Source organism: Neodiprion fabricii, chromosome 3 (assembly GCF_021155785.1).
Source record: "Neodiprion fabricii isolate iyNeoFabr1 chromosome 3, iyNeoFabr1.1, whole genome shotgun sequence".
NCBI classification, from domain to species: Eukaryota; Metazoa; Arthropoda; class Insecta; order Hymenoptera; family Diprionidae; genus Neodiprion; species Neodiprion fabricii.
The window spans coordinates 7,276,505-7,348,593 of NC_060241.1; the positions used below are offsets into that span (position 1 = coordinate 7,276,505).

General features: G+C 38.4%; 2 protein-coding genes across 2 annotated transcripts; one reads left to right on the forward strand and one right to left on the reverse strand.

Moving 5' to 3' along the window:
* The first annotated feature begins 14,529 nt into the window (after window positions 1-14,529).
* On the forward strand, window positions 14,530-38,747 carry LOC124178069 (zwei Ig domain protein zig-8-like). The gene is made up of 6 exons (XM_046561171.1): window positions 14,530-15,390; window positions 29,129-29,295; window positions 35,899-36,109; window positions 37,316-37,443; window positions 37,977-38,145; window positions 38,294-38,747. Exons 1-6 carry the CDS (start codon window positions 15,345-15,347, stop codon window positions 38,398-38,400), a joined length of 828 nt encoding a protein of 275 aa, XP_046417127.1. The 5' UTR covers window positions 14,530-15,344; the 3' UTR covers window positions 38,401-38,747.
* A 2,267-nt stretch (window positions 38,748-41,014) lies between these two features.
* On the reverse strand, window positions 41,015-54,089 carry LOC124177480 (tubulin monoglycylase TTLL3-like). The gene is made up of 9 exons (XM_046559863.1): window positions 53,217-54,089; window positions 52,063-52,174; window positions 50,957-51,168; window positions 46,545-46,952; window positions 46,237-46,441; window positions 45,582-45,672; window positions 45,260-45,457; window positions 44,824-45,083; window positions 41,015-41,322 (listed from the first exon to the last, which is right to left on the reverse strand). The coding sequence occupies exons 1-9, from the start codon at window positions 54,087-54,089 to the stop codon at window positions 41,015-41,017; spliced, it is 2,667 nt and encodes an 888-aa protein (XP_046415819.1).
* Window positions 54,090-72,089: the final 18,000 nt, after the last annotated feature.

The window sequence follows — 72,089 nt, forward strand, 5'->3', positions numbered from 1 at the left end:
CGAAGAGCTTTCGCCTTACCGCTGCTGATGTAATCAATGCTTGCTTCGACGTTCACAGTAGTGCTTGCAGCTTCTTCTTTATTGGAAAACCATACCATGCGGATAAAGGTTTACGGAGGAGATTATGGTCAAGTATTCCCCCAACAGTTAGGTTCGTAAAATTTGCAGTAGCTGCGATTGAAATTCACTTAACTGCACGTCTTTACGCACCGTTACACCGGAGATTACACTGACGCCATAAATTTTACGAATACTTACTTTGTAGGGGGTTAAAAGTGTTCTATAAGACGTGAAGCTTCACCTCGTTTCTACAAACATCGCAGAATATATTCAACTTTCATTTTCAAAATATCAAGCAGGCAGACTCGAAAATTGAACCACGGACTTTTTTTTTTGTTTTTTAGTTTACAGATGATTATTTGCCGACTATGATGACTAACGGTCAACTTCGTGCGACGGAAATTATTTTTGCATAATAACGCGAGCTCGTGACGTAGTTACCCAAGCCGAAGCAGGCCAGTGAAATAGAATTCGGTTGTACGTGCCGGCGGAACGATTCGAAGATGATATCAGTGAAGAAAAAATGCGTATATTCGAGGCTGGGCGTCAGCCGAAAACGAAACTTAACACGTGGTAGTAAAGCTCCTCCGACCAACTTGATTCAAGACAGCAACACGCGTCTCGCATAAAAGAGCGGACCCATTTCCTCGCAAAAAACCTCAGAGCACACTAGCCGAATATTTGTTACTTCGGTGGAAAGAAGAAGAAGAAGAAGAAGAAGAAGAAGAAGAAGAAGAAGAAGAAGGGAAGGAAAAAGAAAAGGAAAAAAGTGAAAAGAAACAAAACAACGACAAAATATACCGTGAAAAAAAAAAAAAAAGACAAGGGAAAAAAAATTCCCGCGTAAATTACGGAGCCAACGTGTGTTTTCGACCCTGACGAGGAATTTCTTTTTCCGAGGAGAAAGATATGCTGCGACTTCTCGATAAAAGATGCAAGACATTTGCGAGCGGAGGGGGTGAAGATCCGCTTTTTCGCCTGCCTCGTGAAACGTGACGCAAAAGAACGTCTCGGATTTTTGTCAACGTTATTAGACACGCTAGTAATAATTTTATCGCATGTTTCTTATTTCTCGTCGGTTTAGACGAGGAAACTCGTCGAATTCTTCTTCGTTAGATCATTTTCATGATCAAGTCGAATCAATTTATTATTTTAATAGATTAGGGGACACTTTTTCAGAATATTAATAGCTGTAGACGTAGGGCATTCCACGCCAAATGAGCAGCATTCATCCCCTTAGATTTTAATAATTTTTTAGTATGATGATCATACCGACTGAAAAAAGTCTCGGGGTTTTTTTTTTGAAATTTATTTAGCCACCGGTGTAATTTGAAAAATATCGAAAAACCAATTCCGAAGACGTCATTTTGAAACATCTCGAAAAATTCACACAGATTCTTTGATTTGAAATGTGATTTCAGAGCACCGCGCGATAATGGGATCTTGATATTTACTACTTTTTTTCATAAGGTTTCAGTTTTTACCGTGTTGGAGTTGTAGTTCCATTTTTTTTTTTTTTTTTTTTTTTTATTCCATCATCCGAACTAAACAGATTACCGAATCACGAAAATAGTTTGATTCTGCAAAAAATAGTCAATATTGAGATCCTATTATCGTGTGTTTCTCAAAAATCACATTTTAAATCAAAAAATGAGCGCGTTTTTTGTAAGATTTTTAAAATAGCGTTTTCTTCATTGATTTTTTCGATATTTCCAAATTTCACCAGTGGCTAAAGGAAGTTTAAAAAAATTCCGAGACCTTTTCGGGTTGGTAAAAACGTCTTGCTAAAAAATGATTCAAATCTAACGGGGTGAGGTGATTCATACGTCTAATTGCGTGGTTTCAAAAATAATCCTATGGAGTCCGTAAAAAAAAAAAGAAGAAGAAGAAAAAAAAATAAAAAATTCCGTAGACCTGTGTAATCGTTCTATCGTCATCATTCTTCTGTAATTGACAAAAGCAAACTGGAAACAGCAACTTGTACATGGTTCTGAAGTAAGAATCCGTGATTCAACGAAATTTCCGGCCATCGAGTGAATTAGCTCATTAGTTCGTAACGCTGCCGATAATCGTGGAAATTAATTCGCGCTGGGATTGTTTTTCTTTGCGGAAAATGAACTGGTCAAACAGCGAGTCGAGTTTCGCATCTCTGTCGGTTGTCCTAGGATTAACGCAGCTTTTACCCGGTTTACCTGACGCCCTGGCAGTTTTCCTCAAGCTTTCTCAAATATTTACCTTATTCCGGGGGAAATTTGATTCCACGGTCTTACCGCGGCCTGTATAGGAACAGCGTAAGAATGCGAGAAATAAGCTCGGTCCTTTTGCTAGGCTATAAGAATCAGATTCTCCCCTGGGAATACAATTCGCTTGGTAAACATGTAAATTTCGTTACCACCATCGAAAGGCAAAAGTGTTTGTGATACCTAATGGCCTGCGCAAACAGCGGTCGCGATAAACAAGACCTTCCGGCTCTTCGCAACGCCGCTAAAGTTTTTTTTTTTTTATTTTTTTTTGCCGATATATATTCACCCGACCCACTTGAACGCAGCTGTAAGCTTTACAAATAAATCCAGTATCCTTAAATTCTGTTGAATTTACAGGCAAAATATGCAGATCAGATCAGTGGGTATAAAAATTCCAGTATTCCCTACCTCTGTTTTGCTACTACTTTCAGACTGTATTGAAAGATTTCAATGTTTAGCTTTTCGAAAGATGTCGTTCTTACTGAGTATTTTGATTCGTCTTGCTTGTTTGTTGGTAACTTCAAAAAATTATGGACCATTGGATACACAACTGCGTTGAATAGTTCCATTTTTTTACAGACGTTTCTTGATCATAGCTGAAATTTACCGGTCCTCTGGTGTTTTTGAAAATGATAAAAAAGTTTTATTTTACGACCGTTAATACTCGAAACATTTTATATGTAAAAACATATTCTTTGAACGATTTTCGAATATTTGAAGAATTTTAACGAACTGAAAGAATCTTCCATCTTGTATTTCGTCCAAGCAGGAAAAAAAGCAGCGTTCCATCGTGTCTGGAGTTTTCAGGCTCCTTGGTCTGGATCCGTTCGGTAAACCAACGTCATCGATGGAAAACTCTTTTATCCACCCTAATAACTATAATCGAGGTCCTTCGACCTTTATCCGAGGATTATCCACCCGACCGAGGTCAAGAGCTTTCGTCCGTATATTGCGGGGATTTTCTTTACGGCTGAATAAAAATTAATCTTCCCTGTCTGAGTACACCGAGGTTCAGATATTCAGCTGACTACAAGTCCAACCTTATTTCATCCCGCCGGTGTAACTGATTATCCAAAAGCAATCAGATCCCGCCTGCTCATCTGCGAATCGTTGTTCTATTTATCATTATCGGTGGTAATGTAATATCGGAAATTGAATTGACGAATGGCGGCCCACGCTGCGTTGTAACAATCCGACACGCACGATGCGGATTGAAATGGTATTGGTGGTACATTTCCTGGTGTCCAAATCATCGCCGAGAACATGCACACGTTGCGCGTAGAGGTTTTAAATGAATCTGTGATGATCGATAAATTATTGTAATGTGTTGGTATCGTCATGCCCGTATGGGGCAAATCGACATTCATCCATGATAAATGAGAGTATGATGCAAATTGTAAAAATACAGAGCATGAGATCCGTCATTTGCAGCGTTGGTATCGAATTTGTTATTGAATTTATTTTTGATGGACAATGCTTCTGATCTTTTGATGATAATAATAATTGACAAAAAAAACGAACGAAAAGACCTGCCTTGAGGGACATTTTTAGTTCCGGTTACCGCTCAGTCCTTGACTATTTTCATTTTTTACCATAATCGAAAAATATAGTTCCAGGTAGAAAATGAAAATTAGTTTTGTAGCTGTTACTGGAAAGTCTGGGATTCGTTACTATTTTTTCTCATTACGATCACTGTGGTTAGATTTTCTTGCAACTGTTGCGAAAATTTAATGGTTGTGCAACGATAAATTGATGTTGAAGCCTTATTTAACTAAAAAAGTACAGTAAACCGAAGAAACTGATTTTGCGTTGCAATTACCAAAGAAGGGTCGACAATATCGACAAAATGGTTAGGCGTACCTCGTTTTTCGTAATTTCAACAATATTCGAACAATTTTTTTGACGATACCTGTTTTACTGAATTTTTCTAGTTACCGTGACAAATGAAATTTTTCTCAGTGTGTCTTTTACAAATTGACACAAGCTATACAGCCGTGGAAATACGTTGCAATTGACAAAAGTTAACCATTGGTGTAATCTAATAATACAGACTTTTGACTCGTATAATCTTTGTTGTCTTTTGTAATGATTGTAATCCGTTGCAATCTCTTTACATCCTTGATGTTATCTTCGTCATCCTTTACATTCTGTAATCATTATAATCATTTGTAACCCTTGGGATACTTTGTGATCTTTTCCGATCGCTCTGTATTCTCAGTGATATCATTGTAATCTCTGCAATCTTTCCATTATTTGTAATCCTTCAAAAGCTCATGTAATTTCTCGTAATATTTAGTAATCCGCAGTAAAGTTTTCTCATCCCATTCGTATTCTGCAAGTTATCTTTGTGGTTTCTTGTATCACCTTCATCATTCATGGAATTCCTTGTAATTTTTGTAATCTCTATAATACGTGCAATCTCTTCGTAATTTGTTCAATCTTCTTGTAATCTCGTCAATCGTCTTGCTATCCCTGTGATTTTCGTAATCACTAGTGATCGTTGCAGTCTTTGTAATAATTTTGTATTCCGCATAATCTTACTGTAATCTTTGTAATCTCTATTTAATCCTTCCAATCTCTGTTATCAACTTGTAATCCTTGTAATCGTAGTCAGTATTCGCCATTTTTGCAAAGACGTTGGACTTGCCAAGGAATCTTTAACGTATCCATCGCATCATTTTTATGTAACACTACTCTCGTGAGGCGATTCGAGACTTCGTCAGAAATCGCTGTACGCTCTTTTAAATACAAGCAACCAATTTCTTCGACGTCGTATCACGTCCTGACTGTTTGCCTTCGTATCCCTCTCGAATTACTTGATACCAAGCCTTGTGCACAACTCCTTGTATAGACACAAGCTATCTGTACGTATTTACGTAACACTACACGTATGCCAATATTCAAATAGATCCTTAGCTCACAGAGCGTGGGACCGAATTCTTGATTTTTAGTGGCGGATGGATAACTCTTCCAAAAACATGTACAAAAATTCTTTAAATGTAACGGTATCTCTCTATTCGAAGGATGATTGCGAGTGAAATGGAATGTTAATTTCACTGTAGTTAGACTCCGAGAGCAGGTATCAAGCACCGTGAATTTGCAATGCAAATTCGTATGCTATCCGCCAGCTCATCATATCAATTCAGCCAAAGTCATTGCAGATCCGACGACACGAAATAGATTATTTTCATCTGTCATCGATTGTTCTTTGCCGAAGGATTACCGAGGTAGAAGTTAGGCGAACCATCCATGCTGATGATGTTTCAGTGCTTAACTCCAAGCGGGACGCAGACTCTCGCTGTGCGTGACTGTAAGCTCGTGACGTGTTATGCTTACAAAAGCTCTCCGGGGAGTCTGGCTTCAAGGGACGAAGACGTTCGCGAGATGTTCGGCAACCTGAATTACTTTATGATACCGAAAACGAGTTCTCTGGATTTTGGTATCTTCGATACGAATTTGAATCTTTGGTTTTTAAAATGCTGATCACAGTGCGTCTGTCACAAGTTATACGGTCAACGATCATATCTGGTTACTTGGAAGATGAATTGCGACTTACACGAAGGATAAGCCATTGAAAATTTCATCGTGACCATGCAAATGGTCAAAACCACTATACTTGGATAAGTCCAATCGTTATTGTTTCCATGTAAATTGGAGGAATAACAGGGATTGAATTAATTTTAATCGATGCAATGAACTCGGGAAACTTGCTCTGAGACTTTCTGGAAATCACGAAGGTGAAACTTTCAATTCTCAGTTCAGCTTTCGACGATAAGTGAAATACAAAATTATACCGGAGTGATTAGACGAGGCGATGCCAATTTTTGAAACGTTTTGAAGTAGCTTTAAGTCATACGAATGGAAATTACAGGAAAAAAATACGTACGATTTTTGTAATGATTATTACTGCCTGTGCGATAAGCTCTTTGAAACTGGTTATGCATTATATTCTAGGGTGGATGACAAATGATTGTGAGTCTATCCTCATTCGTAAACTTTACCTAATTTCGAAGCATTATAGATCGGTAGCTGACAGTTGTAGAAGTTGCAGAAAAAGGTTACAAGAGCGGTTTATCAATTTGTCAAACGATGAAATGTTACGACATTCACGACCTTCGGGTGCAGTGAAAATATTTTACCGCGTGCACGGGAACGTTTGAATTGAATGAAAGATTCAAATTACATATGACATGAATTTTGGTCTTCCTTTTACATCTAGGGTCTACCTAAGGAGCAATATATTTCTCTAAATGTTCCAACGAGACGTCGGCAACTTGCGATCAGCTTTGTTGGCGGTACTGTAGTAAAGAATTTCCTTCTTCCCGTCATATCGCTAGAAATGATATGTTGCAAATCTTGGCGACAAGTCGCAGCGTATAATGTTATAGGTACGCGAGTGAAAAATGAAATGTTATAAAGTAAATATGTTGATAAGAAATAACTTGTTGCGTAATACATCGATTAGTTATCCTTATATCGTTAATTGCGGTACGAAAAGCTTAACTACTGATTTTTATGAAAACGATGCCGTGACACATTACTACGAATAAACCCTGTATTTACAGGCAGTATTTTTGTTTTAAAAATCATTTGAATAATTACAGAGGTCGTGTGAATAATAATTCCATACATGGGGTTCGAATTTGAAGTGATGAAATATCACTGTGTATAATAACAAATGAAAGGAAATCTGAAACACAAAATCGAATGAAATTTATGAGTATGTAAATTACAACATATTCCAGTACATGGTGACAATTTTGCCGTCGGCGGATGTTTTTACTGAATAATATTTAACGATAGAAGTTTGAATATCTTTTCTCGTCTAGTTCGCAATAAATGTAAATAATTTCTTTGAATTTGTACATGCATCCCTTGAAAATTTTCATTTCCTTTCGACATAAAATAAAGTAGTTAGTCGCTACAGGAATAAGAAAGGTTTCTTTTTAAAACGGTTTTACACTAATTGTTCCGCAATATTTTTTGCGTCTGACTTCACTTCTGATTTATTATGACACTGTAATCACGTTTTAAGTGTACGAAGGGGTTAGAAACGTTGGAGGCTGAACGCTGTAAAATTCACCAAAGTGACTGATGCTCGAAACGATTGCTGAAATACAACGGCCACTCTTTGTGAATTAATCAATCTTCGTAAGACTTTGGCACAAAAATTACAATTAAATTATCAGACAGATTGTAAGGAAAAATTGTAAAATGATCAGAATTTGGAAAATTCCAGCAAGAAATCTGATACATTAATTGAGTTTTTTAAAATTATTGCTATACTATTCATAACGTATTTTCGTATGCATTTTGATTTTTGAAATTTTCACTACGACAATTTTATATTATTTTATGAATTTCAAAACATGCACATTTACACTTTGTCTTCTCTACTGATAACAGCTGGATTGTAATCATATTACAATCTCTATGACATACCAGATGTTTGCAATTTTTTAATTCAGATCACTGGTCCTTCGTTATATTACCTTTTAAATTTTCAGCCCGGGCGTAAATAAATTTCATTGCATATGCTTATTGCAACTGTGAACGATAATCCATTGTTCAAAATCGACTCGCAATAAAGTGTACGAATGAATCTTATCTTCAACAATATTCAAAGACTATTCACATGAGTTACGCGAGTGGGTAAAAAGTTTGTTCAAACGGGACTGAAGCTTTGCAGACCCTGTGTAAACTGTGAAATTTACGTGGTAATCCAACCGTATATGGCTAATCACGCTTGACCTTTTCGGCAGCGCCGGTACAGAGACCCCTAAATTTGTAATTATTCCGTACTGGTTTTTTGGTTGTACAACTTGAGGGATAAAACTCAGACGAACCGGCTTTAAAAACATGCCTAGCTCAGAGAAATTAATCTTCAAACGACTTTCAGCTGCCCGTAAATATTGACAGTTCGGTTTTCAAATACGAAATATGTGGTAAATAAAAACACAATGTCTTAGCAGTATTTCTTAAATTTTTATCGACGATTCAGATTTTGTCTATTATGAATAAAAATTTCAGCCGATGGAAGATAAATGCGTTATACAAATCGAGTATTTGATACGGAAGTTGTAAGAGCTGTTGCAATTATACAATGTTTCAAAACTTGTTTTCAAAATCATAGAGTTGCGTGAAAAACAAATACGAACAAAGTAATAATTCCCGTGTAAATTCTATCACGTCATTGTTAAATCTTGCGATACTTTTAAACTATGAAAATGATGGACAGCCGTAAAAGTTTAACAATGCATAACTTTGGAACAGCATAAAATAAACTGCACACCCGCGTATTGCACTTTAGCTGCATTTCTGCGCGAGTGATAAACTTGTATCAGAGGTAAAGTTTCCAATAAAGTCATAAATTAAACCGTTAAGTTCTACAACACAGAAATTTTACTTCTCAATATCAATGGTATTTGAACCGAGGCGCCATTAGTTGCTGAAATCACTGCAGTGCGCTCAGAATTGCAATAAACTTGAAATATCGATTAATCGTAGACTTTGATTAACTGATTTATTGATCACGCAATAAATCGATCAATAAAAAAAAACATCTCTCAAAAGGGACGATTCGTTAGAAGTTTGGAAAAATAATTAATGCAAAGAGACAGTTAACCATTTGATCAAAAAAATGATCAACTGAAAGAGTGAATCTACCGATTTATTAAAAAAACAATTCGTTGATATACGGTATTAGTTGAATGATTAAAAAAATGGGTCAGCTGAAGTCTAGGATTAATAGATTATTTTCATACAGCTCTAGATTGTAAGAAACTTGCTTAAAAGGAATGCCAAACGTCTGAATTTTCATTGAAATTGTCGAAAATCGGTCAAAATAAGGAAAGAGGAATCGAAACCGCATTCAAGACGAAAGCATCCAAGCACTCAATTTTTCCCACCCTGTTCTAAAGCCTAAACGCGGGTGAATGGCAGTCCCTCGCTTCAAAGGATCACGAAGCAAAGCTGAAGGAGAGCTTTATCACCGACACACCTTGCCGAGTTGAAGGTATTGTTGACCAGTGTCGTGGTTGAAAGATGACTCGGCTGTGTCACTCGAGTCTCGACAAGCGTTTGTTACATTGGATGAGAAACGGGAAAGGATCGTAAATAGTTCTAGTAACTGGTAAACAACAGAAAGGTGACCACATCAAAGATATCTAATAAGCGGAAATCTCGTAGAATTTTAAACGTAATGACTTGAGTAAAAGTAAAGTCAAGACGTTAAAAGTTCAATATACCGAACATCAAATTCTGAAATCGTCGGAATGAATAAAAATACCGCAAATCGAAATATGGAATCGTCCAGATTCTGATTTTCTATATTTTATAACGTTGATCTAAATGTTGATTTTTCTGTACTTCGACTTGCTAAATCTAAAGATTCCAAGTGTTGAATTTTCACCACTGTGAAAAATCGATATTGTGGCTCTTCTGTATGCTTTGATCTTTCCAGATTTTTACCCCCACTCGGAAATAAGTTGCGAAATTTTTCTAGCAATTGTTTATGAACCAGGCAAGATTTTCAACTGTACGAAATTCCCGGCGAATCGCTTTCTGCAGCAGGGTATTCACCTTCTTGTTTCCTAATCGCCTTCGACCTCGCCCTAAAGGCCAACACACACCGCTTTTACTCCTTCGACGTGTTTTTCTTGGCTGATTGATTAGCCGGTGCGTGGGTGTATATATATGTACATATATACGCGGAGAGATGTTTTTTTCCCAGTATAAGATTAAATATCCTGGTGCGAATCCATTTATTTCGCCCCTACAAATTGAACGAAACACCCTTTGCCGCCCGTCTAGAGCACTTTAGTCCTGGTAATAAGTATCGGGAAATATAATAATACGATACCTGCTTCTTAAGAAAACTTTAATGCTTGCAAATTATTCATGAATATACGTAACTGTATATGAAATTATTCTGAAATTGATACCTGTCATTTAAGCAGCTAAGAAAAAGAGAAATTAATAACCTGCGCTGCGCAAAACAGCAAAAATTTGCGATCTGAGGAAAGTTGCGAAGGCATTTGTCGTAAAATAAATTTCATGAAAGTTTGCGAATTGAAGTTGTATATTATTATTATTATTATTACTATCATTTTGATAATAGGTATGCAAGATTCTCATACCGAAACTTACCGATACTTAGCCAGGACACAAACCTGTTTCTAGGATGTACGGTAAAATCAATCAGAGTGGGGATAAGCCCCACGCTCGAACATTGAAGAAAAAGGTTTGTGTCTTGGCTACGTGCTGGTAAATGTTGGTATGGGAATCTATATCCGGAACTTTCCTTGTATATCTACTTTCGATACCAGTGAATCGGTAACCACAGTAACCTGTAAAACCGCTGAAATTGAAGTATAAAATAAGTAGGCTTATAAATTAGAATTACTGAACTTTGTGAAAGTCCAGATCTGATCAATTTTTTGTTAATTGTGAATATTTGAGTGACGGAAATTTCATAAATTTCTTTCACCCGTATTTGTAAATCGGCATCGTGGATCTTCTATTATTTTACTATGCTAGCCCTCATATCGGTCAGGTCATACAACCACGAGAAATTTTCCAAAGTTTCGTAGAAAAAAAAAATTACCAGTATTTATCGATATTCTGTAATATACAAAGGTGTCACAGAAACAGTCTGCAACTTCGGCAGCAATACGATATTGCAATTCGATAATCGATGCCTGCGGCGCAATTATCCGAGGAACGTAACTGCGACGAGAAATCAGCGACTCATTTCAAAAACAAACCTCGAGTCTTTGTGCACCGACTGAGTGGCATGCATGCGACCCTTCCACCGGTAAAGTAGTTAATTAAACTAGATCCGCAAGTTCGCCGCATCCGCCGTTGAATTCACTCTCATTCCGTGCTGCAAGGTTTTGCATCGTTACAAAATTATCGAGTTCACATTCGTCGCTGCGACTGGCTCACGATGCACGTCGAATTAAAGACCGAACAAAGGCTACAAATTTTTCGCAGTTAAACTAATCACCAGTCAGTGTTCAAACCATCAAGTGTTTGAGAAATTCACGTTTGTTTTAAAAAATTATTCACGATTTAGCAAAGAATTTTTTGCGAAAGATGTAACGATCCATTTTCGAGAAAGTTTCGATCGCAATTCGATTCGGTGTACCCGACAGAACTTTTTGTCATTCGTGCTTCGTGTATAAATTGTTATTGATTATTAATAATTATGTGTTGTCAGCAAGCTCGTCGGTTCGAGAAAAATAAAAATTCACCATTTTAGAAGTAGTTGATTGTTAAAAGACCTGTAAACACATTTGCGTGGTGTTAATCAGTCCGTGCAGAGCAAAAGTTGTGGTCAAAGTTGTTCAAAGCGTTGAACTAAAGTTCAAGTTTCGTGGAGCATAGTTCAGTGGAACCCGATTGCTTGTCAAAGCCAGTGAAATTATAGAAAAGCTTGTCGATGGTGTTCGGTGAGCCGGCTACAATGTTAAAAAAAAAAATAGTGGTTCATTAAAGCAAAGCTCGGTGCATAGTTTCTGCTGCTGACCTGAACTTGCACGCGTTTCAATTACTCAAAGAGTAATTAGACCGGTTTATAATTTTCGCATTCTCAATTTGATGAAAAACATGACGACAGTATTAATGAGTAGTATCGGAATTTCGATACACACATTGGAATGCACTTACGTAGTGAATTGAATACCAACTTTTTCCCGCATATTCCTTTCATTCGGGTCATAAGAAAAATTCGATACGGATTCTCGTCTGTTGCGCTCTAAACGGGGTTTCGGGTAAACTGAAAAGCTCCACAACAGTGCTATAATTATCCATATCTTCCGACACGACTTCGATGATATTCATTGAAGTCGAGTTTTCAATTCTGCGAACTAATCATCATCAATTTCACTCCTTATGGCTCATTGAACTGCAGGATTGATTAAAAACGCTGTCTGCTCGCGCACAATGGAAGCGTGTTATCGGTTTGCGTGTGACCGTTGCACTTACAGACCCATCAGCGCCACCTTTGCGTGATTCGAAGGCATAACTCGGGTGTCCGTCGCATGCATGTACACAATAACACAAGGTTCGCTGTTATGCCTGAAATGGTTCCAATCCATATAACCGTATTGATTGGCCGCAGATAGTGATGCTTAATTTTGATGGGAACGAAACCTCCATTTCGGCTCCGTTAAACAATATTTATGAATCCATAGCCGATACTTAAATATTGTCGTTATCTTTGACGCGGCATATTTTTGGGAAGATAACATTTTGGAGTTTCGGGTTTGTTTTGCTGGGAAATGGGGTCTTCTCAAGATATCCATTATCTGGAAAATCATTATTCACGTAAATATCGCTGCAGAATACAAAAGTTTGAATTGATACGCGAGGAGAAATTTTTATCCAACTATTTTTATTCTTACTGTTACAGAATTATTTTTTACGCAGGTACACAATGAGAACTAGTTTTACATGTGCTACGATTCTTTTTTTTTTTTTTTATTACGATCACTCGTAATACAATTGCGATAATTTGATATCAGTGCAAAGTATAATCAACTAAACAAGTAAATTGAATGTTAAAACAACCGGAAAATTTCGGATATTTGAGAACTAATGTCACACTGGACGGTTGGCTGTGTCAAATTTTCATGTTATACCAACAGAAGTTATACCTTCACTGTAACGCTGCTAATCTGATTTCATTTATCTATTAACTACAACAAATGAAATTTTCGTGAGTAAATCGTTCTGCACTTTGTATTTCAATAGTGGCTAAGAATCAGAGCTGTCAGTTTCTCCAAAAAATCAACGCGGATATATTTTCAAATTCTCAGAACTTTGAACAAGCTTTTTAAAGTTTTTGGTAATCAATTATTCGTCATTTGCACGACGTTATTAGAGCTGAATTGATTTTGCTGACTGAAACCTGTCTAATCGGTGTTACAAAACTGGCATCTTCTCGCGTAATTAGATTTCAACTATGAAAATTATTCTGCAAGGCCTAAGCTTTCTCTGAGGTTTGCATAGCCAATTAAATTTGATATCTTCTGTGTCGGATGTAATCTTGAATTTTTTCAAGTACCCTTTTTTTGCCAAGTTCCTGTTAACATCAGTTTCCAGTCTCGAAACTATGTAACATTGTCTCATTTTGTCAGTTTTTTTTTTTTATTTTTGTGCTGAGTTACATTTATGAGCGTCTTGGAACTCCTGTAAGTTTCACAACTCGCGTGTTATGAAACGTTCGATAAATTTCGCGCCTTTCGCAACAGCGTTCAGCCCCGAATTCGACAATCCTCCCGAACGTTATCAGTCGAATTGATCCACCCCGATCGATAGCCGTCTCATCACCCAGCAATTCTTTCGAATCCGATATCCTCCGGGCGAATATCACGAGGCTCGATCCCTTTGCATCCGCATGTCGATGTAAAGTCGCGACACTCAATCGGTGAATCAGTACTAGGACGAAAAGCCCCAGAAATGATAACCCAAACAAAAGTAACGCACAAAAAAAACAACCAACTCAAAAATAACCTACTTCAAAGTAACCCATGACAGAAGTAATTCACGCAAAATTAACCCACTCAAAAATAATTCATGAAGGAATTTACCCATAACAAAAACAACCTACTCAAATATAATTCAGGACAGAAATAACCCACTCAAAAATAACTCACATGAAAATAAACCATGGCGCAAGTAATCCACACAAAAACACCCCGCTCAAAAATAATTCATGACAGAATTTATCGATAACAAAAATAACTTACTCAAAAATAACTCAGGACAGAAATAACCCATAAAAAAAAAATAACGCATGACGAAAATAAGCCACTCGAAAATAACCCATGACAAAAGTAAGCCTCTCTAGAATAACCCGCATAAAAATTACACATTTGAAATTGAATTGAGTTTATAAAAAAAAAAAAAATCAATTTATCATTTTCAATGAAACGTAGTCGAATATTTTGTCAAATTTTGATCATGGGTTATTTTTTGTTCGAGTTTTTTCAGACGGGACATCAAGGTCGGAGACCGTGTAAAATCGTTGCTGCCCAAACTCGAATTTGAGCTTTCGCGGCCGGGCGGCCGAAGGGGTGCGGAACCTCCGCCTACGGCGACTCCGCACAAATGTTTACACATCCACACCCTCACCCTCACCCTCACAGAAACGTGGCGTGGCTCTCGGAGCGGCTGCGTGCTCGGCGAGGGAGTGGCGCTCGCGCAATGTAGTCCCTCGGCTATCTTTGACGCGGGAGGATCTTCGTTCGAAACACTCCGCCGCCTCGGCGGATGCCCGCGATATTTTCATCCCCCGGCTCGAATCGTCCCCCGGAATTCACTTTTCCGAACCAGCCTAAGAAGCTCGCCGGCCGCAGCTCCGAAAGCAGGCCGATAACGATCCGACGGCAGTGCGGCGGATGCAGCAAACGGTTACTCGGTCAATTTGTTAATCGGCAAAGCTTTTGCGTATCATGAAAATCTAGTGATTCTCAGTGAAACATAACATCTTTTTCTTGGTCGTACCGATTTTCTTTTTTTTTTTTTCTTCCCCCGTCATCCCTTACCGGCGAGTGCTTTCTCCTATCGAAGGCTCCGAAATCGTACCGCGAGCTTTACATTGACACCGTTTGACACGATGTTTTGTTACCAGGTGTATTCGATGGATTGTGACGAGAAGTGTTTAGCCATGATTCTGAGTTCCCCGAACACGTGAACTGATCGTCGGTGATTTACGTTTGGTGGAAATTTCCTGAAAAGCTCAGAGCTTTATCGAAATTCTAAGCCAAACAGCACGATCTCGGGTATCTCGGATCGGCGAAATGTGTAATTCGCAGTGTCGATGGAGTGGGGAAACTTGAGAAGGTGTTGAAAATTTCTCCGGGCACAAAATCGAGGGTGAGAAAAATCGCGCGTGTGTGGGTGCGGTAAGCACGATGTGTCGTGAAGGATTATCGATGCTAGGGTGATGATTAGCCGAGAGGATAAACGGGGATTGAAATCATGTGTACAAGATAGTGACAATATGTGAAGAAATTTCGCCCCCCTTCGGTAGCGATGTCAACTTCTCTTCCTACGCTCATCTTTTTTATGTTTTCTTTTGGTGAGTCGTAAAGCTTACACTTTCGGTCCTTCGCTATATACATGTTTTGCCAATGAAAGGGGGAAAAATGAAAGAAGTAAAAGAAGAGGGACGGAAGGACAGGAAAGGGAGAGAAAATCGAAAAAGATTACATTCTGTACCACTACAGGTAGGGGAGGATGTCTGTCCCTTGCCATCAAAATGGATTGAAAAATTATTTCAACCAGCGACAACTTTTCTCATCTCTTCCTTTACGGCCTTGACCCTCATCGGCAGTAAACTTTTTTTCATTAAAAACGTTATAACGCTTGACGTCCCGGACTCGGCAATAAATGAGGGGCGATAAATAACCCTGAAAATTGTCACACGTATGAATTTCTTCTCTTCAAGTGTTCGAGAGTTATCGAATTACATACGCTAGTTTCATTTCAACGAAACGAGCTTTCAGTCTCCACTGCTATTTCAATATGCATCCTTATCGGTTCTCACGTTTCGTCGAATATTCACACGCGTGCTATGAAATAGGGGGGAATACTTTCATTTCTATGACAAGCAGTTACGGATCCGGTTTCTTGTGTCTCGGCAAGCTTACCAGAATATGTATTTCAAATTCTTATATATTGTACGCCGCACTTTCATCCAACCGTCGCATCGTATTTCTCATAAATCCTGGTTGTAAATATGCATCGTGCATTCGGTATTGAATTTTATGGAAGGTAGCCGAGGAGAATCGACGTGAAAGAACGAAAAATCTGAGTCTTCAAAAAAAAAAAAAATAAAAAGTCTCCTTTTCACTGACAGTACAAAGCTCTGTAAGTACTCGCCGGTTCTGCGTGAAATTTTAATGCTTCTACGTTTTTCTGCTGCCTGCCGTTTATGTTTAAATATGGAATGGGTCGAGGGAGTGACGAATAAATTGACGATTTCAAAGAGGTAGAAAAAATGCGAATAAAAAATGAAGGAAACTGGAGTAGTTTGCTATTTCTTATCCGCGAAGCTCAACAACTGTAGAACTAATTTAGGGGAAACTCAGCGAACAGGAGTTCCCCCCGCATCAAAAGTTTCTGTTTTAGAGGAAAATTTTTGTTGAACATTTCATCTCGGAATGTATGAAAATAACTTTCAGCAAATATTTAAGTAAAGCAATAATAATACACCTGCAGTAGAATGGTGTGCTCAACTATCGGAACGCGTACAGTAAAACTACAAGGAGATTTAAATTGACTTAAATTTATTTAGAAGATTCCGGAATATTCGGCAAATCGATCTTTCGATTGTCACTCATTCTGTGATAATTCTGATCGCATTGGTTATATCCGATAAATAAATGATTTAAATTCTACCATTGGTTTTGTGAATAGCGAATTAGTTTTAATTGTAGCACTTTTTACGGGCAGTAATTAAATATTCTTATTCAAGCAGATAGACGCAATCATGAAGATGAGTATAACTGTTGGAGTTTCCAAGGGACGAGAAAACCGTCAGCAAATTTCTCCTTCGACAAATATAACAGTATATTTTTCGCAATATCTCCCACCTGCTCCACGCGGCCATTTGCAACACTTGACAAAGAAGCACATTGTGCCGATGCTGTATCATTATGTTTATATCTATAACGACGATTAAGAGAAAATTGGACACGGCAAAAACTGAACGTAATATTAAACTCTCAATGTTGTACTGCAGGTAAAATAAGTTGTATGCGTGCATCTGTGAGAGGAATGAAGATACCCTAATAATGTTTTCGACGAAAAAGCAAAAAAAAGAAACTGCGGGAAAAATTGGCGAAATTTATAAGCTTATATTAATATTACGTAATTAGTAAACTGGTTTAAAAAAATCGACCGTTTCTTTTTTTTTTCAAAATCCTTTCTGAAATACTTTAGAGGGGGTGAAAAAAAATGCCTGTCAAAAGCGAAGCTTTTAATATTAATATTCAGAGGGCACTCATCACGGATTTCTATTTTCCATTTCAGTAGCAAAGGATTTTTTTTTTTTTTTTTCTAGAATTTTGCAGCTCACAAACCAATTTTAATGCAATTTTTGATAATTTTTTTTTTTTTTTTTGTTTTTTTGAGATATGAAACGGAAAATTTTAAACTACGTTTGAAAAGAAATTTACCATTGAAAGTAGGATTGATTTCAGTGAAGTTATTTATCATTTAAAGTAGAGCTTTACGAGTTAAAACTTGTTAACCGAGTTCAATCCTCATAGAAACTCACAAACTATAGAATCTTTAAGAAAAATTTGATGATATTTAGTAGTAATAAGTTTTAATATTTTGCCTAAACTGAAAAGAAATAGTTGACTTTACCATAAATTGAAGTTTGAGCTCGAATAACTTTGGAGGGAGTCAATTTATCGAAAAATTTCAATTTCCTATAAAAATATGTATGATTCGCTTGGATCTGTTTATTGATTTGTGAGTTACAAAATTCTAAAAAAAAAAAAAAAATTCCCACGTCATTTAAATGGAAAATAGAAATCCGCGATGAGTGACCTCTAAATATCAATATTAAAAAGCTCCGCTTTTTACAGGCATCTTTTTTCACCCCCTCGAAAGTATTTCGGAGTCAAATTTGAAACAAAAAAAAAAAAAAAAAAAAAAATTAGTCAATATTTTTGTACCAGTCTAATAATTGTAGATATAATTTATATACAAGACGAAATGAACGCCTCGAAAACGTTGCCTGCCTGATGAAAAAGCCAGCAAACGTGAGTTTCAGGCGGCAGTTGTTCATAAAATTGTGGTAATGAGATTCAGGTGTAGTCGGCAGGGCTTTTGGCGACCTTTCCTCGTGTGCGAACTCGCTCGCCCTCTTTAAAATGCTCGATTAGGTTCAACGTAACGGTGCGCGAGGTCAGGGGGTGTTCATTTTGACACGTCGTCCGTTGCAAAGGTGAATTTTAAATCGTTCCAGCCTGAGCTTAAACAGAGACAATAATCTAATTAGCGGAGTGTGAATTGTTTGAAAAAAATAAGTTATCTAATGATTTGATAAAATAACATTTTCACCCGAGTCGAATTCGATATAACGAACGTGAACCCGGGTTTTCGGCTTTTGATTTTCGTGGATTAATTTAAAGTTCAATTAATCTTTAAGGGAAAGTATCAATTAGCGAAGAACAATGAGACGCTCTTCTCACGGTACGAAGAGCCAAACTTTATCGCACAACTTTTTCTTTTCGCTTTTTGTTGTACTCCGAACACGGAGAGAAAGGGGAAAAACGTGAACCTCGACTGGAACCGTTGACGCGTACATAAGCTTCATTTCACGGAACAAAGAAGCTCAAAAGCAGTTGAAGATGACCCGTGTTCTCAACATCTCGTCGAGTCGGATTCCCCGTTGATAACTCGTTGTGAGATTTCTGAAAAATTTCATAACCTTTTCGAGGACGTCGACGTTGTTTTATTTACGGGTGAAAACTCCGATGCCACAGCGGTTGTACAACTTAAAGGATTAAAATGTCCGGCGATCGATAACGCGGACACCGTGGGATTAACAAGAAAGCTGAGCTTCCGTTACACAGCTGATAAACTCCGAGCATCCGATGATTATTAAAAAATATTAGCCGATTTTTACACTAGTTAGTATTATGCAATCTTACAAATTTCTACTTTAGAATGTGGTGGGGTTTGTAAAATTGCAAAAAAAAACTTTAAAGAATTCGCAATAATTCGATACAATAATTGCAATATTCTTATTCATCTTCGAGGCAATTGTTTTGGGAGATGATTTTTTCATTCTCGTTCTTAGATATGCTCGATTCGATGAGGACTATTAACAGTTTGATTACACAGAAAATAAAACAATGACCGAATTTACTAAATATGGTCAGCAAATATTGCAACAAGACTTTCTTATTAATTCGAATAAATCTGCTTTCACTTTACAACACGAATCATCGTTCCGTGCTACGTTTTCCTCAACCCAAACGACATATTTTCAAATTGAAGAAACATTTAATCACGATATTAATCAACTTCGAGCCGTTTTTTTCTCTCCGTGCACGATTGTCAAAAATATTGGTTATTATTATTCATTAAAACAGTTTCAACTACGTAGGTTTGACTTTCAAAAGAAAATTCACGTCGCATTAGAATGTAAATAAAATATTTCTCACCACGCGAAATCATATTCCTCGCACAGTTTTCCGTGATATTGTTTTACCCCATGCAATAACGGGTTAATTAAGGGAACGGTATCGTTAACATTCGCTGAGGTGTTTTACACGTGTACGCGTACACATCGGTTACACGTGAAATTACGAGGAAAGTTTGCTCTCTGCAGCGTGGAAATACGAGCGTGAAATATGTTCACCGCTTTTCTAATTACACTATTTTTTTAATCGTGCCTGTTGGACAGCTCGTTAAATTTTATCGATTTATAAGCGAGTAGGTGGTGTTCAGAATTTTCACCAAATACAGTTTGCGGTGATTCTCGTCATTCGGTCGATTGGTTTCCGATTTATAGAAGCGTATGTCATTCGCTGAGTAAATCACAGTCAGATCTTATCCCTAATTGGTTTACCGAAGGCTTTCAACAGTTATTATATACAAAGTAACGCCGAATGGTTTTTCCTCTTACGCCTGCACGACGTTTCATCCGAATGTCTGTGACGAGGAATTAACCGAAATTTTAATTCATTTATACCAATACCAAAATCTCTGGCAACCGCCAAATTGCAGGCTTTGGTTTTTACCGCTGTCTGTATTCCGGCGCTTTGCACGTTTAAGTATATTGTTTAATTGTAGGTTTAATTCTCGTTTGCCTGACCCATTCTCAATTAAAATAAATGTCCCTGACAACCTGCACGCGAGAAGGTAAATTCCACTGTTGCAATTAGAATGTCAACGGTACGATTATGAACCAGATATTGTTGTCTATTTACACACGGAAAATATTTCAAGCTTTTGACCGTGAAGATGCGATTTTCGTAAAATTTTACCGAACAATTCACACGTACGCCCGCATGACGAATATTTTTCCTAATTATCCATCTTTCATTTTCTAAACTTCGATTTGAGTTTTACCTTATTGACACACAATTACTCAAACATGTTACATTCAACCTCGGATTGAAAACTACTTAATTGTCAGGTCAAATTTGGGAAAGAATCAACTTTGTATTTTTTTGTTCAACCATATAGATAATCAATCATTCAGAGTGGTAATGACTGTACAGTTTACAGATTACATGGACAATCGATCGAGTTCTAAGAATGAATTTTCATGCAATGAAAATTTAGTTACTGAAACTCGAAAAACTTTTGACAAACGCTTTTGTCGACACTAAACTTGACAGGGAAATTACATTGTATTTTTAAACTACGAAAATCTCTTTGAAAAAATACGAAGTAGTGGAATTATAACTAAAAGCTTAGACATCGATTCTTTATTTAAAATTGCTTCTAAATGGTTGGAAATTTAATAAATTTGTTCCATTGTACTCTATGATGGGCTGATTTCTTTCGAATAACAATTTTTCGTGATACGAATTCACTGAATATGTGTTTTCATTTTTTTCTCGTCGCATTGACATCTATGAATATTAACAAATTTTACAGGATCGTACCGATATTGATTATTATCAACAAATGGTAATATTAACCCGACTACTGAGAAATAGAAAATCTGTTTCGGCGACTTTGTCGGATTTAGTGTTCTGAACAAAAAATGAACCACTTGAGTGAAAGTGAAAAACGAATTTTCTGAATTTCAAACAATTTCAATGCATTTCTAAATAAAACATCGATCTCCGCAAAGTTTTCATTTATAATTCTGTTATCTTCCTATTTTCTTTTTTTCATTACCAAAGAGATCTTGATAAATACTCAACGAGCACCTATCCGGTAATAAAATGAATAAACGATATAAATTTTGGTCAACCAATCTCCTCGATAAAACTTCACTCCGTCCAAGAAATTTAAATTCTTTTAAAAATATTACCGACAAGAAAACGACATTTTTCATCACGATAACCAGAAACAAGTCAAATGCCCGCAACTATCGTGAATATTTCATCATCGATCGAAAGCTGATCGAAAGGTAACTGAAAAGAAACGTTGTCGATGCACATGCAGAGCGTTATGTATCCTTAGCTATTCTCGCTTCTCAGCGTTCAAAAGTTGGGGTTTAAACAGCCCAGGGCTGACGGCTAAACCGGGAAAACTTCCGCCACTGGCTGATCGTTATAGATGCATTTCTAGCATGAGTATAGCCGATGCTTTTACACGTATATCGATATACGTATACGTGAACCGGATCGCGTGCTTGCGAGGAGCTTGCATATAGATTTTTTACCCCGTGAAGAGGGATGGGTGGTTGTGTAAAATTATAATTCGGGGTAGGACGTTTTTAAGGAACGATCACAACTTCCGTTTCCAATTGCATGTGCGTACATTTCACGGTTGATTGCACATAACGGTGTTTTAGAAAAAAATAATCCGCGATTTCCCACCACGGCAACCCCGAAAAAGTTTACTTAGGTTGAAAGAAAGGTTTTGTCAAAAGATGAGCTTTTTACCTTACGTGGAAGATCGCGCTCAGTTTATTTTTCACATTCGTACATTTTTTTAAAACTTACAAGATATGATGAAAATTCTTTTTTTTTTTTTGTTTCTTTTATTGCTTACATCGATCGTAATATCAATTTACGTAGCAATGAAAAGCCTTGCTTGTAATATATCAAGATTGGTATTAGTAATTTAATCCCATAAAATTTATAATTTCATGTGAAGTTTGAATTTACGAGAATAAGACTCCCGGATGATGTTTTGTTGTGTTATGGATTGTGATCTTTGGGTTGAATGTAAACGTCAGGTAAGGAATAATAACTGAAATGCTACAACGTGTTTCTTGACAAATTGAAACAAAAAAAAAAAACAGACGTGATCTTCCACAATACATAGAACGTTATCTTGTTGCAGAATCTTTGTTTTAATCCTAACAAACTTTCTAGGCGGTGCCACGGTGGAAAATCGTAAATTATTTTTATCCGAAACACTCTACTGTACATGTATATTGTAATATCGTCGACATATTTGATGAGGCAAAATATATACGATCGTAACTATACTTCGTCGTGTGGTTTATACTATTGTATAAACTTTGCTTACAGCAAACAGCTACGCAGTGGAAAGTACCGGAATATGAGTAATCTTACGAGAAAAGTTGAAATGCTAAATGTAAAAGATAGCCATCTAGGAAAGTGTATTAATTCGACGTTACCGGCTCTTCCATTTCAGAAAACTCTTTATTCATTCAAAGGTTAACGGAAGATAAATTAACGCTTTTTTTTTTGCTCTTTATAATGACGTTACCACAATTTTTGAAACGGAAACCTTTTTCTATAATAAATTGGACTATCGCTATCAATTCGCAGTATTATTGCAGTAACTTTAAAGGAAAACCGAAACATCCCCTCATTTTGCCGAAGTTTAAGGGGGTATTCTAGTGTAGAGGCATGAATTTGAGGTGTTTTTTGAAGTGCTATAAACAAAAAACAAAAAATATTTTTACCATCCATTTTTTTATCAGGCGTTTATGATTATTTCACGATTACAAAAAAAAAAAAAACAAGTCAAAAAATACAAAATTGAAAGTGCTATGAGTTGTTGAAGTGGGGGGTACAAAAAAAATGACGCGCCAATGTTGTCACGATTGCAAGCATTTTCAAAATCAGAAAAAAAAAAGATTATTAATCTACATAAATGCAGCTATCGTACTAACTAAAAAAAAGTCGAAAAAAAATTTTTTTTTGCCAAATTACGGCTGTCCGAAAAAATAATACGTTTTTTTTGACTTTTACGGACGTTTCTGAATTTTTTAAAAATAGTAAAAATTATTATTTCGTTATAATAATAGTTTGTGCGATAGAGACATGTATTGAGAAGATTCTCACCAAATTTCAAGTAAACCGGTTTAATAGAACTTGAGAAATCATGTCAATTTTGAAAAATGTAGTTTTGAGAAAAACGCGTTCAAAGTTTCGAGTAAAATTCGTTCCAGCCGAGCCAGTATTGAAGACGTGTCACTAAAATAGCTATATCTCTGAAAATAATTGAAATTTTGACTTGTCCTTTTAAGGACACATTCTTGAAAGGTTAAGCTTTGAAAATATAAAAAAAAAAATCGATTTTTTCAAATTTCTATACTAGAATACCCCCTTAAGTTTTCCTTTTTCACAGAGAATTGATATTACAAATGTCTTTTAAGCCATTCGCCTTTTCTTGCACGCTATAGTTTACAATCTTGATTTTCGTTTTTCACGATTTTCTCGATATATTTCTCGCCATATTTAATAATTTTGAAGTATCTGAAATAGGGGTAAAATTTTCTGAGAAATCAATTGCTGATATTTATTTTACGGGATTATTCTCAAATTGCGAGAAGAATTCGATTTCTGATATATTTCCAAAACATCCGAAAATCGTTCAAAAATTGTTCCTTTTAATAAAAGCATTCCGAGTCAACGTTTTCATTTTAAAGTAAACAGGTTGATAGATTTCTGAAGTCATTTTCAACCTGGAACAACGATTTTAATTTTTCCTGCGGCCTCGATTCACGTCTCTAAGAAATTGCTAATAATTAACTCTTCTACTCACTCAATGTGAGGCCACGCTGGTACGGAAAATACAAAAAATAAAAAGCCTCAGGCACTTTACAACCAGATTTGAATCTCGCCTCTACAAATCAAATAAGGACATTTGTAATCTTATTTCAAACGTTTTTTTAAAAGAATCGATTTTGTCAATTTTTTTTTTATATTCAGGACGAATACTTTCGAAATGCTGAGTTTCTTTGAGTCAATTTTCTGATAACACGGCGCTATTGCAGCAGTTTATTAAACTTTTGAAGCATAATCAGATCAGAGTCAGGATTTTTGAGCACTGACCTCTCACAGCTTGGTGTAGTTAGACCGAAGCGATTGTATTAAATGGACGCTCTCTCATCGTTGATAGCAAACTTTGAAATTTGCTTGCTGCAGAATACTTAAATTGCGTAGCGTTAAGCCTAATCAACGTATAATCATGACATCAATTTCAAATAACCCCTTTTTTCAACACAGAGTGAATAAAAAAGCTGACATTGTTCTTTTATACTTTAGTTTTTATATTTTTAGTGGTTTTTAAAAGTTACTTTCAAATCTTTGTTCACTATTTTTTCCATTAATATCAGATACAGTTTGTCTTTGTTGTTTGTACGTTTTATAAGACTCTGTTCATAAAAAATCCCCATAAAACTCGTTCGCCAAGAATCGTATCCGCAGAAAATTTGTCGGAGCACATAGAATTCTTATATCTCAGCTAAAAATTCCTGATTCACTTTTACGGTAATTTTTTGAACCCCGTAAAAAATTGCTAAAATCCCATAAATATTCCGGGAACCATGTAAAAAATTTCTGCACACCGATGTAATTTCCGTAAAAGTTGGTCATCGCAATTCTCAAAATTCTATGATATTTTTTAAAACCCCATAAGAAGTCCATCTCCTAGGAAAAGCGATCTTTTTTGATTTAAATTGGGACCGAGTGAATTTGACAATTTTAAAAATATTTTTCACTCTTCATTGCATGTAATATTATTACTGTTCGCCAGAAAGCTTAGAAATGTATCAAATAAATTCAAAGTATATGTATGGCCTTGGCGATTTTTAAAACCTGAATGATTATACTATCGCTATGATTATACGTCATGAAGTCTGCAAGCTCAGGTGATAGCGGTTCGGTTTACTCTATGAGAGGCAGAGATGCAGTGATGAGGTTTGGCGAGCACAAAATTACCTTCGTCAAAGCACACAATAATATAGCAGGTATACCTATACAGACTCTTGATTCGCGCACTATCAAAGAGGCATAAGACTCGTCGAAAAAAGCTTGTATAAAAAATCGGTATAGCCAAGCTCACGCGAGGATTTTAAATAAAAAGTGAACATATTCACGAGAATCAAGTGAAATCCCTCCAATCATTGACATCGAAGAAAAATATAATCTTGAGCATACCGACTGTAGTTACAAAAATGCTAATAAAAATATAATAGGTAGTAAAGAAGGGAATTTCGAAGAGAATCCTAAAGCGAGAGAATATGTAATGATAAATTAGTCGCGTACGAAATTAGATACCGAGAAAAATTATACATAGAAAGCCAAAGCGACAAAAAAGACACTGTTTCTGACTCAGGAAATAAATTTCGCTTGATTTATTTGATTTCTAAAATATGTCCACCACATTATCAAAAAAAAAACTGTTGGAATATTGTTGGAATTACGAAAAACGAGGTACGCGTAACCATTTTGCGCTACTGTCGATCTTTTTTTTGGTAATTGCAACGCAAAATCAGTTCGGTCTACAGTACTTTTTCAGCTAAACAAGGCTTTAACGTCAATTCATTGTTGCACAAGCATTAAATTTTCGCAACAGTTGCAAAAAAATATAGCAACAGTGATCGTAATGAGAAAGAATAGTAACGGATACTAGACTTTCCGTTAACAGCTACAAAACTAATTTTCATTTTGTACCTAGAACTATATTTTTCGATTCCAGTAAAAAGTGGAAATAGTCAAGGACTGAGCGGTAACCGGAACTAAAAATTTCTCTCAGTGTACATTGAATGTTGATTTATTCGTTCTATCCGGTAATAGAGGAACGAAGTTATCTTTAAAACTTGAAGAAGAAAAAAGCGGGAAATATTATTCCAAACACAATTGCCGTATAACACGAGAGCATTTTACTGTTAGTTTTATTTCGTGTATGATACGGTTGTTTCGCGTTATAAAACCCGACATGGGGCTGCGAGCAAATATGATGCCAAGGAAACGACATAAGGCGAACATACCGCGCAAACATCGGGCGTTATGCTTTCCATGTGTTCGCGGTTCTATCTCAAAACATTTATACCCACACGTGTATGCACTCGGTAGTATAAAATGTAACGCGATATAAAGAAATATCGATTTAATGCACGTTGAGTGTAACAGTTACAAAAAGTGCGCTTCGACGATGCGAAACTGTCTTTAAAATACAATAACGCGTTCTGTGAAAGATGAAAGGTATCTGAGTTACGAATATGACGAAACATTCGATCGCAGTTTCGTGTTAAAACTGTGAAAAATAGTTTGTCTTCCAATCCGCTATTATCAGCATTATTCGAGGAAAAAACTGACCCAATTTTTCTGAATCTCCCAGTCTGGTATACTATTTTTTTCCTTATGGAGGTTCTGTGACTTTTTCGATCATGAGTAAGTCTCGTGTGTGTTCTGCGGCCGATATTTTATCCAATGACCCCAATCAAACTTCGTCTCTTGTTTTAATCACGAGATATTGACGATCTGAACGTATAATACATACATGTATATACGTATACATACATAGACAAACAGAGTGATTTCCTAACGACTGCACGACCCGTCTTCTGCTAAAATTAAATACACACCTGAAACTGAAACATTTTGACAGTTACGAATTGAACACAACTGCCAGCGACAATTGTAAAAATTTTTGAGGTTACGTTCATTCGCCGTCGGAATTCAGCGCGTGCGCATTAAATTTTATCAGACGAAGGGCCGTGCAGTCGTTAGGAATTCACTTCGTTCAGAATATGTACTTTTTTGCGCGAGGAAATAGTTAAGGTATCAGGTTACGGATTACTCGGTATAATACCCTGAGAGGGCGATGGGTTCGATTGTAATCCCGACGGAAATGGAACGAGTTTCAGGTCTATCGCTTTAACAAAATCGTTGACATCCAAACACCGCCTTCCTGTCCCTTTCAAAACTGCGGTGAGTCGCCGCTATGCAGTATAAACGTATTTTATATCATATATATATACCGCGTAGCCATCCCTCGCCAATGACCCTGCACAAGGGTTCCAAAACGCCGGCGGCATTGTCGACAGGACTGAAATAATTCTTGTCACACTAATGGATCGCGGTGATTTTCCTCGCGTTCCTGACTAATAGACTGATTTCGAATCAATCTTAACGTCATACGCTTCGCGTGAGCAAAGAAAGGATATTCCTTGACTTCGCCAAATATTACGATTACAAATTTGAACATTATTTCAGAAACTCTGGACTCGCGTCATTGGTAAATCAGATATCGCAAAACTTTGCAGTGACAATTTTACGCGATATATTCTTTGTTGGGTTTATTCATAGGTGAACGTAATATTCTACAATATCTCATCGATTTCTGTAAGACTAATGTAACGAGGTGCAGTCTGTACATCTGAGTGAACTTGATTCGAACCCCCCTGATTTTAGCGGGTCAGAAGTGAAGTTGGCAGCACTGGCGGCTAACAAACGCCTATCGAATAACACACGCCGCACCTGATCGATGCGCTGCTGCGATTGGTTAGGTGCTGCAGTAGCCAACCTCATTTCTGATCCGCTAAAACTAGGGAGTCCAGAACCGACTTTACTCGCGCGTACACTTGGGGAGAATGAATCTGAGACGGTTAATTTTTTACAACAGACATGTTGGCAACACGGAGAAACCTGCAGCGCCATAGTCGGCCGAAAGCGAAACTAAACGAATCTCAATAAACATAACATAACCCGTGACCGTCGAATCTAACCTTAAAATACCGCGGGAATAATGACTTGTTCGATTGACACGTATTCTAAGGTTAGATTCGACGGTCATGGGTTATGTTGTGTTTATTGAGATTGAGTTAGTTTCGCGCTCTGCCGACTATAGCGCTGCAGGTTTCGCTGTGTTGCCAACATAACTGTCTGGTGTAAAAAATTAGCCGTCTTAGATTCATTGTCCCCAAGTATACATAAGTTACACTGTTGAATTACCCTAGATTAGAATACATCGATTGTGAGTTTTATTATCACTCGAGGAAGAGTCGTTTAAGCATCATCACAAGTACCGAATAATTTTGTTTTGGAATGACTTAGTAATATTTCTTTTCTTTGTGCTAAAACTGGCTTCTGAGTATCGATCAAAGTTAATTATGGTATTGAACATTTTTTTTCATTTTAGCTACTGAATTATAGCGAGAACCTTTCAGTTGATGACCACGAAAAACGCACATCTCTGACAAAATATGGAAACATTATTTACGAACGCTGCTGCAATAAGAATTTGCGAACAACGGGAGGTCTGCTACATCAGAAGCTGTAGCAATACCATAGAAATTGATTTCCATTACGTTTCAGTCGATGTCAACGGAGAATTCAGAAGTTTGTTATAAAAGATGGACGCTCTTCTGTTGTGAGTTTTGAATGTCGGACCATTATACCAGCTATTTTATTTTACTTCTTTCCGATTGCTTTTGTGGTGATGATGAACAGAGCGGGACGCCAATGCAATTTACTGTTCCAATCGGGGATCGCAGGAAAACATTAAAAACCTCCAAGGAAATTTGATACCGTGAAGAAATTCGCTAGATAAAACATCAGTCCAATGTAACTATAATCATGTCATAATTTCGGTTGGGGAACGAACAAATCGATAAATCAATGGTGAAGAATATCATGAATCTACACATTTTCACAATGTCATAGAAACGGTGGCAATTCTTAACACGTATTTAGAAGTAGACATGAGTTTTCAGTGCAACCCATGAGAATCTCTTCGTTTAATCGAACCCATTATACACGTGTATCCTTCAAACTAGAACTCGAATCAAACAGAGCGAAATTGGATTTGAATTTATTTACAATGCGCACATCACAAGAACCGGAAGCCAGACAAAAGACAACTGATTTATTTCTCAAATAAGGATGTAACCTTACTTCTCTTTCCAGGTGGAACCGTGATCGGATTACGAAACTTTCGGACGGATTTTCTCGAGGAATGGCCGACGCCTGGGACGGGTCCTTACTTTGACACATCGATGAATTCTAACTTCACCGGACTGGTTGGAAAGACTGTTCACTTGATCTGCAAGGTCAAGAATTTGGGCAATCGAACGGTAAGGTGACACCTCCATTCTGAAGAATATACTCAGAGAGAATTTTCCAGTTTCTCCGAAAGAAACACTGTACACTATGGTAGTCTTTATTCAAGGCTTGGACGAATTTTTTATCATTCACCCCCAAAATCGATCGCAAGTAATTTAAAATCGTTTCTCTAATTTTTTCAAATTTTTATCTCAACTCTAATTCCTGCCTGTCAGAAGGTGGATTTCTCCATTTAAAATAAACTTGTGTTGTTATATTCTAAGTGCCTATTTTATTCTAAGAATAATAATTTCCGAAAAATCTATAAATCTGAGATTTTGTTGGGCATTGGTGTTTCCATCTGTCAAAAACTTCACATCACCATGCCACGCAATCTAGAGAAATTGCACATCCCTTGAATTTGAATTTTTTTCCACTTAGCGCTTGTGCAATTCGTCTGGATTGTTGCGTCGCAAAACCCTCGCTAGGTTAAAAAGATAATTTATAGCCACGCATGTGCTGGTTTTTTCCAACTTTCGCTAGGTGCTTCAGTTTCTCATCTTTCCCACCATTCTCAACCTTCCAAGTAACTAGCTGCATTTTTTCCCACTGCGTCCAGGTCCTGCAGATTTACGACCCTTGTTCTGGCTTTTCTTCACCTTTTCCCACAATTTTGCCTCTCCCAAGCTTTTCTTCAATTTCAAAATTCAGTTGTCCACCTCCAATCGAGCAAGCGCGTGGATTCCACAAATTATTTCAAGCATATCAATCCACTCATGTAACAATTCAACAGTCCAAACTTTATATAAAAAATTTACCCATCGCACTTTATACTTGTCGAATATATTCGTTATTCTTTTTTATCACAATCGATATTATTCAAACCTCATCACCTGTAAGTCTTCGATTAGCGTTATAGGAGTTCACGTGACATCCGATACTAACGCACACGTGAAGGTAAATTCGGTATGGTGATGTCAATTTTTTATCACATAGTAGTATCAATATCCATGAAAATCTCGTAGTTGCAGATTGTTTGAAAGCTATTAATCTTACATTAAAATTTATACTGAGAATATAACCGAAACACGTTTATTTTTAATAAGGAAATCCACCCTCTTACAGACAGGGGTTAGAATTGGGATAAAAATCTGAAAAAATTAGGAAATTGTTTTTGAATTATTTCGAGCCGATTTCGAGGGCGGATGATGAAAAATTCATCAGAGCCCTGAATAAAGATCTACCCTACCGTTATACATACATACATATACATATTGTGTAAACGAGAATTCTGAAATATCGATGTACTATGCAGAATCAAAGATTAAACTACAGCGAACACATACATGTGAAAGAAAAAAAAAGAAAAACGAACCAATGAGAAAAAAATCACCTACGCACCGTTTTCTCAGCAGTCAAACGTAAGGAATTTCGTCGCGAGAAAAAGTCAGCACATAAATTTGTCGCGATGAAAAAGAAGTATGGAAAAATAGGGTGCAAAAAAAAATAGAAGAGGTAAAAAAAAAAATATATAAAAAAAAAATCAACACGTGGCGACAAGTCTCTGCAGTAAAATATGCGAGGAAGCCTTGCCGTTACGTGTTTCTGCAACATTTAAACACCTGCGGCTCTTCCCCCACTTTTCAGACACAGCACAAGTGCTCGGCGCCGTTTCGCCACCGTGAATTTTCACCCACGTATAACGGGAGTGAACGGCAAAATATATCGGGCTGAGGGACCGACGCCATATGCGAAAAAAAAAAAAAATTGAACTCTGTTGGTCGGCAAGATATTTGTGGAGCCGTAATATTTCATCTGCAAAGCAGGAGTGCCAACTTATTAGAAATCGGGTGTAAAATGTGAAATTTAACCGCGTGCGTCAACTGTTCGATTGAAATTATATCCTTATGACGACGCGTGGCAGTAATGAACCATCAGTTAGTTGTCAAAAAAGGTTTGCCAAGACTTTCCGAATCACTACGTCGACTGTTCAAGATCTACACTGAGAAAAATTTCATTTGTCATAGTAACTAGAAAAATTGAGTAAAGCAGGTATCGTTAAAAATATTGTTTGAATATTGTTGGAATTACGAAAAAAGAGGTACGCGTAACTATTTGGCGCTATCGTCGATTCTTTTTTGGTAAATGCAACACAAAATCAGTTTGTGAGGTTTACTGTAATTTTTTAGTTAAATAAAGCCTTAACGTGAATTTGTTGTTTCACAATCATTAAATTTTCGCAACAGTTGAAAGAAAATATAGTAACAGTGATCGTAATGAGAAAGAATAGTAACGGATACTAGACTTTCTGGTAACAGCTAGAAAACTAATTTTCATTTTGTACCTGCAACTATATTTTTCGATTCTAGTAAAAAGTGTAAATAGTCAAGGACTGAGCGATAACCGGAGCTAAAAATTTCTCTCAGTTTACTCAAACCGAAAGAATTTCCACCACCTAACCTAACTTCTGTAAGCCGCGTTTGACAGTTGAATCTTGTAGTGGCCAGCGTGCGTAAAAATCCATCGAAGCTCGCGCATGCGCAGTCGGCACTCAATCTTCCAAGTTTCACCATTTTCTCTCATTGTCAGTGTACGATATTACGACAGTTTCGGGCACAGAGACAATCATGTTCGAATTTATGTTTACACACTAATTGGAAAGCTTCGTCTGAAATATTGCGAGATAGAAAAAATTGTCAGGTATTATTTGCGGAGAGAATTAGCGAGCGATTGCGGACCCACATTACTAGTCACTATGCAATTTACTTTGATGTGTATTGCACTATTCGAATCTCGACAATTTTCCATTCGCCGATAAGTTGGACTTATTCCTGCAGAGCACGTTATTGGCCGTTTAGCTGCAGCAGAGCTTCGAATACTTCATGCAGCTATCCATACGGGGTGTTCGATTTAAACTTGGCCTGTTTGAGACCCTGAACATTTCGAATTCATCCTTCAGGGATGTGTTAAACAGCTGATGGGCCAAAAAATTTAACGATACAACTGAAGTTAATCGAGTTGAGTCTGATTAGAACGATATCCACTCCAACCGAAACCACCATAAATGAAAAAAAAATTTTAAAAATGAAAGCCGTCGTGAATTTCAATTACAACTGTATAATTGATGCACGTAAAGCGAGATCACCTGAATGTTACATCATTTCTCAAATACGGTCAGTGCTTCGTTTGACCAATTTTGATGAACCGGTACTAATTACTATTTTCTTCGGGAGTGAATCCTCAAAAAATACTTGATCTCAAAATCATTAGACACCTCAAAGTATTCTGTAATTAATATTCGGTTAACTTGTCCACCGTCCGCTGTTTGTGATGAATTCACTAATCACATGTACGTCTGTTCAGATGAAATTCCGTTGATAATAAATTTGACGGAAAATTTGTATGGAATTCATTTACGAACAAAATAAACTTAAGGTGATTGAAATTGGTCAAACGATACGCTTGTTCTGTTCAAGAAATGATTCAATAACGATACCTCTTTGAAGTCGTTGAGAATCAGGCAATTTTCGTTGAATTTTGTACGGAGTTCTGAAGTTTCGCTAGCTTAACAAGGTTCTAAAGTGCCTCGAGCAAGTAGCGCGTACCTAAAGACTTTTAGATTCTTATAACATACAATTTACCGAATAGTTCCACTCAACTCTCTCAACTCTATCGGATTTCGTACCAAGTGAGGTATATTTATCGGCCAAAGACGCTTGTCGGTATCTGCATGGTTTTAAAAAATTACTGTCGTCATATTTCGGCATGTATAATGGTCCAGGCCTGAAGCCGGTATTACATACATAACGTATATTCACCCTCCGCGAGCTGTTAAGTATTTATCCACAGATCAATAATTCATCCGGGGTCCGAGGACAATAAAACCTGGTGAAAAATACTTCGTGAATATAAAATCCCTCTCGATATATATTCCATTCGAATTCAAACCATAACTAAATCACTTCTGTTCCCGCGTATTCCCGTTTTATAACAATCGTTTAACCTTTGTTGCATTTACTTAGATCAGTTACTTATGGCGTCTGATATAAAATATTGCAAGCAGTGTAGCATAACGATTCATCGAAATTAGCAACAAAACCCCTGAACATGCTGAATTCTTACGGAAAGTTATAAGTGTAGTATACCTCTTTACATCGAATAACTAAGAGAACCGAGTATTAAGAAGTCTTGCGAAAAATATTATTTGTTTTCGAGTGATTATCTTCTTTTGTTAGAGGTGAAAAAATGTACGTTTCATTGCTGACCGATATTACGTTTCGCGAAATTTCGCAAGACCTTTGATTTTGAACTAGGCTGCGAATCAGACTCTATTCACCAGACTTCATAGCAGGCTTGGTACAAATGTGCTCATCAACTAGGCCAAATAATATCACAAGAAGATTGATGGGTTTCTTGAGCGAAGTGGAGTAGGCATCTAAACTCACCAACGCAATGCGTATACATGTATATGTATAGATGGTCCATGCATCGAGAGAGGATCCTGGCAGCGGAGCTTTGTCGAGTCTCTGACAAAAGGACTGCGTGAAAGCTGAGAATATTCAAGGAGGATCAGTTCGATCTCCGTGACACTAATTTATTCTGCGTCGAATGCTAATGCCAAAGATAACAGCTGAACTTGGCTGGCTTAGTTGGCACAAGCGAGGAAATCTTCATACCAGGATAAGGAATGTACGGGAAAGAAGAAAACTCGCGAGGCTTGATGAGTCGGGAAACCGATAAACTGATACGCGTGTATATATTCACGCTCCTTGAAAATACACCGTTAAATTCAAATCGCTACGTTATTTTAATTAACGAACGGTACGTACAGTCCGATAAAAAATAACGAAGAAAAATTTCAAACGCGTCAACGAAACCGATATAGTTACGTCGATAATTAAAACAGTCCTCGTGAATTTTGAAAAGATTTAATTTTCAATGCAGAAATCTGTAATTGTGCGAACACCGACAAAGAAATCATATTTTTCAAGTAATTTCTTTACCGGCAGAACCGACATTGCGTGTTTGATTCCGATCAAAATGACTCATCATGGTTCGATTTTATAAATTTCTCACAAAATGTCATGGTTAGATTTTGAATGATAATATTACGATGTGTCATAACTTTATCATCTACAAACTATATCAATTCTACAAAGAAAAAAAAAATCTGCCTCAAACGATTTGCAGAAAATTCACCTGTTAATTGAATATGCTATTTTTCATAAAAATCAAACCAACCATATCGATTTTTATACGTGAAAAAATAGTAGAATAATGGTGACTTTGTTGAAGTTGTTGAACACGAGTGTTTTCAAATTCGGTTAATGACGGACAATTTTTCAATTATATCCAACTACACGAGCTTCGGTTGTATATTTTGAACTCTCTGGTTTTGTCATGTTTTTGTTTCGACGTATTTTTGCCCTGACCGTACCTCGAATAGATCCTTAACCGAATTTCCGTTGTGAATCGGTGGCGACGTCGTAACGAGATCGAGTTTCTTTTTGGTTGGGTAAGCGTAGGATACAGCGGTGGAAAATCTTCGAAACTCGTTAAGGTTCGGGTGACCCGTTTTCGGAGAACGCGGCCCCTCCGATAATTCCATAAAGTGCGATAACGTGGGAACCTCGTTGAATTACCGAAGGTGCCTGATAATTTCTCACTGTCTAAGGCCGGAATTGCAACGGATTCTGGATAAGCCTTACATAGGTCTTCCCGCAGCAATCCTAAGACCCAAGTTCGAGTGTCTAATTTGATAATGGTTTTCGAGGTGATAAATTTTCCCGTAACCTTCCCTGCGTCCTGTATCATGGCTCGTGTTCGCGATTGTCGCCAATGACGGACGAATGACTGCAACGCGTTACGTCGCGTTATTGATGGAGCTTAATTATATCACCGGAGGTTTACTTTCCTAATTACACGGCGCCGCTATTATTCAGTTGTTTAGCATGCTGCCCTTATTGCGCGCATGTTGATCAAAGCTTGCTTATCGAGCCGGGTGTCAACATCCTTGAACTACTTCGGCGAATCGCCACCTCATCATCGCATATGTACAGACTATGAAACCGTAATTATACTCATGCGTAAACATAATCACCGTAAGATCCTCGATATAACAATAGCAAGATAATTAAAGGTCTCATCAGGATGATCACATTGCGAGTCAAGTCCGTTCATCGTGAAAATCGACTTCGAGATACATTTTGATGATACTTTTTTACACGGGTTGTGCAAAATATTTCGTACCTAACACGAGAGATGAGGTACCAGCGGAGTGTAATTTTTTTTCAGGAGGACTTTCAACCACGCATTATGCTAAAAAATTGCGAGTGGGACGAAGGCAAATTAAAATGCGAAATTACAGTACCCTTAAACTCCCTGTGACTCGGCTTTCCGTGTTCCCGGATGACATCGACGCTGCTTTATGCTCATGTTTTAATCACACACAAGCGTCGAGTTACAGAGCTTTTTTCAACGATTGCATGTACGCGTTATTTAATTGCACGCCAGCTTTCCGCGCGGAAGGACTAGCCGCTCGTTAATTTGGAACGCGGCGCAATTAGCCAACCATAACAACCAACGCGGGCCGAGGAATCGGGACCGATCGTCACTCAATCACTCTCGTCTTCCAGGTGTCCTGGGTGCGGCACAGAGACATCCACCTTCTAACCGTCGGTCGGTACACCTACACAAGCGACCAGCGATTCGAGGCCCTCCACTCACCCCACTCGGAGGAGTGGACCCTCAGAATCCGGTATCCTCAGCGAAAGGATTCCGGGGTTTATGAGTGCCAGATATCGACTACGCCGCCCATTGGTCATCCGGTCCATCTAACCATCGTTGGTGAGTTGGAACTCCAGCTTTTCCACGTCATTCACTCACTGTATGGGCAAAAACCTCCTTTTTTGCCAAATGGCTGTCTTGCTCTGTTCTTCCAAGCCCCAAGCTTTCAAGCTTCTTTGACATTCTTCTGCACGCCAGACTTTTGGAACAACGGATGAACAGGGCACTGATATCTTCTCTGTGGCGACAATTCGGACGGAAATATTGAGAGAGGTGACAGACTGTGGGTGGACAATGACGTGACATCTGACTCCAATTTGCGTACCTTACGACATAAGATCGACCTGTAATCTTATGATCGAACTTCTACATTGAAAAAGTTCCGCCACTTAGAGTTTGAGAGACAGGCTCATGAATTAAACACGAATGAAATTACGGTTGAATTGAAGAATTTACTTCCGTTTTACTGAGTTACCGTCGGTTAACTCGGTGCTCGCCATTCTTTATCCATTCGTCGAAATTTCAATGATGCTTCGCAAGGCTTATGCTTGCATTTGCGAACAGGATAGAACTAGTCATAGTCAATTAGAAGCTAGTCTAGAAGTCAAAGTCCGATATATCGTGCGGAGACATCCACTTGTCCAAATGTTTGATAAATGAGAAACTTGAATATCAAAATGGAATGACGAGACTCTTGATTCAATCTTCATAGACCTTTATTTGACATCGAGAAAAACAATGCGTGTACATACATCCTCTTTTGGAACATGTATTTTAATCACAGGCTGATTCGGAGCCCATTTCTGATACATTACTTTGTCAGAAGTTTCTAGTCATGAAAAATGGAAAATTGCATGAAAATGACCGTTTGATGGAACTAGTATTTTTTGTTCTTAGTTGGACTTGAGATCTCCACAATTCGTCCATGCGTGTCCTTGAATGAAACGAATCGATTAGTGTCATCTTACCGAAGCAAAGAGCAAAAAAATTAAGCTTCAACTTCATCGAACAGTGTAGTATTAAACTTGAGTGAAAATTTCAGTATTTTTCGGAGATTGGCCGTCAGGCCAAGCTCCTTGCAGCATTTCGATAGGCCTGGCTCTTCAGTCTTGCGAAGTAAAGTAATCTTGGAACTTTCGTGCAGCTGGTTATTGGGGTGAATCAATCACTCTGTGTGATGGGTCCAAAATTGGGGTTCGACCATGTGAAGTTGCAGGGTGTCATGTGTTGCTGCGCGGATACCCTTGATAATAATTGCTGTTGCAGAACCTATAACGGAAATCGTCGGCGCTCCGGATCTGTTCGTCAACAAAGGTAGCACCATCAACCTGACTTGCCTTGTCCGATTTGCCCCGGAACCACCGCCGATGATGACTTGGAGTCACAACACAGTGGTGAGTTGAACCTTTAAAGGGTGCGTTTCCGTGGCGAGAAACTCGAGTCCCTGCAGCACCGTTGCTGACAAAGGTCCTTCATCCACTGCCAAATTCAAGCACTACGTGACCCGAAACTTGACCATAACCGCGTCCCGATTCATAGCGACGAGGGAGATGAAAGAGGCACCGCGAAAATTCAATCAATGAAGAGCCTTTCTCTCGAATGAAAAATAAGGAGAAAATTCAACCCGAATATCTTTATCGCTGTAGAGTGTAATGGCCTAGTGTTTCACCCGGGCTTCCAAGGTTCTGGGAAGTGCCAGAACTGCCTAATAATTCACGGTTAGGCTCTTGCCGTATCCGAGATTTTTCGCGAGCGAAGGTGTGCACCTTTTCCTATATATCTATCTACAAACAACGCGCTTTCCGAGTCAAGCGAAAAAATATTCGCAAGTTGCGCGAACCGTCCGTCTCGTCGAGACGTTTTTTACCGCCTCGTTCTCTCCTTATGGTTCCCGATTCCTTAAGTCACTCCTGTTCTTTATGTGCAGGAGATTAATTTCGACTCTCCGCGCGGCGGTGTCAGCCTCGTGACCGAAAAGGGACCCGTCACCTCTAGCCGATTAATGATCCAGAAGGCGGTAGCCACGGACTCCGGGACTTACACTTGTGGTCCGAGCAACGCGAATCCCAACAGCATACGAGTCCACGTTGTCAACGGTACGAGTGTCGACAATCCTTCCTTCCAAATTTATACGTCTTGTGTTCGGTCGGTGAACCGGATTGGTCTCACAATCCATCCTGACATCTTTGGCGTAGCTTTCGGACTTTTCACCTTTCTAGAAATGTTTCCAACGTTATGTTGCAGAGGAACATCCGGCGGCGATGCATCACGGAGGAGTCAGCCGAACCTTTCCTGGACTAATCGCTGTCTGTTTGTCGATCTCGATTTCGGCCAAGGTGACCTTTGCTTGAATCGATCAAGCCCCTCAAGTGTCCAACGCGTGAATTACTTCGGAAACATTGAAGCAAGGATACCGTAACTAACAGGGCTGTTGATGGTACACACGTGTCTCTGTGATGAACAGTGTTTTTGTTCCGAATTCAACAGCAACGTGCAGTGTTGTAGCAGCAATCGGAATTCTTTTTCTGACCACGCGTCGTTACGGACTGCTGCTAATTGGGATAATTAGACGGATTGTATGTGTGAAAGAAAGAAAAAGATTTACTTATAATTAACGATAAATTCAGATCGACGAAATGAAGCGAATCTTGTAAATAAATTTATGTATGTACATATCAATAAAAGAATTGACTTTGAACAATCTTCGCCAGCTTGTTATCCTGCAGTCGGAAAGAAAGTAGCAATACTCGATAATTTGCCCATATCCGCTTCGGTTATGGAAGCCGGTTTACAGCCGTCGGCTCTCGTTGTCTCAACTGTAAACCGCGAGAAATTGGCGATGTAGTTTAAACGGACACAGAAGGCTAGGTGAAACCCGAAAGAAGCCTTATCGGGGTAATCGTCACCCAGTCGTCGTAAAACGTTTCCAGGTTCTCCGGGAAGGCAGGTAATCTTGGAGCATTCATCCCCGAGTATACAAACCTCGCCTTATTTAGCGCGATTCACCCCGACGGAACCCTGAACAGCCTAATCTCGTAATATGTAAGGCAGGGGCGGACAAACTTGGCTCTTTTGGCTCCGCTGGCTTTGAGTGGTTCGTTACATGACCCGAATTGCCCGACTCGAGTGTCGTTATTACTCAATTAGAAGAACGAACCAAAGTGAGGTTCAATGCATGTTTGTAACTACTTTCCAATCGTTGTGAGGCCCATTTTTCTAGAATTCAGCCTTTTAGTAATATCTAAATACTACGTACATGCCATCGAGTAAATGAAACCAATCATTGGTAATCCAACCGATTTTCAATCGGATTGGAACAGGTTTAAAAAAAGTCATAATAACAAAGTGTCTGAACTGTAATGTAGCATTTAATACTTGAAAAAATTTATCCTCCTTCCAAAGATTCAAAATAACTCCGAGTTATTTAAGCTGATGTCGCAGTAGTGCTTTCAGTTTTCAATTTTCCCTGGTGTTGGATATCTAATTGTTTGATTGTACGCGACAATGTAATATTCATTTGCGTATTCCCATTGAGAAGGTTAGAATTTCGCCAAACAAACACAAAAGCTAGTCTGGCTCGCCTTCGTTAAAGGATTGTAGATAACCCTTGAGTAAAGACCTATTAAGTGAGACAATAGGTAATTCTTAGCCGTAAAAGTTTGTCAGACCACGGTGAAAGGAACGATAGTTAAGTATAAGGTCCTGGGTGTTTCGCGGAATACGATAACTATCATGGGATCACATTGTGAATTCAACGAAAACGAGTTCACAGTTATTACCAGGGGTAACAATTTTTCCCAGTTTTTAATCAAACTGAGTGTAATCAAGATGGAGGTAAAAAAAAAAAAAACTCCAACCACGACAAAGAAAATATCTTTGATTCCATTGTTCAGTCATCTCATGGCTTCGCAGGTTTTTTGCATTGTGATATGAAATGAACGTTCGATTATGATTCGAAGGCAGAAATGAAGGAAGCAAAATACCGAAAATCAATACATTCTTATTGATTGATTTATCAAATTATTATATTGATTAGCTACGAATATTTCTTGAAAAAGAAAAAAACTAAAATCGAAAATACTGGGATTATCGTGAAAAGCTTAGATATCAATGCTCTGTTTCAAAACGCTTTAAAATCGTTAACAATCGTAACAACTCGTTCAATTTTACTCTACGATAATTAATTTCATTCCCGAAACTATCTTCTGCAAAATCACCGAAACAGTTGTTTTTCAGCATAGTCAATTCGATATTGCCATTCGTTAATCATGATCAATATTGGTGCAACATTGTAAAGATTAAATGTCTAACGATTCTGACATGATAAAAAAATTGATCCAGTGTATCTGTAGAAAGGTCTTCTGAATACAACAAAGCATCAAAGAGTGAAATCGAACGAATCTATCAGATTTTTACAACCATTTTCCAACAATTTGAAGGGAAGTATCAAAATAGTTTCCCGTAATAAACCTTTTTTTCAGACTAAATACTTTGAATAAGCGATCTTCGTTCCCTCGAAGTACAATAATTTGATAAATACCCAATGCGCAACTATTTTATGATCAGATTGTTAAAAACAGTTGATCTTTGGTCAACGAACTTCTTCGATACACGATTCGATACGAAACTAGGCGTAACATGTTTTTTTTTCAGCACATTTTGCAGTGATAAATAATTGTTTAAATATAAATTGTCGTTGTATCTTTATTCGATTAGTTCATTAACTCACAGGGTTACGGTCTACTAAAGGACAACCGATGTCAGAGCAGCGTTAAAATAATGTCAGGTTGGAGGGGAAGATGAGAAAAAAAAGAGGAAGACACGACGGCCACATCATTTGTCGACTGCTTTCATCAGCCGTTGTCACGTCCAGGCAATCGGGGTGTATCGAAGCCCCGCTTGGGTACGTAGTCAGGAAGAGACGTCAGGCCGCAGAACGTGATCGCGGATGGAAATCGCGAGGCATCAGCGGATAGTTCCACGGGTGGATTTCAAAAAGTCGATTAAATCCACGACACCAGGGTCGCGGGCACGCGGCATCGACGGAGGCGCGGTCCAGGCTCGATGCTGTTTTCCCCAGGGGTTACAGGACTTCTTCCCTCGGGACTTTTTCTCTTCCTCCTTCGAGAAGGGCGTGTCCTGCAGATTCATCGCTTTCCCAAAGACGAACATACACGAGCCGAGGTACGGCTGGAACTCCGATATGTTCTGCTTGTAAGCGAGGGTGAAACCGCCCGTATCCGCGCTGGGATTCAGCGGCAAATCGAACACCACTGAAAATTTATACATCTCGGTTACTCGATTAGCCACCTTATCCTTATACCCAGCATTAGAAGAGATTGCGGTGGGAAGGTTTGCCGAAAAAAGAATTCGAATTCGGGGTCGAATTGATCTTCAGAAAAGTGGTAATGATATTGTTTTTATTGTTTTTTTTTTATTTTTCTACTACTGAGGAAAGAAAACATCATCCGTAACAAAAACGAGGACACACCAGTTTTTGGATTTTTGAATTTTTTTATGGGCTGGTCCCAAGAACGGCGGCATTTTTCTATCAAAAATCGATTTCCTACTATTTGTAACAATATCACGAATGACCAATAGAATTACAATCATTCTCATCATCCGTGGGAAATTATTTTAAGAAATCTAATCGAACTTTGCTGAAGTCATTTGGTCCATTGCCTTACGAGTTACTCGACTGCCTAGATTTTTGCGGGCAAATTTCAAATTCAGCTGCAACGTATCCTTTTTGCTGGCAAAGACAAAAAAAGATGGTCAACCAAAATTTATCCAAAAGACTCATGATATAGCTTGCGGATGAAAATTTACATTCTGAACTTAGTTTCAACTTTGTAGATTATTCTAATCCTAACTTTCAGCATGTCATCAGTGCACATTTTTTCCGTTACTTCACACCAAAAATCATTAATACACTGATCATTTTTCATTCCCTCAGGTACAGACTTCAATGAACGGGAGCGGAATGTCTTCAAGTTTTTGGTTGAATTTAACAGTTTCACTGTCACATTAATCTCTTATGTAAATACATGTTACAAGACTTTTCTCTATTACCAGGTGAACGAGATTCCGATTATGGTTTACAGAATCAAAATAAATATTACAAGCCTTGTGATTATGATCTATCTAAATGAATATCCCGTCAATAAAATTTAAATAACAGCGATTTTTACGTAAATTATAGAAAAAGCTGAAATATATATCTGTACCTGAGAGGTTAATCATTATACAAAAATGGCGTACACTGATTAAAATTACAAAGATTACGAATTGATTACAATGACATGAAAGATTACAGAAAGATTACATAGATTGCAGCAAGATTATTTACGAAGATTATGCCAGGAATACAAAAGATTACAAACGATTAGAGATTGCATGGATCACAAAAAATTGCAAATATTGCAAATTATCAAAGGGATTACAGGATGATTACCAAGAATGTAACAGGATTTCCAAATATTACAAACGATTATAGAGATTACAAGGATTACAAAAATTGCAGAGATTGCAAGAGATTGAAGGGATTACAGACGGATTAAAAAGATTACAGTTAAGATAGCAAAAGATTACAAACGATTACAGACATTGTTGGAATTAAAAAAAAAAGTGCAAGGATTACGAAAGATTACAGGAATTAAATAAAGGTTACAAAGATTACGACAAGACTGCGAAAGATTACATACGACTACCTACAGAGATCGCAAGAATTATAAAAATTTACAAAAATTGTATGGATTGCAAAAGATGACAGGTATTATGGGAAGATTACAACGATTTCCCGGGGATTACAGACATCACCTGAGATTCGATAGAGATTTCAAAAAGATAACACGGACCACACAAGATTACAAAGAACATATGAGATTACAGTACACCAGATTACAACAGCGATCAACCTCTCGCCTATACCTTGCTATTCTAAATTTTAACATTTCTATATTTCGAATTTCTACATTCAAAAATCGTACAAAACACCTTTGGACATTTTCGTAAATTTCGATATTGCGACTTTCCTATCCTCCGCTTCCTCCATATTTTACTCACATTCTGCATGAAGGAAGTTCGAACTAAATTTTAATTTTGCAATGCGTGCGAGAAAGAAAGAGTGTGAATATGAAATTGAACGAAGGCTTGAAGCATGAGAATTTTCACAAGTGGATGCGGGGGCGGTTCCGATGCGTGCTTTATGACTTGCACTCGTCGTTATTACCCGGTTCAGTAGACACAACAATAAAACGTTACGACGCGCTTATTCAATGCTATGCCAGGAGTCCCAGGAGGGAAGACAACGTTACAGAACACAAACTCCGTGGTACTTCAGGACCATATAACAGAAATAGAGCTTTACATTATCAACCGCAACGGCAATACGTGGAATCCCACTGATTGTTAAACGCGATTCTGATAGCTGAAACATCACCTTGGCAAGCCGAGAACCAATGGGACATCAACTTGCATATTCTTCGGAGTAAAGTAGTCCTTATTTGGTTTTCAGTTTTTAGTTTTGTTTTCAACGGACATGTCAGCTCAATATTGGGCGCAATTTTACAATACTACAGGTTCTCGCGTTCGAAGTATCGCGAAATTTGCAAGTTGAAACAATAATTATGTTGGTGAACTTTGGGATTGCACGAATGACACACTGCAATTATTTATCCTATAATTATTTATCATTTCAATCATTCTTTTCATCGTCGGTTGGAAAACAAAATTGAAACTGCACGAGAATTCTAATTACGATCATGATGTTCATTCATAGGATCAAAAATTTATGAATATCAAGGCTGATTAAAAATTGTCGTTAAAACAGTCCTCGTCAGCAAACAATATGCAATCATAATTCACCGTTGCTTTTGCACATTACATAATTATGGAAGAGCTTCCGATACTCATTTTCGATGTAGCATAGGTGAAAATGGAATCAACTTTGATGTGCGACGTGAGTCGTCAACGAATCGGAAGTATCGGATTCGAGTAGAAATCGATGGTAAGTAAACTGTCAATTTTTTGTACAGGCACCGTCTCAGTTTCGAAAACAATCAAATTACTTTCCTTCTTGTTTTTTCCGTTAAATATGACAATACACTGCGGATAACTGGTGACTACGAATTATTCAGTGAGAATAACAGCAAAAAATTGCTTTTCATTAGAATAATGCAGTCATCTTTTCTTTTTGATTTTTAATTGGTTGATGTTCTCAACTGCATATGGAGATCATTTTGATATCAACAGACAAGAATCGTAATCGAAAAAATTCTGTCTCGAATCCGTTTACAAAAATCCCAGAACCACGTGCAGAGATTTTCCACAAACGTAATCTCACCATTCAATCATTTTTGCATGTATCAAATAACGAATAAATACCGAGTCGTTGATTTGCCATTAATTTTCCAACGAGTGAATACTGTTATGGTGTAACGTTATAATAACTCGAATGGTAAATTCGAACGAGGTTCAAGTTGACGGTAATAGTAAGGTAAAGAAAAGATTGAAAGAAGAATAACTATTTTTCAGCCTTAGATTAACTTTGAGCGGATTAAATCCGTAAAATATCAGTTTTTCAATGTTGCATTACACGTTTGCAGGATCTCAGACAATTCCAACGCTGCGAAGCAACTGACTGTTTCCAAAAATCCGTCGTTACAATCACGTTTCGAATTTCAATATCACGGATTTTACCTGTAACCTGTCGTTCGAAGAACTACCGATGCGTGTGAGCTGAAGCTTAAGTATCGGGAATCGAATCATCAAACCTTTGACCAAGCTTTCCAGCACAGCCGGATATAGACGCTCGGTTATCTTGAGGCCAGGCGGATGCATTCGAGGGTTGGTATTTATCTCAATAAGCCAAACGACCAGATCTTCCGTGACCATAAAATCAGCCCCGTAAAGCTCAAAGCTGCACCTTCGTTTGTCCATGTATTCCTGAGAAGCGAGCATCGTCAAGACAATAGCCTCGGTCATTTTGGGATATATCGTGTCGAAGTAAGGCTCCCCATTGTGGCCAACGTTCCTGTAAAAATGTCCACGACCCGAAATCCGTTAGCTTATTTCATTTATTGATTAGTATAAGAAATAGGATTCACGATATCTTCAGCTGAAGTTACGACGAGTAATCGAAAAGGTGAAGAACACCGGATTGTACGACACAAAAAAAAAATGGTATAAATTCCCGATACGATGTATTACTTTAAGTAATCGTTCAGCCTCTCGCAATTCCAATTCTCATCGGGAAAAGACTCCTCTAAATCATCCGTCTTATCAATTTTACATCTTTTCTTTCGCCTGTCGATGTATTTCTCTTGGACGGCCGTGTTACAGATGTGAATCGCCTCGTGGTAGTTCTCGAATGTAAATGGCTTCGAACTGAACCGCAGCAACGCTTCGCTGGGATCATCATTTTACAGAAAATGAAAATCAACGTTTAGAACAATGTATAAATACACCTGGTTCTACTTTTAACACGTTAAGGTCATGCATGTAGTCTTTTTAGTATGGGAATTGGAATTACTCGAACATCCATATCGTCAGTGGAAAGGTGTTGGTCACAAGGTACCACTGCCGAATGTCAAACTTTGTTTGATTAACCAGCAACGGATGCTCTGAAAACAGTTAAAAGAACGGTGTAAACATGGTTTTTTTGTCTCGCCCATTCAAAGATCTCAATTTTTGTACGACGAAGAGATACTGATGGACTTGCGCGTGACGTGCCAAACAGATGTCCCAGAATCCAATTCCTACTTTCCGCCAATGCTATCGAAATCAATGATGGCCTTTGGTTTGAATACTGCGAAATCGTCGTTACGGTATAAAATAATGAGAGAATGCTTGTAACTCATATTAATAATCATATTCTCATCACGGTTGTATTTCGCAACTTTAAATCTTAGATTGCGATCGAATTATTAGTATCGAAAAAATAGATTTCAGCCGAGTAACGAAACTCTCTCTTCCAAATCGAACAAGAAAAGAAACTTCTCACGACCAGTTTCCATCTAACTGTATAATACTTACCACCATCAACATCGAAAGCCTTGAAATTTCCGTTGGTCATTGAACATCTTGGCATGGTTCCATGACCAGAAAGATGGACAAAGACTGATTAGCATACCCCACTTCGCAAATCCATCATCAACCTATCGTAGGTATAATTCTAAAGTACCGACCTATATACTTTTGCACTATGTAATAATCCTTCGGCCTGTTGTTGACCTTGTGAAGGATGTCTTCGAGCTTGTGCGATATGCTTATACCGGTGCCACAGCAGAGGTCGCTGGGTTTAACGATCCAGATATTCCTCGCTCCGCTGAGTTCGTACTGCGGATCGACTTCCTTCAGATTCTTCAGAACAGCGAGTGCTTTCACATAGTACTCCTGTCGTGCGGTATCGCAATAAATCAAGTCTCTGACAATGATCTCTTCGTGAAAAAAAAAAAAAAAAAACAACCACAGACACTCCGATCATTAGAATTACCTCGAGTACGCGTTGAGGATCCGATGCTGTGATACGTAGGCCATTTTTTCCGTGCAACACCTTGTCGTAATCGCTCAAAAACTGTTCCCACTCAACACCACTGGGATCAACTGCGTCTCCGACGTCGAGTTTCTCGTTCCTCTCAACGGCCAAGAAGTCCTCGCACTTTTTCAGCGCGAAGTCGAGACTCGTTACGGCGACCGGCGTCTTTCCCTGGTCAATGACCTCCCGGCCGTTCTGAATCTCGCTGACCAACCATTTCAGAAGTCCCGCAGCCGCTGTTCTCCTAAAGTCCTCGACGAAAGCGTTCGCATCGCGGGTCAAGTTGTAGCTTCTCGGATAGTTGACGGTTGCCACTCCGTCCTCGGAAAACCAGTGCGCACTTTGCAGAAGGTGAGCCATTCCGAGCTGTCGACAGAAAAGCGCAAGCTTTGCGCTTGAGGAACCAACGAAGTAGGACTTGGAATACAAATGAATGATTCCAATTCATTACGAGTTATACCTATACACGGCAGAAAAAACCGATGTATTTTGGAAATTTGTCACTCGGCATCCGAATATTCAGTTTGATTGGGATTTGTCTTATTCAAAATTACTTTGATCGAACTTTATTTACACACTTTTTAAGGTTCTGTGCCTCAGAAGGTAAAAACGGAACCCTCGTAGAGTGACTTCATTGTCCGTCTGTCTGTCAAGACCCTTTTTCTCAGGAACGGTTAGAAGTATCGAGTTGAAATTAATATCACATACTAGGGTATACGGTCCCTTGGTAGTGTAAAAAATTCAAGCTTCTAGGCTAACGCCATCAAAAGATACGGCCATTTATGTCACATATTTTGATCAAATCAAAACCTGTAGGGTACTTCCCGTTGACCTAATTTGACGAAAAAATTATGGCAAAGATGGTCAACCATCCGAAGATACTGTCTCCAAATTTCAAGTAAATCGTTTGAACACTTTTTAAAATATCACGAGAGCCGCAAAACTTATGTTACTGGGTGGAATAGTTGATGTTACTGTCAATAAAAAAGTTTACTATTGATTTATAACGACGAAAAAATGTGTTAATGAAGCTGGATCTGCCTACTTTTGAATAAAATAATTCTCGATCTAAAATTCCCGAAAGTCACCAATTTTTTCAGCCATCTTATATTAGTATAATATAACCCTTAATATTGATTTTAAGTGATTTCCACTAATTTATGTCCGGTTCATTGATTTCCATTGTACCAAGCGATTTCCATTAAGGGGTTGTACATACACCTGGGTAGGTAAAAAAATGGACTTTTAAAAAAGACGCTCATTCGAAAGTACTATCCTTTGAGTGTCTACCCTGGAAATTTCATGAAGACATTCGCAGTAATGACGAAGTTATAGCGTTTTGTAGCCGGCCGGGTGAGCAGCGACAAAGGCATCAAAAGAAGGAAGAATGAGGTTGACACAGCAGAAAAAAGATCTAACGGAAGCGTCGACGTCTCAGGAAGATCCGTCATATGGCCCCGGAATCGACGATTTCATGCAAGTTTAAAATAAACCAGTTATTTCATTGTCAGTGTAAGCTGTAGTCAAAATTTTGAATGTGTTTTTCTCTAAATGGTGTTTTCAAAATCGGTACTAGAAATATCTCCGCGATTACTGGACCGATCGGGATCTAGTTTTGCACAGTTATGTTTCACAGAATAATCTAGTACTTGTCGAGCCGTTTTTTCGATACTTGCCATAATATTTTTTTTTTTTTTTTTCTCTCATCGTAAGTAGTGATCAATTTTGAGGCACAAAAATTGCCTGTTTTTTCGCACGAAATTGAATTTTCAAATTCCCACTCGACAAGTACTTGTTTTCTTTATCTACTTGAGGAAATTTTTGTTTCGTTTTTTTTTTTTTTTTTTTTCCAGACATAAAATGGCGGAGGCACGCCTGATACCGCAAAACGCTATCAACAAAAACACGATCCAGAAAAACGACTGTAACTTTTTCATCGTTTGAAATTTTTCAACCAAATTTTTACAGCATGTATACAAAATGTCACACTTTGAAAGATGTATAATGGTTGTTCGATAAAATTGTGTTTTATTTACTAAAAAAATTGTAACACATAACCCTAGTCTTAGTCGTCCCTGGTATATGTAAACCCTGAATTTTCGGTGTCACGCCTGATTTTCAACAATGTCCTAGAGTCCTGAAAAATCTTCAGTGATTACCGGAGCGAACAGAATGACGGAGAATGACAACGGATAACTGGAATTCAGTAAAAATCACCCCAATCACTGGGTAATGATCGAAAACCAATGGAAATAATTCGGTCAACTAGAAATCAATGAAAGTATAAGGTGATAAGATCGAAGCCAACAGAACGTTGACAAATCAATTCCATTTGTAATATCAAGTGACGTGCGATGATTTTTGATTATTTCACTGACCCCAATCGATTTCTCGTTATTTCAAATACGTATCAGTTTCTTTGATTCAGGAACAACTCGATTTCCAACTTTCAAAATCATGACTTCTTAATTGAACGAATGGACCCTCGCTCTGCGCTTTGAGCGACCGCGAGTCCGCACTTTCGGCCACAATTACCAACGAATTATTGAAGCTTTCGCGCGGCTTGACACTTCGTTTGCTTTATCATTCACCCCTGATTGGAATTGGGTCCCCCGGGGATTCGCGCCGAGATACCCATCGGCCTAGCAAATCGTGTGACCATACGTTGGACCTTGATTTATGCCGAGTGTGATTTGAAACTCGCGGTATCAACAGCTGAGGGGCGTTTATTTTTCACCCCAACAATCGCTGACGCATCGGTATTATTTGCATTAGGGTTTTCCGTTGGGAAGCATCGCCATTATTTTTATTTTATTTTTTTCCTTCCCTCATGAAAAACATGCTGTACACAGCAAACAAGAAACCCTTGCTAATCCAATTTATTTCTTCATCAATCTGATTTTAAAAGGCCACTCTTGGAATTAGAAGTTTTCAGATTTGAATAACGGGGAGAAAAAGTTTGTTTTTTTTTTTCAAGAATTTTTACCACACCAACGCATTTGATGACACTGGCTTGATCTTGGAAGCATCGTGATTGAGTTCTCCGCAAAATTGTGAGGTTAGTAAAACCCGTAACTCGAACGGTTAAAAAGTCATAAACCTTTGCTCAAAAGTCAATTCTATATAAAAATTCGACTTTATTGGCCAAACTATTGACTATGCAAAAGAATTCAATGGACACTCCTGCAGGCAATTTGATTTTCTGTCAAAAATGACTACAGGTTGAATCTTTAGATTGTATCTTTAGAATCAAGTGAAAAATTATCAGTCTTAAAAACCAATTATTTGTACAGATTAAATTTGGAATATCTTTACTGGCTGAACTATTGACACTGTGACAAAAATTCAAGTGACACTTTTCCATTTACAGAGTCAAATTTTCTAAAAAATTCTTTCCGCATCAAGTCCGTACCGTTAAATACAGCTGAGTGGTAATAATGAAACAAAAAACTGACGCCTTTGCCATACTATTTAAATGTGAAAGCTTTGAATTCCAAGAGCGACCGTTTGAAATTGTATTCAAAAGACATCTTTTGATCACGGCGAAAACGAGGAGTGAACTTTCAATTTGAGCAGGAAAACTTTTCCGTTCGTGCAAATAATAAGCCTGAATCGTGAAAACTTCGAATGGTTAGAATTTCCGAATCGTTAAAACTTTGTCCGATCTAGTTCAAGCTTTCAAATGTTTCCAAGTCCCAGGCAGACAGTCGCTGGGATTTTAAAAATTTTCCGTAATTTCAATCCGTACCCAAAATCTTGTTGCAATGTTAGAAAAGATCGAAGGAAAATAATCATGCGAGGGAAATCAATCAGCTTCACGGAATATATTCACGAAAAATCACCGTGTATCTATTTTATTTTATCGAGCTGCTGCTGCTTGGATTCCATGCTCAGAAAAATCACTCCACTCCACACGACCGTTTCGCCTGAGTCTTTCTTTGCGTTTTTTCACCGTCTTCCGTACGACTTTTCACCTCAATGTTGTCTGAGATGTTGCGAAAGATTGATTGCCTGTACTTTGAGCTATTGTTAAATGTAAAACCGAATCTTCGATCGGCACGCTTTTTCCAACTATCGTAACTTGGGGTTCCGTGAAATCGTTCGACGAAATCCCGGCTTCAAAATTCAAGCTCTGAACTCAAAATTCAGCTCACCTCTACAAAAATGCTACATTATTTGTTATTTTACACAGTTTTCAGAACGATATTGTTGCTATCAACTATTCTTGAATAGTCACGTGCCCATCACACGTTTCGAATACCTTGACAACAACTCGGAAAGTGATCATATCTATGGGATAAAAATCAATTACACGCGTGTGAAAAATAGAGATAAAGGAAGAAAGCTGGAGAGACGTAATTTTTTATCACCTTGGACGTGTAGATAAAGGATTTTTGAAATCTGTTGAGAAGCGTGTCATTTCGTAAAGTGCAATCCCAGTCGACGAAGTTGTTCCTACAATCCCAAATGAAATCTGGCGCCCGGTGGCGCAGCAGACGGAAAATCAGCGCTTTCTCGTTCACAGTGCCGTCCGCTTCTCTGAGATTGCCCAAGGAATTCGTATCTAAGCTTGCGACGCTTCCTAGATAGACGTTAAAATCATTTTCTAGTCGTGTCGTAACGATTCTCACGGTAAATACACACACACAAACATGTATATTCGCATAAGGCTTGTAAACGCGCGCACAATTCGCGCTTTGTAAGTGCGACTTTCGCCACACCGGGATATAAAACGAAATGGAATTGTCCAGTCCTCGTGAAACTGGGTTACAGTCTACGAATGAAAAATAATGTTATTTATACCGTTGCAAATAAAAGAAATTCGTCGAGGCAACTGGCAAAAGAAAAAAAAAACAATAAAAAAAGGAAAAAAAAAACAAGAATCGTTCCGTTTCATTTACAGAAAGAAGGAGAAAAAACAAAAATTGATCATCAGTTCATTAATTTGTACCGATTAGGAGGCGAAAAAGTCGCATCGTTGAAAAAACATGGTGCAAAATTGTAAGTGTTTCTATTCGGACTTGATATTTCTTGCAATAATTCTGAAAAAAGTTAAAGATTTATCGTGCACTAATTCTACACAAGGGTGCAAAATTCTCATTATCGAAAGAACGAAATTACTGGTCTTCACTACAGAAAAAATTCTTCTGAATATTGACTACTAAATCTAATGGTCAAGTATTCGAAGCAGTTAAATTACTATGTTTTCAAAAATTATTCATTTTTTTGAATTACTATTAACTAATGTCAAGAATAGTGTTTCACATTTTTACCATTTGTCCTGGCTGAAAAATAGAACTTAAAGCGAAAGAGTTTTCACAAAAACTTGCGTCCGGTAAATTGGCAGGATACGTTCATGTGTTTTTGCATTTGGAGTTTCGCGTAAGCTTGGAAAACAATTCTGCACAAGAGTTTTAACTTGAACACAAACGATGTAGAAATTGGCGCTAGAAAGACACGCGATGCTTTTACTAACCGTAGGGAACTGTCCTGGTTTTGGTAGCTTCGTATTTTTGCACCCAGCCTCTCTCCTCCAACGCTTCCTGGAGTTTTGGGAGCTCTCCTCGGAGTAGAAATATTTTATGCCTCTGCGGTGAAATTGGTTCGTGCAAGTCAAAACAGTGAATCAAAGGTGTGTGCAAAATCTACATGATACAATACGTCTCACACGATATGTGGGGTTTATTGCTCATCTATCAAGTATTGGTATATATAGGATAAAGAAAGATTCGACGAGTGTCGGTAAAAAATGTTTCACCAAGTGAGAACGTTTCGACCAACTTCAGACTACGATCAAAATTAAGACAATACGCTTAACTATACATTCGCTTGTAACAGACATATCTGTTTGTCAACTAGATACGTGTCTTGATATGTTCACCTGGGATTATCCTTAATGAAAAAGATACGAAAATCTTTTCACTTTGCTTCTTTCTTCGCAGTACAAATGTGCAATTCACCCAGATATAAAATGCAACCTCAAAATTTGTTTCCATTATCTATATAAGTAAATGTAAATCCGAAGTAAAAGTGTATCTAAAAAAATTGATGAGTTGTAAAAATTCTATGAAATCTCTTGTACATCAATTTCTAGAACGTGGGCTATAACTGGACTGAGGTTTTATATGTAAAAGTTTATGAATTCTAACGATAAGTTTGAAGACACATTTATTGCTCATATATTACATTCACACGCGAAAGTGAATTTTATCGAATGCACGATAAAGTACCGTTAAAAAACTATCATCGTATAAAAATTGCAATGAATTTATTCCTGCAGTTAAGAAGGAACATGCGTATTGGCAAGTAAAAATACTCCATAACGGTGCTAGATTTCTGTAGTTAGATTGAAAACAAAGAATTTCCACAAAGATACGTCGGAATTTTAGATACATGCAATGATGTTTGAAAAATGTTGAACACCACAATTCGCGTGAAGAAAATTGACGTGAAAATGAGAATTGAGAATACATTTTCAGAATTCCTGTCAGAAAATTCCAAGCTAGATACACTGAACTTTATATATACCAAAAGATAAGTGACAATGCAAGGATCGTCTGGTTCCTGGTATTTTACCAGTTACGTTACAATGATGAAGTACTTTCGCTCATCGAGAATAAACGGACTCACCATAATCGCCTTTTCGACCTTCGACTTGATCTTGTAGTAAAATTCCTTCCTCATCCACTCGGTAACGCAGCATCCTTTCTCGGTGCGTATCATCTTGGCACAGCAATCATGAGGGTCCTTGTCGTTCGGACAGCAAGAACAATGGTCGAGCGGGGATTTAGGGAAAAAGCCGCACTCCAATGAAGCGACGCTGTTAACAACCCCGACTCTGGGTTCTTCGTGGTCAGGAAGAGGCCACTGCGCGATCATCTTAGGGTACTTGAATCTGTTGTAAGGATTCGGTGGACTAGTCGGCCTCTCGAAACACTTTCCGGAATTGCACTCGAGGAATGCAGACACCTTTCCGCTTCCAGATTCGCGAGTCGACATCGCGGACCGAACGCTGCTTTCCGGTGTCTCGGTAATCGTCTTTTCCGATTTCCCTTCCAATTTATCAGCGACTCGTTCCTCCTTCTTCTTCGGATCGGTAAACCGCGCAGCGTCCGAAGTCGAGGAGGTTTTACTAGAGGAACTTCGTCTCCTGTTCGAGCTGCCGGAAGTCTGAGAGGCACGCTTCGGATCCACATCCAGTTTCGAGCTTTTCTTCCGTTTTACGGAAGCTGAGGTTGATCGCCTATCGGGCCTTCCTTTAGCGCTTTCGTTCTCGGAATACTCCCGTTCGGAAAATCCGCCCTCGCGGATTGTCTTCCTTGATGCTTCCTTGATCGACTTCCTCCGGTCCTCCGATAATGATTTCTCCGAACGAGACGTCGGTTCTTCACCCGGCGAAACGGTCTCGTCGACTTTAGTGACAGGTGAGGGCTTAATTTCGGTCTCTGGTTTGATCTTGGATTGAGATCGCTTGATTGACAGGCTTGATTCATTCTCGGACATGTTTGTTTCTATTTCTTCTCTTCCTTACCTTATCCCTTCTCTTTTCGAAATATACGCAATGCTTACAATACCTCGCGTGTCCTGCTTGTCCCCGGAATTTAGCTTCAACCGAATATTTTATACGTAAATAATATGTGACAGTTTCATTTTCGCTGAATTTGGTTATGGACCAGACATGTTTGGACTGAAACCAGACAGCCCTATTTTTCGTCGCTCAGTTCCCACCGTTCGACGTTACTTCAGCCACCGTGTTCGGCTCAGTCACGTACGAAATCGATGATAAATTCACACTTGTCTCGCCGACTGATAAATGACGGTGTGGCTCTGCAGAGATCGCTGCATGCGAGGCGAGACGAGGAGAGGAGAGGAGAGAAGAGATTTTAACAACCTTTCGACAATGCGAACTTTTTCGGAAGACGAACAGCGATGTTTTCACCTCGCCTAAAACTCTCTGCATACACAATCTGTAATACACCGCATAAAGCTAACGATAAATTTTCCATAAGTAAATCGTATTCTGCTTTACCCTGTTCATCGATGTGTTTCGGTTACGAATGCATAAATATTCACCTAACTTTTGTATATTTGATATACCTACGCGATACATTCTTATATCGTCGCGCGGTTACAGATTTATCAAACTACTTCATAAATTTCTCCATATACTTTGATACACGTACCGAACGGAAATATTTCAACTCCCCCCTCTTGCGATCTTTTTGAAATACGATACACGTACAATATTTCACCTCACGATACACCTATCTCTATGGAGGAATCGATTCATAACAAATTTCCTCACTTTTCCGATACGCGGTTTGTACACCGTGCGTCTATTCTTTACTACAATACTTGGATGAAAACACACGTGAAACTCTTGCGCGTAAACATGAATGCAATATAATAGTCAAAATCCAGCTAGTATCGCTTCGCAGGTTAATACCTACAACCAGTTTACAAAACTTTAGTTCGATCACTTTGAATGTGATTAGCTCCGAATTAAAAAATCACTCGCTATTTTCCACGTCCGTCATTTTCTCATTTAGCACGTATTCGAACTCACGTAGACGGTATTTACGAACGTAAATTCAGGGAAAAATCAAAGTGCTCGTCAGAATTGGGTAACGAAACATAATGATGAGATCATGAGGTCGTAGAAAATTTTTTATGAGCTTTTTGATGCCGCTTGCGGAGCCAAATAAAAGTTGCGATTCTTTTCACGGAATACCGAGACATGCCAAATACGTTGCGTGTTCCAATTGCGTTCAAAGTCAAACGAAAACGTGATTTACCGAGTTTACTTTTGGCTTCTTGCAAAAGAAAAGCACTTCAATCCTTGTCCCAGACAGACAGGCAAAACAAGAAGAAGAAGAAAATGAACAACAAATACGATAAAAGTTTTGCTTATGTGGGTCTTATTTCGTGTCTGTCTGATAACTCGATGTAAATGATGTTGTGGAAGAAGCTGTTCAATCGTCACGTAAGTTTCATAGTATCGTTGCGACGGCGAGAATACGCTGCTTTTATCTAACGCGTTTACTCTAATTCGAAAATCTACTTAAGTCGAGTGAAACTAATGAAAACAAACAAGATTTCAGCAGCGATACGCCGTATGACTTGTAGAACTCTGTAGACGTCACGTGAAAACATCCCGATAATATGAAAAGGATTTTGTGGTACCATCTAATACATTATCGAAGAATGACGAATGGTAAAGGCACGGCATCAAGATTGCGTTAGAGTTCTTTAGCTCAGCCCTCGCAGAGGGTACATCTTATCATAAGGGTTAATGCTCCATTAATATAACCAAACGAGCATCAAGAACGTCGAATATCACGACGAGATGGATTGGATCGACCATGAGAGTTTGCAGGTCGGGTATATATGAGATTGATACGCACCCTTTCTCCTTTCCGTCCCTCAACGTAAGATAAATGATGGACTGCCGAAAATCCGTAAATAGAAGACAGTGAGTAGAGAATAAAAAGGAAAAAATCAATGCTCCAAATCCAGGGTTCGTTTTTCCTCCCCTTTCCTTTCTCTGTAAGTCAGAGTTGGAATGAACTGCGGCTTTGTAGCTGTGACACCATGAATTAGATACTGCAGTATCCCGATTCAACGATTCGAATTGAAGAATATTTCACAGGTGACTGTTCGGCGTATGGACGAAACGTGCTGGCCTTTGTCGAGTGTCGGGTGACGGGGGTGAAATTCCTGTCGCCACATTATTGCAGTCGACTGACAACGGTGCGGTGCTAGGCGAAGGACGAGGGGGTGAAACTAGGACATTTCCCTGCCGAGTGTCCAATTTCGATACCATATAATTGAATACAATGCTCAAGGGGAATCTGACGGAGTATCACTCGGGTCAAATACCAAAGACCGTGCAGCGTCAAATTGCACCAAGTCGTTATTCAGCTGCATGGAAGTGCGTTACCACTCGATCCCGCCAAGTCTTTTGTGGAACTTCTCGACTCCGGAAACGGCCCGCTGATCTACTTTTGGATTGAGCCGGATTATTTATTATTGAGGAATTTATCGGAGTAGAAAAATTGCCGGGAAAAAACTTTGACGCAGATATTGAAGGGGAAAATTAATTTCGAGGCCGCCGTTTGGGCTGAGAAACTTCAAAGCCGAGAATTCCCGTTGAAAAAGAAGGCTAGCAGAGTCCCGCAATTAACCACCACGTTTAATTTCCCGGTTAAACTAAGGCGTACCGGAAAACTGAACGCTGAAGGGCCACCCGCATACCAGAAGACTGTAAAGATTAATCGCCCATAAAACGTGATGGTCCTGCAGCCTGCAAATCACGCGCGACCGAGCCCCACGGACAGAAAGACTTACAAATTGACCCTGACAGAACATTTTGAGTACCTTGCATCACTAGAACTGATTCACGGAACGAGTTTGCACCATCAGGACTAAAAATCGCAAGTGTATGTATAGATTGTGTGAAGCAACATCTGCCATTTGAGACACAAAAGACTCGCATCAATTTGACACAATGACGACCATTGATACGAAATCACATTATAAAATATGTGCTGATTCAATTAGTTGGCCTGGACCATTATTGAGCAATTTTTGCGGTCATTTTAGTTTACGTCAGATAGAATTGTTATATTGACATCACGTGGTAATGTATGGACAGATGTTATCGGAGTGACATTAATTGGTATTATTTTGATATCAAACTTTGTTATATTGACACCAAGATTCGCGGCAGTAAATCGCCGCCAAGTTACCTTAAAGGCGAGAGCCAACCGAGAATCATTTACCCAGCCCAACTACTTTCGTAGCTTACTGTGTATAAGCATGGCGTTATATCTCAGGAACGCGTGAATATTTATAAATAAAACTTCCATGGCTCGTACTCCCGGCCCATACGACCTCAGTGTCAAAGCCTAATCAGAATCAGTCAAATGGTTCCGTATTTATTACCTGTCAAGGATGATGAAAAAAAACATTTTTCTTCTCCGTGCCAGAGCGCCGCACGATTCTTTTCTGCATGATTCTGATCGAACGCGTATACGAATCGATTTGAAATTTGTAGCACGGATATTTGCCATCAAAATCTCGCCGCTCATTGATTTTGGCGTGAATTTAAATCCGGATTCACTCAGTATGTGATTATAAAGTCGCGAAGTGAGTCGATAAACAAAATGGCCGCTAGATCGAGCTCTTAATAATAACCGCACGGTGGCGCTGTTGACCGTGATGGTCGCCCAGTGGCGCTGTCGCACTGTTGACCACTGAAATTAAATAATATTGGAACGGTCACTGCATGGTTCGGTATACGGCTGACTATCCAGACAGTGATAGCTTGGAGGTGAAGTGCTGTCTCTCTTGCGCCCGTACAGTCTTTTCAGTGGCTTGCAGACCATAAATCAGTGCTCCTTTGGCACGCGTTTTCTTTTGTGAATCAGTGACATTATATTTTGGCTTAGGTGAGGGTTCTAGTATTGTTATATTTCAGTGCTGTTGATGATAACAATATTCCTAATAAATTATACTTATTTTTGGAATAAATTTGTAAATTTGATGAAAATAGGTCATGTCGATGGTCTTACGTAAGTGGATAAGTGAAACAGTGATCCAATGTCGTGAGAGTTAAATAGTGCGATGTGCCGATTGTTAATTATTACTGACATCTACTTTACGAGATCTTGTGATTGCATGAAACATACTCTGAGCTGACTGTTGCTAGAAAATCGAACTAACGAAGGTACGATATTCTACAATCGGATACACACTTGAAAAACAGCCTGAATAACGATCAGAAACATATTAAATGTGGATAGCAAGAATAAGACCGGAAGAAGATTGTTTACCCGTGATAAATCTGATGAAACAATGCCAATCACTACTAGTGGAAGAATAGCCATGATGCTTCAAATCAGACGGTATGTTACGTACGTTGATTCTCATTGGATTACATTTATTCACGTAACATGTAAAAGATGAATAGTTCGGCCTCAACCTTTTCATTACAACCAACTGCATGAATCATTTGTATGTTTTCTACCATCACCTGAAATATGTTCCAATTACAGAATCGACAGACTGGACGAACAAAAGCTTCAAAATTAACAACGCAATCAAAAACGAAGTCTGCTTACTGTTCGGAAGTTCACAGTTGACATTGATACAATAGCATTTTTCATGTCTGCTACATTACCTTGATTCACATGATACATGGTAGAAAAATGAAAGGCGATAAACTGGAACCTTTTCTTTGATTGCTCATTACTTTGCATGTTTCACAGTCACCTGACAGTCACAGTCATTTTTATCCTATTGGTTACACTTTGGCAAGACGATGTGGTACAACAAGAGATGACCCGCAAGTGTTCCAAAAATTAGCAGTCTACGTATCTCATCAAAATGAACCGACTTCCACGAGCCTACCAACCACTACCTTAACCCATCGGTAGTTGGGCATCACTAACTGCTTACTGGAAAGACTGATATAAATATCAATATATGTAATCAAACGGTATGCTATACATTTCCATATTCAATAAATAACCTTAGCTCATACGATACGTACAAGCGCAGTGAGAAGTCGTCATCGCTTGTTTGTTTAATTCAACTACATACATAATAACACCACGATTGTTTTGTATTTCAATGTTTCACAGTCACCTGGACTATACCTATTCGATTATCAATCCGTTGGAACAGACAAACATAACAACGTCCCGACACAAAAGACGATCCACAGCTGCATATCTCTCATTGTCCTGAATCAACTTCCACAGGACTGCCAACCACTAACTTCATCTGTCCGTCCATCAGCTCCACTGACTTTCCAGCGAAATGTCTGATATAGTCCCAATATCTATCTTTAAACGGTATGCGCTGAACAAAATACCATTACCAAATCATTTGTAAGCATATCAAACTGATTAAAAACATCATAACCATTCAATTATGGTATAAATTTATAGTGACTAGTTGTTTTTTGTATGTTTTTTTAGAGAAACCCAAATTGTTCTCATTATCAATCCATTGGCAGAAATTATGCTCAGTTTTAGAATGACAGTCAAAATGAGGATGTGACCGTGATGGATGTTTTGAACTTAGAGATTATTCACTTATGAGATCTGGTGAATACCGCGCTGAAAACTTGTAACTTCTTTCGCGAGCTCGTGAACTTTTGTGCGATCAATTGTCTTTTGTCTCAAATGCTCTGACTGTCGAGGCACGAGAGTCGCATTGCAAAATAAACCACTCGACTATGCTACACAAGCCAATTAGAAGTAGTGGCTTTCACCGCAAGAGTAAACCAAATAAATCTACTGTGAAATGCTTTACAGGCAATGCTTTGCAGGCAATAAAATACTGTAAAAGACAACGGTCTCTTAGCTTCTCGTATTTGTAATATTCTTTTTCAGCTTGTACTGCAAGCTTGAGTTCGATCCGAAAAGACCAACTTTGCCTCTTTGTCACACAATATACTATTGAGACCTTGTAACGTAAGTCTGAGCGTGCGGCATGTGTTATTAATTGGTAATTTGGTGTCAAGAGTTTCCGCTGTGTAAAATAGAGTAATATATTTAGTCTGACAAATACTGTTGAAAAAAAAAAGTTTCCTATATCATTTTCACCTAGCAATGTATTGATTATTTGTTCGAAAATTGAGATAGCCATACGTACGTACAGGTACGCCAATTGGATCAGCAGTATTGCTATTTCGCGTTCTCATCTTGGCGGTCACAAGTCATGACAACGATATCAACTATGAATGCTACGGATCTCAACATGTAAAAAGGATGTGATTCACTTTTAAGTAGTTCATTTGTTACTACGGTACAGCAATATCATTGCCGCATGCTTACAAAAAGTAATGAAATCCAGGCAGAAACATCTGAAATGTAAACGAATCCGCCAAGTTAATAAAACTACATCACAATAAAAATATAACAACAACTTAGGTATTGCCAATTTCAGCCGTAAATTCAGGCAAAACCCCAAGCCCTAGGATTTCTCGATAAGTACGTAGATATATGTCGTGAAATCGGACCTCGCTGTTTCGCGTAATGATATCGAAATATCATTCCAAGAGCTGAGGAACTTAGAGCTTGGGGTTTCTTCCTAATTTCACACCAGGGACTGATAATACCAAAGTTGTTCTTGTATTTTTATTGTGGCATCGTTTTGGTAAGTTTCCGGATTTTTTTACATTTCAGATGTTTTTGCGGCAATGAGATATTGTTGGAGTGACATCAAATGGCATTGTTTTGATATCAGACTGTTATATATTGTTATGTCTTGTATTGTTGGAGTGACGTCAACTAGTTTTGTTTTGATATTGGACTGTGTTACGTTGCCATCATATATCATTGGTTTGACATCGTATGATATTATATTGACATCACATGGCGTTAGATTGACGATGGATATTGTTATATTGACATAAGATATTGTCAAAATGTTTATGAGAACAAATTGTAGTTTACGGAAGTCAGCATTGAAATTTTTGTCACAGTGTAATGGTTCGTGCTATCAATCTCCAAAAATGAGGGTCTTCATTGGCCGTGGTAAAGATTGCTTCTAATAATCGCAAGGGCTGACCATTTGTCGACAAAAGTGAACGATATTCGATCGCGGACAAGTTGAATCGAAGTAATGGTTTATCCTGCGACAAGTAAAAGAATCCACCAACACCGTGGCAAATCTGATTCAACGACTCGAAGGGGAAACACGCAAACGGTGAACCGATTGAAGAAGCAAAGGGGCTCTTTGTGGGACGATTAGTGACCCAATAGCTGCCGAAGTCTGGTCCAAATTGACTTCTGTCGTCGAGTGGGAGGTCGGAGAGAATGCGCATCAATTCAACGGAAGTTCTATATAGCGGTAAGGTTTCGTTCATTAAGCACAAAGGATGAGCCGGCTGCTGCAATGGAGCGTGCAGGGGCATGCACGCGAAGTCGAAATGGCCGCCGCGTGGAACGAGTTATGATGGGCATAGGAGACGGCGTCGCCGGCTTACATTTCCACTTCCTTACCCGGGCTTTTTAATTACACCCTAGAATCGCTTCACGGACGCCAGAACGGCGGGATACGTCGCGGAACCGGCCGACCGTCCATTCATGCAATTTTTTTCTACCCTTCCATTACGAAGATTGTCTCTGCTTTGTGATATCCGGTGTCTTCTTGTGCGTGCCCCTTTCCATCCTCGTACAGTGCCTCTGAGACACAACCGCGTCGTGTTATTTTACGGTGCTATAACATCACCACCATGTGTGTAATTGGATCGTCAAATTACATTCGACGTGACGTGAAGCAAGACGGCGAGTAGTGTTGGACCGAATATTTAATGGAAGGGATCTTAGCATGGCGTGATAAAAAAAAAAACCTTTCGTCAAGGCTTCACAATGGGGTATTGACATTTACTAAAAATCTATAGTAACGAGATACATATTTTATTCCCCATGTGACTGTGATCAAAACAGTTTTCTAAGCACAAAATGCATTTTTTCTTACACACTTATTTGGAAACTTTTTCCAAGGTCTTGGAAACGCTATTCGAACTCATTTACACGAATATCGTAATGATTACATGAAAAATCTATACCTCATCTGTCGTACTAGAAGGTCCGTCCAAAGAATATTCAAGCAATCAATGATTCGAATGTGTTCCACTAGTTCAACGTATTTTCTGATAAGAAAGAGGTATCGTACTTTGCAACTAGCCACTTCACTATGGAACGGAAGTAGCCGTAAATGAATGTTTCCATTTTTTCACGTCCTTCCGTACGACGATAAGACTACGTAAGAAAAATCAATGTTATCCAGAGATCATGTTTACAAATTATCTAGCAGCCGAAAAGGTATCTGGAGTATTATATAACCAGGATCCACATGGAGTTTGGTTTATTCGGAAAAATATTTTGCGTTACAAGGGTCACGGATGGTGCAAAATTAAGACGTCTAATTACAGCTCTATCACTCTCGCCATGAAAATTATAAAATTTTGTAGGTAATCATGATCATTGATTATTATTGTTACTATTATACTACAGTAAGCCACCGCAGAATTGGATTCAGTAGAATATTGGACACATGTCATCCAATAAATCCGGGCTAAGATACACCTATACAACTTGTGTTTACAGACGAAGAGACTTTTGGGGTCAATACTTGCTTTATTGTTTTTCCATAATTACAATAAAATGTACGAATCTAGATATCGATGCGCTGTAATTTCTACGATGTGTGAATTATCATAATCGTGACAAACAAGAGTAACTTCTGTGCGTTTAGAAACATGATTATTAAATACTCGAAGGTTGGGAACTTGAAAAAGTGATCGAGATAAATAACGAGTTTTCCAAAACTAATTCTGAAGATAAGTCTTTTGAATAACACAAATTTTGACAGATTAATAAAACTTGAATATTCTGAATAAGAAAGAACGATTTGAAAGACAAGCAGTGTGCATACCGAATTTTAGTTCTAGACTAGTAGATGAAGAAGATGTAAGTATTGACCGAACATCAAAGTAATAACCTAGATTGAGATCAAGAACGTCATATCAAATACCCGCCATTTTTATTACAAAGCATTCCTTTTTTAAATTTCAACATATTGGATCAGATAATTTATAAATGTTGAAGTACAGTGTAACATCGACGCTTTACACGTAGAAAAAGTTTTATTACTTGGTAGCGATGGACGTAGAATCGAAGGTCCAGGTAAGCATCGTTACAAAGCCTTTCAGTTTCAACGTGTAGGTCGCAAAGTTCGCCGATTACATTTGCGTACGCGTAGTACATCATAGTGTTGTAAACCAACGTTACTCACAACACTTCTTGACTCAGATTTTTTGTGTAGTGGTTCAGAAATATTGCAATACGTTTGTATCGAACGTGCGAGATTTTATTTCACTCTGTCTAAAGCACTATACTAATTGTCGTTATTCAAGTCTATTACAAATTTTACAATGCAATGATTTTATGAGAAATCATGGCGTTAATTCCAAACACTAGTTTTCCTTTACGAATCATTGAGAAAGTGGGTCACTGGTAGTCTAAATCCAGATTTTCGGGAATCCACTTATCCTTCAGTCACCATATTGAATTTCAGCATGAATTTTTTATATTTATTAAATAACTCGCTTATTTTCAACTTTACACTGAAACTACTAATAACTCAACTCAAACAAAATTTTATTTTTGACAGCTTTGGTTCTTACCATTTTTTCTCTGAGATCGTTATTTTTCGATTTCAACCCGAAACGGGGGGTTAAATTTAATTATCGTATTACCTCGTTTCGTGTTGACTCTTACGTATAAAATTTGCTTTTAGTTCAATCCTGCCCGCTTATACTTCAAAGCCAACAACAAACGAGGTAATGCAATATTTAAATTTAACCCTCCATTCTCGGGTACAAATCGAAAAATAACGATGGTAGGAAATAATGGTAACGTCCAAAGTTGTAGCAAATAAAAGTTTCTTCAAATTTGTGACTACCATTTTTAGTGTAAAGTTTAAAATAAACTTGTTATTCGGTAGATAAAGTTGAATAATAAAAAAGAAATTTTTTTTCAAAACAACATTCACTCTTAATTTGAATATGGTGACTGAAAGACGAAGAATGGATTCCCAAAAATCTGGATTTAGACTTCTGATAAGCCTCCCCTCCCAACGATTGGTGAAGCAAAATGTACGGAATTAATGCAATTTCTAACGGACAACCCAACTGGACTAGATAGTTTGTTCCGTGCTACTCTGAAATTACCGACACCAAATTCAAGTCAATTTGTAACCTCACTCTGTACCGGCAGCTGCTGTTGTGCTCTGATGAAGTGATTCGAAGAAGCCTGCGGTTCGTTTGCGCGGTAAATCACGACGTGTGAATCGCATCGGTGACCAAATGCCGGAATGTTTCTGCGTCTAACAAGTAACCAAGCACAATTAATACGTGAGAGGGAGAACTATTGGCTGTCGTAAATTGAACCGTGCTACAGTGGCCAGTTCCTGGCAACAGAATGGCGTCTGTGGAGTGTTACTCGGCGGGTCAGCGTTTATAGCTTGTCCCCGTATCGCAATCTGCTTCTGTGGTCGCTTGATTGGTCAAAGTGCTCCGCTCGGTAATTGTTGCTTGCAAAACAGGCCCTCGCCGAGGCGGGATGCCAACAGCTTGCAAAGTGTAACGTGACTCCTGATCCGTCTTTGACACGTCGACATTTTATTTTGAGAATTTTTGTCGCATGTACCTCGGAATTTCAATCACTCAAAACTCAAATCAACGGTTATGGCGATTCTCAATACAATTTGAAAGAATTCAACAAAATTTGAAAGAATAAAAATTTTCACTGCCTGTAATGAATTCGTTACAAAAGAATAGCGTCGAGCATTTGAAAATTGGGACAATTCGGAATTTTGAACCTGCGGCAATTTAAACCACAATGAAGTTTTACCATTTCAATGTAAGCTACATAAGCTTTTCGGGATCTGACCGTTCGGAAATTCAAGCCATTGGTTGTGTAGGAGAGGCTTGTTCATTGGTTTATAGTTTGTAAATCAGTTCTATGTTAATTTAGAGTTATTTGTCAATGTTTGATTAATACAAAATAGGTTCAAGTTTGATAAACAACAATCTTTTCGCGGAATTGTTGTGAGACGGAAGGAGAAGGCATTCGGTAAAATATGTCGTAGAAATTGAGACGTTTTTTGAATAGTGTAAATAAAGTTATTTACGAATTTCATATCGCTGGTATCATCAAGTGCACTGGAAAATTTTATTTGAATTAGTTATTCAATTTAAGTCGTTCCACCTCTGTTGTAAAAGTTCATCAGAGAGATTATGGCAACCTTAGTTTATCTGAAAGGAGAAGTCTTCCAGAAAACTAAAGAACAGGATTTAAACGGCTAAGGATTTCAAAAATGTACAAAGCTTAAAAGAAAACATCTTAAACAAATCACCAATTTATCTTAAGATGAATTGATGAGACTTCTCGTAACGAACCAAATAAATAAATAGCCGTAATAAAATAAAGTGGAAGATAGAAATTTGAGAACCAACATTTTCCCACCACATGTTAATTTAACCTCTTCGGTAATTAGAAGTTTTTACACTTGTCAATTATTGGAACCAGTTGGAATTTGAACCCTTGAGCAATGTGGAGCGGTGAAAAAAAAAAACAAAAATAATTTAAATTTTTTGAACCTACAAGAAAATTCGACCCTATGTAAATGTGAACCACCTCTGAGCTCCGCCTGTACGCAACTTTGACCTCAACCCTTTTTCGTTCCAAAGCTATTACCATAATAAAAAGGAAGCAAAACATGGCGACATCAAAGCAAACGAAACGAAGTCTTGGATCAATTCTGGGAGTTCTTGGAGCTTTTTCACTCGTCTGGGTGGGTAATTGGCGAGCACTTCTGCTGCTTGGCATCCCGTCCATCCAGTTGCTGTAACGACCCGAGGCGGTGCCGATCCTTTGACAATTAAGAGACTCAGTGGTCCCGAGGGTGAAAACTGTCGCGACAGCTGTGCCCAACGGTGACTAAGGTGCGACTCGAGGGCGTGAGCCAACCAATCAGCAGCGGAGAACCGCGAACTTTCGAGAAACACTTATGCCGTTCCCACAAATTTTACAGGAGAAAGCGTTTCATCCTGCAGAGAACGACCTCGGACTTCGCGGTGCCGCGGAGGACTTGCGGACTTCGGCCTCCTGGGGATGATCCGTTTGATCCAATCTCGGCAGAACCTCGCCCGGCTCCTTGGTTACCAGGGAACAATTTCTGGCGCTCCATTAGGCTCGCGTATCCAGCTTTAAACCATCCTCAAACTTCGGGCTTAACGTGATTAAAAGAGGCATGAAACATGCCACTGGTGGAGGCGTTAAGTCGGAAGGTGAAATACCGTGAAAGTCTTCACGCCTCAACCACGCCTTTAGCTGTCCGCTCACTGTTCGTCTCTGCTCTATTCTAAGGTAAAGTTCGATATCGAATCGAACCTTGAATTCACAACATCCTGTTGCAGGGTGGTCTAACGCAAAACTTCCGCCTCTGCCGAAGATTTCGTCCGTGACGACATATCGGTTGATTCTAGGATTTTGTATGCAGTTCACGATCGATCGATTGCAGACGGGTTCGAGGTACAAGAAAAATACTTGTTACTTGGGGACTGATCGTGACTCGAGGGTTTAGTCGTGCAAAAGATGAAAGAAATCCAACGCTAGTGGTTCTGTTCTAAGAGGAAAAAATTTTGGATTGTACCGACCATCACCATTACATTTCCACTCTCAGAACTGTCTACTACAGAGTACCAATATTGTATACAAATTCTCAGGTGAAAGATATTGTAAAGAAGATTAACCGAACTGCCAGTGAAAAACAAATTATTGAATACTCTTTTCTCATTACACTTAACAAAGATCTATCATAAGAATTTTTCTTTTCGAGTTGTAGAAGTACGTAAGATTGTTATTATAATATTAGTTTTACAAAAATATTTCTATCATTCAAGATTGGTGAAACAACTTATATAGTCAAACTGACTTCTTCAGCATATTTTGATCGCTGTGTCATGATTCTTACTTCGCAAGCATAATCAAGAATTTTTCAAGGTTACAGAAATATGTCTGCATAAAAATTAGTTTACAGTTTTTGTGATCTAAGATGATTATAATTCTGTTGAAAAAGCTACGTCGCATGAACCAAAACCGATCAGTTTAACAAGTACACCGATTATCTGGCTTGGTACCGTTGCTCAATTTTCACTGTACCTGTATTTCCTTCACGTATACATATAAAACTTGGCAGAATCGCGTTGGAATGATTTTTTTAACCAGTCGTCTTGGCGTAGAAGCAAGTGATTCCCGGAGCTGAAATGAAAAGAAGAAGATTTCCTAACAACACGCTGGTAACATATTCTCAATAAGTTGGAAAGAATACTGTGAGTGATACTACAACACTTCCTTTTCAAAGTCGACGAACAACTAGCCCGTCAATGCGAAGTGGCGCTGTACCTACCGTTGATTTTGTATTCCTCTATGACCGAAAGCGGTAAATCAAATTTCCCGGGAGAAAAGATCTGACAACAGTGTCGGTAATGGATACGGAACAAAGCAAATTTAAAGTGATTTTCTCTAAGAGCTACTGAGCGCAGTTCTTGTCCTCTACATCCCGCATTCTGACTTCTACAGACGCGATCATACGTCTTCTACCTTGCGTAGAAAAGCAGCGTTCCTAACTCGCGGATACCTTATACATACTTCAAGGGATTCATCCTTGCGCTGGCGCTCAAGAACGAGTGGTACCCACAGTCTGAACCAAAAGCTAAGTAAAGATAGAGAAAGGTTTTGATTGAAATGAATCTGAGCAATTTTGGATGACACAAGGTCTTATGACTAGAATATTCGAAAAAATTAAACTGTGGAAATTTTTGATCCGATGTTGATGTTTTGGGCCAAGGTCTGCTGCACCGTACTTACACAAATCTATGCTCATCTAGCCTGGAGATGACTGTACATAAAAAAAACTTCCAAGTATTTTTAAAGATCTCTGTAGTGAGCAAGATGCGCCCACAGACATTAGAATCTGTTCTAAACACCAAAGTTTAATCATTTTTAACGTTCCAATGATAAAACCTTATCTCAAAATATTGATATCTTACTTTGTGCCATTCAAATATGGACACATTCATTTCAATTCCGTTGGCGATTTTTTGAACGGTTGTTTTCTCTTCAAAGTTTTTGCTCAGACTGTGTATCCCATAAGTCCTTAAGAGCTCGCTCCTTCAGTTGCTCCTGTGTAGTCACGACAATCAACTCCCATCCGCAAAACCTAGTCAAAGCACCCAGCGTAAGTCACATAAGACGATGTATAATCCGTGCACATATTACACCGCATCTCCAAGCCTTTGTTGTTCGCTTCGGCGAGCATCTGTTTATGGGAATAAGCTTGGCTTGCTGACGGCCAAGATAACCTCATTATCGCCTACTGCTTCACCTCCAGGGCGCCATTACACGCCTGACGCGAGACGTATTGGCCCAGAGATTAGGCGATAATTGGCCGACGTGACGCCCCCGTTAAAGTGACGCCTTGACCGCACACCGAGAAAATAAAACAGCTTGAGTTTCGACTCCCAATTATTGCTCCAAGCTGACCGCAACTTGGCGTCATCGACCCTTGAGAAGCTTCGACCGGAGCATCGATATTATCGCTTCTGAAATCATCGAATCGGTACAGCTGGTCAGGAAATATCACGGATCACACAAAACCGGTGGTATAGGTGGATCCTTACAATCCACAGCTATGCTTCTTCAATCAGCCGCAAGCCGTACAGCGCTGCGATCTTAGTTGAGAACATGGAGCTGGAAATGAAATGGAGGGAGCATATCACGTAAGAGGTATGAGGCAGTATGACGCTCTCTTATTGGCTGCGCCATCATGGAAGTCTGACTCGTGGTGCCACCTAGAGGTAACTGTTAGTGTCCCTAACCTAGCAGATCACTGATAAACTTGTACAAATTGTATACAATTGGTGAAACTTCTGTATTTTGCTAACCAGGTGGCATCACGGGTGAGACTTCCAATATGGCGCTGAACCGAGTTCCTCTTACGTCTAAAGCCGTCACGTTCCCCAGCCATGTCCTTACCTTATGCTTCCTCCACTCTGTTCCTAGCTCCATGGTTGAGAGCAATGTAAGGGCCGAAACACATAAAACTCTAAAAGCCATAAACAAAATCCAGAAACCATAGCGCATGCGCTGTTGCAAAAGTCTAGTGAACAGTGCCCGTGCGCCATGGTTTCTGCATTCTGTTTATGGCGTCTGAATTTGCAACCCACAAAAAAATACATAGTATAACACCAGACCACCGCTGAACCGGTATCAATTAAGCAACAAGTGATCATAGTAAGTTCGCCAGGAGATGAATTAATATCAATACAAAAGTAAGTACTTTTGCTAGATATAAATCAATGTGTTGCAGATAAAAACTATTTGCTGATGTACGATTCGATGCAATTATAAGCACGTATTTGATTAGTTCACTTTTGTAATTATACAGTATTTTGAGTCTAAACTGATTTTGTATAAAAGTGAAGCAATCAAAGAAATGCTTGTGATTAAATCGAATCGTATATTAGCGAATAGTTTTTATCTATAATACATTTATTCATACGTATCAAAAGTAGCTACTTTTGTATTGATATTAATCCAATTCCTGGCGAAATTGCTATCATTACTTGTTGCCTAATTTCTACCAGCTCAGCGTTCGTCTGGTGTTATGCCACGTGATATGCTTACGGATTTTTGTGAGGGTTGAAAATCCAAACGCCATAAGCACAATGCGGAGATCATAGCTGTTCACCACTGTTCACTGGACTTTTGCAACAGCGCATGCGCTATGGCTTCTGCATTCTGCTTGTGGCTCCTGGAATTTAATGTGCTTTGGCCTTAACATGACGAAATAAAGCATATGCACAATGGGCTCACACGCATGCGCACGATCACTGTCTGGCAAGATAGGAGCGCCACACGTCCGGTGGACAATTTGCGAAGCATGACTGACACAACGTAAGAGACCCATCCCCACCACCAGAGTTTCGCAACCTATTCAATGTACCTCAGTACGATCGTGGACTAGGGTGATCATGCGGTGACCCAGTAACCGTTGCATTTACATCTTAGGTCAACTGTTCGACGACTTATCGATGCAACTTGTCAGCTGCGGTCCGAGGGAAGCTAAGCTTTCCTATGGTGTTTCAAAATACGCACCAGCGAGACAAGAAGCTGTGAGAAACTGGTTGCAAGCTACCGGGCAACGGTAATTAGGTTACATGATTGGTGGTATGGAATCCCCACAGGCTCATTGTCAGTTAGGGTTTCATTGAATAACTGCTTGTATTGGGGTTGAAATTTGAGGAAAGGAACAGAAATTTTTGAGGTAATCATTTCGGAGAATTTTATCGTGACGATTACAGTCTGTAGTCTCTTAATGGGGGGGTGACGTTAATTGGGTGAAAAAAAGACACTTTTTAAAACATTTTTTTTACAACATACAGGCAATGTATTTTACATTAACTGATTACAGTAGTGTAAAGTAACATTTCAAGAATATTTTCTGAGAATTTCAGTGAAAAATATTGAAAACGAAGCCGTTGGCAGAAAATCTCCAGAGTCGTTTCAAAAAAAAAGTTGTTTTGCGGTGACGGTTGTAACCCATCACCGGGTCATCGGAAATCAAAAAATCAAATTGATTTTAGTAGCTTATGAGTTTCCCCACGTAACGCTGTCAAGTTTTTTTTTTCTTTAATTTTTTGTTATTTTTTATTTTACATTAACAAATTTGCCAATTTTTTTCGCAAAAATCGCGTTTTTGACTATACAGTATTACCAAAGGTTGAAAAACCAGTAAAAAAAAAATCATCACGTATCCCGATAATGTATTCTTACCGGAATTTTTTACAATATTACCAGTGTCAAGTGCTTAATAACAGAGCATGCGAAATAAAGTTCACGTCGACATTTTTTTTCAGTATGAAAGTATAAAACTTGAGTAGCTTTTGAGCTTACATCGTGAGGCTTCAATCATGATGCATGCAATCATTTGTTCGACTTTCTCAAAACTATTCAGACTACAAAGGATTGGGATCAAAGTTTCATCCATTTGCGAATTTTGGCAATGTTTTTTTTTTTTTTAATGTACGTGCCAACGTCGATTATTACTAATAAGTTTTATCGATCGCACTGAGTTATGAATTGGTTAAACACTTCTCATTTTCACGTACACCTGGTTTTGTACTTTATTCGCGTTTGTATAAAACTTTTGAAATTTGATGTTTCGTATAATAATATATTAGACCGAAACTGAGTTTTCTCAATTTCGAGATATCGTGATATCACATTAATAATGCATCACACAATTTCTATAACATTAAATCCGACATGGACTGATATTAACTACGTTGATAAGCTGAACAAATATGTTTGCCGAATTAAGTAGAGGCAAAATGGTAATCTGCAAACAATATATGACAGCTGGTTTAGAGGACACCTACAGATTAATCAAATATTACCTAACCGTAACTAGTTCGAAATTATTCTGCAATCTGTTCAAGCCTGTGGTCACATTAATAATGAAGAGATAAACCGAAAATTCGTACATGACGTGTAGAAGTAAAATTTATTGCAACTACTCGAATAATCAACGGATTATCGGATGTTTGGTACAGTAAAATATTAACTCACTGTTTGGCTGTGTTTAGCTGTTAAACTGGAATCACATTGTTGAAATAATAATGAAAGGTAAATATCTACAAATTGAGGGATTGATGTAAACTGCACTAAACTGTCGCGGTAAATTTTAAGCACACGATGAAAACGTGCATCGAAAATTTCGATTTTTATAAAATTTATACTAATTTAAAATGGTAAGTGAGAGTACTTGAAGATTTTCAAGAGCGTATACAAAAGTTTTTTTTCTCCAAGATTCTTTATTTACACAGAAAATACACGAGGATTTGAAATTCCTAGGTAT

Bases quoted from the DNA above. Each gene is read 5' to 3' on its own strand.
- LOC124178069 (XM_046561171.1), top strand. From the start codon at position 15,345: ATGTCAACTTCTCTTCCTACGCTCATCTTTTTTATGTTTTCTTTTG. The intron at 15,391-29,128 runs GTGAGTCGTAAA...TTCTCTTTCCAG, and splicing joins CTTTTTTATGTTTTCTTTTG to GTGGAACCGTGATCGGATTA. The intron at 37,444-37,976 runs GTGAGTTGAACC...CTTTATGTGCAG, and splicing joins CTTGGAGTCACAACACAGTG to GAGATTAATTTCGACTCTCC.
- LOC124177480 (XM_046559863.1), bottom strand. From the start codon at position 54,089: ATGTCCGAGAATGAATCAAGCCTGTCAATCAAGCGATCTCAATCCAAG. The intron at 51,169-52,062 runs GTTAGTAAAAGC...ACGTCTATCTAG, and splicing joins AACCAGGACAGTTCCCTACG to GAAGCGTCGCAAGCTTAGAT. The intron at 46,953-50,956 runs GTGATAAAAAAT...TTCTGTCGACAG, and splicing joins CCTTTATCTACACGTCCAAG to CTCGGAATGGCTCACCTTCT.